The sequence below is a fragment of the Scyliorhinus torazame genome, chromosome 11 (genome assembly GCF_047496885.1).
Source record: "Scyliorhinus torazame isolate Kashiwa2021f chromosome 11, sScyTor2.1, whole genome shotgun sequence".
Classification (NCBI taxonomy): Eukaryota; Metazoa; Chordata; class Chondrichthyes; order Carcharhiniformes; family Scyliorhinidae; genus Scyliorhinus; species Scyliorhinus torazame.
The window spans coordinates 233,586,878-233,658,966 of record NC_092717.1 but is presented as its reverse complement, the minus strand read 5'-3'; positions in this window follow the sequence as shown (position 1 = coordinate 233,658,966).

The window sequence follows — 72,089 nt, the reverse complement described above, 5'->3', positions numbered from 1 at the left end:
TCTTAGCTCTCTCTTTAGTTCCTTCCTCGCTACCTTGTAACTATCAAGCGCCCCAACTGAAACTTCACACCTCATCTTCACATAGGCCTCCTTCTTCCTCTTAACAAGAGATTCCACTTTTTCGGTAAACCACGGTTCCCTCGCTTGACGCCTTCCTCCCTGCCTGACCGGTACATACTTATCAAGAACACGCAGTAGCTGTTCCTTGAACAAGCTCCACATATCCAGTGTGCCCAAAACTTGCAGCCTACTTTTCCAACCTATCCCCCCCAAGTCACGTCTAATGGCATCATAATTGCCCTTCCCCCAGCTATAACTCTTGCCCTGCGGGGTATACTTATCCCTTTCCATCACTAACGTAAATGTCACCGAATTGTGGTCACTGTCCCCAAAATGCTCACCTACCTCCAAATCTAACACCTGGCCTGGTTCATTACCCAAAACCAAATCCAATGTAGCCTCTCCTCTTGTTGGCCTGTCAACATATTGTGTCAGGAAACCCTCCTGCACACATTGTACAAAAAACCACCCATCTAATGTATTCAAACTATATCTTTTCCAGTCAATATTTGGAAAGTTAAAGTCTCCCATAATAACTACCCGGTTACTTTCGCTCTTATCCAGAATCATCTTCGCCATCCTTTCCTCTACATCCCTAGAACTATTTGGAGGCCTATAGAAAACTCCCAACAGGGTGACCTCTCCTTTCCTGTTTCTAACCTCAGCCCATACTACCTCGGAAGAAGAGTCCCCATCTAGCATCCTCTCCGCCACCGTAATACTGTTTTTGACTAGCAGCGCCACACCTCCCCCTCTTTTGCCTCCTTCTCTGAGCTTACTAAAACACCTAAACCCCGGAACCTGCAACAACCATTCCTGTCCCTGCTCTATCCATGTCTCCGAAATGGCCACAACATCGAAGTCCCAGGTACCAACCCATGCTGCCAGTTCCCCTACCTTGTTTCGTATACTCCTGGCATTGAAGTAGACACACTTCAAACCACCTACCTGAACACTGGCCCCCTCCTGCAAAGTCAAATTTGTGCTCCTGACCTCTATACTCTCAATCTCTCGTACCCTAAAACTACAATCCAGGTTCCCATGCCCCTGCTGCATTAGTTTAAACCCCCCCAAAGAGCACTCGCAAATCTCCCCCCAGGATATTTGTGCCCCTCAGGTTCAGATGTAGACCATCCTGTCTGTAGAGGTCCCACCTTCCCCAGAAAGAGCCCCAGTTATCCAGAAATCTGAATCCCTCCCGCCTGCACCATCCCTGTAGCCACGTGTTTAATTGCTCTCTCTCCCTATTCCTCATCTCATTATCACGTGGCACGGGCAACAACCCAGAGATAACAACTCTGTTTATTCTTGTTCTGAGCTTCCATCCTAGCTCCCTGAAAGCCTGCCTGACAGCCTTGTCCCCTTTCCTACCTATGTCGTTAGTGCCAATGTGGACCACGACTTGGGGCTGCTCCCCCTCCCCCTTAAGGACCCGGAAAACACGATCCGAGACATCACATACCCTTGCACCTGGGAGGCAACATACCAAACGTAAGTCTCTCTCGCTCCCACAAAACCTCCTATCTGTGCCCCTGACTATCGAGTCCCCAATTACTAATGATCTGCTCCTCTCCCCCCTTCCCTCCTGAGCAACAGGGACAGACTTCGTGCCAGAGGCCCGTACCCCATGGCTTACCCCTGGTAAGTCCCCCCCCCCCACACAAGTATCCAAAGCGGTATACTTGTTACTCAGGGGAACGACCGCAGGGGATCCCTGCACTGACTGCTTCTTCCCAGTCCCTCTTACAGTTACCCATCTATCTCCAATCTTTGGTGTAACTAATTCCCTGAAGCTGCTATCTATGACCCCATCTGCCTCCCGAATGATCCGAAGTTCATCCAACTCCAGCTCTAGTTCCCTAACTCGGTCTTGGAGGAGCTGGAGATGGCTGCACTTCCTGCATGTAAAATCAGCAGGGACACTAACGGCATCCCTCACCTCAAACGTCCTGCAGGAGGAACATTGCACTACCTTCCCTGCCATCCCTCTAACCTCCAACCAAGATCTGGTTAATAAATAAACAAAAGAAAATAAAAAATATATAATAATATATGGCACTTACCTCACACCAATGGGTCTTATTATTAGGTTAGAGGAGGAGGGTGGGTGGGAGACACTACACGTGTAGTGTCTCGGGTTTCTTCTCCACCAGAATTTATTGGTTGGGGGGGGGGGGGGGGGGGGGCCTTCCCAGAAGTCCGCGGGTCGAACTTCCGGTTCCCGCCTTATATTAAAAAATAAAAATAAAACAGAAAAGAAGAACAGAAACGGGACCATGTAAGTGTTTTTAAAGTAAATACTCACCTCCCAGAAGATCCTTGCGCACCGCTCCCGCCGAAATCCAAAGGGCTGCTCCTGCAAAGGTAAGGGTTTTTAAAGTAAATACTCACCTCCCAGACACCTCCCAACATAACACTAAGTTCAGAATGGCCTGTTCCCTCGTGGGCTCCATCACAAGCTGTTCCAAAAAGCCCTCCTGTAAACATTCAATGAATTCCCTTTCCTTGGGTCCACTGGCAGCATTATTTACCCAGTCCACCTGCATATTGAAGTCCCCCATGATCACTGTGACCTTGCCTTTCTGACATGCACTTTCGATTTTGTGGTGCATTTGGTGCCCCTGGTCCTGACCACTGTTAGGAGGCCTGTACATAACTCCCATTATGGTTTTTTTGCCTTTGTGGTTCCTCAACTCTACCCACACAGACTCCACATCTGACCCTATGTCGTTTAGTGCTATTAATTTAATTTCATTCCTAATTAACAAGGCAACCCCGCCTCCTCTGCCGATCTCTCTGTCTTTTCGATAGGTTGTGAGTCCCTGGATGTTTAAATGCCAGTCCTGAACCTGCTTCCTTCTGCTTTCCTATCTTTACTATCTTTCTTAAAGCCCTGTTTTCAGGAATATTTAGTAACTCAGTCCATAATGTCATACTGTACCACCCTCTGTGTGAAGAAATTTCCCCTCTGGTCTCTTTTGTATCTCTCCCCTCTCACCTGAAACCTGTGCCCTCTCGTTCTAGACTCCTCTACCTTTGGGAAAAGATGTTGACTATCTACCTTCTCTATGCTCCTCATTATTTTATAGACCTCTACAACTTCACCCCTAAGCCTCCGATGCTCCAGGGAAAAAGGTCCCAGTCTATCCATCCTCTCCTTATAACTCAGACCATCAAGTCCTGGTAGCATCCTCGTAAATCTCTTCTGCCCTCTTTCTAGTTTAACAATAGGACCTCAAACGCAACCTTTTGAATCAATGATCTAATTGAACCTCGGCTGATAATTTATTTATTGCCAGTTCAAGTGAGAATTTCAGGGTTACACAATAATGTTGCTCCTGTCACCCGTCTGCAGTGAGATCTCAGTAGCCGTGTAGAGCTGGTGCCAGAACCACGCCTATGGAGGAACCTTAAACATTTTGCCCATTCAACAAAGAACAAGCCATTTAACAAGTGGCAGATGGTCATTAGCATTTAGTGATATATTTAAAACAAGGAAACTGTTTGAACGTTAATGACCAAATTACAGAGTCCAGACGCAGCAGAGATTGTTTTTGTTAATGGCTGCAGTGCTGAGTTACGGCCCCACAGTGTTTACAGCTGTTTCGGAACCCAGCTCCAGATGTTTGGAGCAGTGCGGCCAACGTATGTTTAGCAATTTTAGTTCCACGAACAATCCTTGAGAAATAAACCTCCTTCTAAGTGGGGTGAAGCACTCTGATTGCAAATGGTTCATAAAATGAAATGTGCGTCCCCTCAAGTGTAATCACATTTCCTTTTGGAAAAATGATGGCGGCAACCAATGAGAAGGAGATAACTGGAAAAGTGTTTGCTTTTGAACTTCAGGGACAGCTGCAATGCTAAAGGTGTCCTTCCAGAATTCTCCTGGGCACAGGAGATCGTTTGCTTGGCCACAATCAATGCTTCGTTCATCCGTCTCTTCTCTTTTTTTAAAAATCCGATTCAAATATCGTAGAATAGAATCTTCTGGCACAGATTTTGCCCATTTGGTCCATTGCACATGTGACAGCTCTTTCAAAGGGCCATTCATTTTCGTTACACACTCCGGTTGAAAATTTCCAGCTGTTCCCGTCGGCGAGATCTTGAGACGGTGACGGTGACCCTCCCTGCCATGTGTACCCTTCGTGCGGAGGGTACAAACAAAGGGAAAACCCATTGACAGCGGCGGGATCGGAACATCCCCCGCCAGCAAATGACAGGCTGCCTCCGCCACTATAAGATACTCCGCAGGAAGCCGGGGGGGGATCTTTCCCTCCGTCTTCTAAATTGTGGCCCTGTGAATCAGTCCACTTCCGGTGACCGCCCAATTGCCTTTTGAAAGTTCTCACTCTTTCAACTGTTTTGTTCTAGATCTAATCCAGATTCTGCACTCTACGGCTTCTAAGATTCTAGGATAAATAACTGGTTGAATAAATTTCCGTTCAGTTCCCCTCAACTTATCATCTCAATTATTTTAAGTCTATGATACCCTTGCCAGACAGCACATTTTCTCACAACTTGCTCCATCAAAACCCTCTCATAATTTTGGAAACCTTTCTTAATCTTCTTTGCTCCAAGGAGGACAATCCCCCCTTTTCCAATCTGTCCGTGGAACTGCAGTCTCTCAGGCTGGGCATTGTAGCCATCTGGGATGGCCACGTCCCGATTACAAAATGGACACTTGCAAAGAATGCTGGGAAAATTGGACAATACCGAAAAAGCAAGCAGGTGCAAGGTCTATCTGTTGATTAGAGCTGTAGCTCTCAGACAGGACCGGTACTGCAGAACCATCTACATACTAATGAGCCATCCCCGGGAACAAATGGCAACAGTTAGGTAAACAATGCTAAGACAGACACCCCGGCGCCAGAGGAGACTAAAACAAAGCAAACCAACGGCCACCTCGAACATGCCCAGCAACCAGGGAACCCACCCCTCTATTGGAGGAAAATCTATAGGAACGATTGGTAAACGGCACAATTAATTAGGGCCAAGTTCAAGGCCCACCCAAAAGCGCACGAAGCCCTTTTGGGTATAAAAAGGATTCCCCAAGAGAGAATCTCGCTCTTGGCCTTGGCTCTCAGCGAGGAGAGACCCGCCAAATCCACGCCAGACCAAGTAAGTTCCAAGTCAACGCACGCTACGAGATAGACGCTCCTAGTTGCTATCCTGTAAACAGCTCAACCCAGCAGCCTCAGAACCGAGCAACGGCCATTGTTCCTCTGACTAAGTGGGCACCCGAAGCGAAGTATAGGCTTTTAGTAATAGTGATAGTTTAGGTTGTGGAGTTTTATGCATGAGTAGATTTGACTGTGTGTAAATAAATGAGCATTGCTTTGGACTTACTAACTGGTGTATCGAGTCTTTGATCAGTATTCGGTTTTTAAGCTTGTGGCGGTATCGAAAGATACCTGGCGACTCTTGAGCAAACGTAATTAAACAGAGCCAAATTAAGAGACAACAGCAAGTTAGCAACAGCATCATCCTGATAAACCTTCTCTCTTAACCATTCCAAGGCCTTGACGTCCTCTCTGAATTAAAATCACAGACTTTCTGCCCCGTAAAAGCAATGTTGCTGAATTTGGTGAATGTAACTGGGTCTGCACAGCTTCAGGGAGCTTTTCCTGTTCTTCCCTTGTCTCCAAGTCCATGGTTCATTATTTTTTTCAGAACCGGCTAAGTCAAGATGAATGTTTAGACCGATGTTGACTTCTTCTTGTTAGGATCCGGACCAGGCCCTCACGCTTTTGGTGTGATCCACGTTTTGTTTGAAGTAGACACAGTTTGAGATTCAAGATACGGTTCCATGAGTTTCGAACAAACAAAAATAAACTTTATGATACAGGTCAGAACAATCAAACAATAGCTATCTCATACTTGGACGTTCAGGGTTAATGTGAGGTACAAGTGAATTAATAAGCAAACTGTGGAAAACAGGTCACACTGCATACTGAATGACAGATGTGACCAAAACAGTTTCCATGGATTTCTCAACATCTTGCCCAGACATTAGCATATTCAGAGCCACCCAATCTCATCAAACCCTTTTCACTCACAAGGAGCTCCAAACTATTAATTTTTGAAGATCAAACCTTTGAATTCCCTCAATGCCTTTGGACTGCTCCAATAACGACAGACGTTCTCGGGTTTCAATCTCATCTTCCTGAAACTCTGTTCCCCTAGATTATTTTCAAGTCTGCACTCCAGCCTCTACTTACTGGCACAGTTACAACCCTTTAATAACCAGCTGACCAGGCTGAATCGAGACCCATAGAACCATAGAATTCCTACAGAAGGAGGTCATTTGGACCATCATGTCTGCACCAACCCTCTGAAAGAACACCCTACCTAGGCCCACTCCTCCATCCAATCCCCATAGCCGCATAGCCCCACCTAGTCTGCACATCGTTGGACACAAAGGGGCAATTTATCACGGCCAATCCACCTCACCTGCACATCATTGGACTGTGGGAGGAAACCGGAGCACCCGGAGGAAACCCACGCAGACACGGGCAGGACGTGCAAAAACATTACAGCCAGTTACCCAAGGCCGGAATTGAACCTGGGTCCCTGGCGCCATGAGGCAGCAGTGCTAACCACTGTGCCGCCATGCCACCCATGAAATTTCACCAAGCTCCAATATCCTCAGTGACACTAAGCTACAAGTGGTTCTCAGGACTTCCGGGGGTTAAACCCTTACCATGACAGAGCCAGTGATCTTCTGCCACCTTCCCAGATCCCTAAGACATTGCCTAAGCCTCAACTACACAGAGCCAGGTAACAGAAACACCTTTCAGTTAGGCCGCTTCTCTTGCTGAAGAACATTCATTTTCCCCAGCAAACACATAGTTATATTCGGACAATCTTAATCTCCACCTATCCCGATGATGATCCCCTTCCAGTGCTCACTGAACGCTTTTAAATTAATTGTCGCTCTAATTTCCAAACAAAACAACTCTCTGGGCTGTATGTATTTGCCAGCAGCGTAGACATCTCGGGCGTCATTCTCCGCCGGCGGGAGTCTCCGTTTTGCCGGCGCCCGGGGGTTTCCCGACGGCATGGGGCTGTCCCACAATGGGAAACCCCATTGACCAGCCGGTGTTACGGAGACTCCCGCCGGCGGGTCGGGGCAGAAATGTGGCGGGGCGGGTAGTAGAATTTCGCCCCTCATCTTGAATTCTCAACCTGAGAAGTAGGAGAAGTCGGGAGCAGTGCTTTGCCTGACTGGGTACTAATGATGGTCATTCAGTTCATCAAAAAGGGTACTTCCAAGATCTTCCAAGAGTGGTGCCCAGAATTGTCCACGATACTCCAGGTGTGGTCTAACCAGCAATTTCATTTTGGCCTGGCCAATTGGCAAAATAGCTCAGGTGGCGATGTACATCTTCATTTTTGAATGAATTTGCACAAAGTGAGCAGAACCTTGTTCCTTCCGCACTCATTTAAAATCACCAGAGATCTTGTTACGACACCCTGGGCCAGTGCACAGTCAATTCTCATCCTGGAGTCACAACACAAGTGAATTAACCAATAATTCTTACAAAAATTCCCAAAGTCTTTGGCTCTTGGCTGCGCAATAATTACAGTCATCAGATTTATAAATGTAAACGCAATTAGCAGATACAGGTCATTAACTATTAACTCATACATAACTCCCACTTTAACTTTCCCCCCACCTTCTACATACACATATACGCAAGACAGACAAATGCAGAGGGATGGAAAGGGGTAAAAACAAGGTTAAGTGAAAAGGAAAAGAGTCTTTGCTTTAGATAATGGTTCTGAGCATACTATCTTCACAGTAAGCTTTCAGGTTAAAGTCTTTATTTTGCAGCTTGTACTCACAATTTGCCTGGAGAGGCAGAGTTACTGTTTCATCAAGCATTACTTTAAGTTCATCGCCTATATTCAGGCCTCTGTAGTTTCAGGAATCCAACACTCGCAGGCTTTCTGGAGAAAGAAAAATCCCTCACAGCAGCTTTCTGGGGCGAGAGTACCTGGATCGTTATGGAGAAGATTAGCTAGACCTTGTGTCTCCACGGTTCCGGAATCAAAACTGAAACCTTCTGATCTCTAAGAACCATTTCAGTGGAATAAGATCCAATCACCACCCGTTCCCATGCAGAGCACAGCCTTTGGAGCCAATTAATTGGCCACCAGCTAAACCAATCAAACAGACTCCCAGCCCATCTTTCTCATTGGTGCTGGTCTGTCTACAACTCAGGTTTAAACCAACACAAGCTAGCACAGTGATCCATTACTAATCCATTGATCAGAAATGTAAAATAAAGGAAAAAATAAGGGAATAAACAGGGAGTAAACAGAAAGAACCCTTACATACCTCCCCCCCTAAAAGAATGAATCTTCAGGGCACGGACCTTTCATTATGAGATACGCAAGACATAACCCACAACCACATATCCATCTCCATGATACAAGTTCCCTTCCCAGTCTCCACAAAAGGGTGGCATGGTAGCACAGCTTAGCACTGTTGCTTCACAGTGCCAGGGAGCCGGGTTCGACTCCCGTCTTGGGTCACTGTCTGTGCGGAGTCTGCACATTCTCTCCGTGTCTGCATGGGTTTCTTCCGGGTGCTCCAGTTTCTTCCAACAAGTCCCGAAAGACCTGCTTGTTCGGTGAATTGGACATTCTGAATTCTCCCTCCGTGTACCCGAACAGGCGCCGGAATGTGGCAACTAGGGGTTTTCACAGTAACTTCATTGCAGCGTTAATGTAAGCCTATTTGTGACAATAACAAAGATTATTATTATTACATTGGTAACCAGCCAGCCCTTAAACCCGTGACAAAGCAGCCACAATCACATTATCCTTTCCGGGAATGTGCTCAATTTTAACATTTAACTATTGTAATAATAAACTCCAACACAATAAACTTGCATTTTGGTTTTTAAACTTCTGTATAAATGAAAGCAGATTATGATTAGTGTAACTAAGCTTTGTTTATTGTCATGTCGGATATAAACTGCAAAGCTCTGTGAGGCTAAGAGCAAGGCTAAAGCTTCCTTTTCGATAATAGAATACTTTCTCTTGCACGTATTTAGTTTTTTTTAAATGCCCCACAGACCTCTCCCTCTCTGTATCGTCGTCTTGTAGTAGCACTGCCCCTACCCTCAGCTCACTGGCATCTTTGGCCATTTTAAAAGGTCTGGAAATATCCGAGGCAGCTTACATGGTTTGCTTACATGGCCTTCAATCTCCCAAACTCTACTTGGTGTTTTGTGGACAACAGAGTTTTCACTTGTTTCTGCAACATGTACAGCATGCATTGTATTTCAGTCTCTAACTGAGCCAGTGTCCCCGGTTTTAGTTGAAATAGGTGTTGCTTTGTTGATTCAGAGTTTCTTATGTCTACGTGATGATTAGTTAACGGAGTGCCTCCTTGTGTTTCCTTACAACTCTGTACCTTGCCAGTATCTTTATTTTAGCCATCTCTTTCTGCCTCTGGTGTAATGTAGTCAGTCTTTTATGAAATGAAAAATGAAACGAAAATCGCTTATTGTCACAAGTAGGCTTCAATGAAGTTACTGTGAAAAGCCCCTAGTCGCCACATTCCGGCGCCTGGTACGGGAATTGAACCATGCTGCTGGCCTGCTTGGTCTGCTTTAAAAGCCAGCGATTTAGCCCAGTGTGCTAAACCAGCCCCTGGTTTATGATTGCGCAATGAATGTTTAATCCAAATTTCGAGGACCTTCTACGGCCAAACTATTTTTAACCAATAAACACTCGTCAACCCCTCCAGCTTTACATTCTCTCTTTCCTTGCATGTGGTTACCTTCAGTAACCAGTGCAACTGAGGGTTCAACCCTCTCAGAGTTGATTGCCTTTATATGCGCCATCCTTTCTGTGAGTTTTTCACTCCTCACTGGAATTTTAGTAATCACAGCCCTTATCTCCATTTGGTGATACGGACTGAAACAATTTGTGCTTTCCAGATTTCAATTGTTCTTCTTTACTTTCAGAATCAGAGGGTGGCACATCATTGGCACCATTAACTTTCTGGTTGCTGGTAACGATGGCAGAATCGAGGGGCAGCACGGTAGCATTGTGGATAGCACAATTGCTTCACAGCTCCAGGGTCCCAGGTTCGATTCCGGTTTGGGTCACTGTGCGGAGACTGCACGTTCTCCCCGTGTCTGCGTGGGTTTCCTCCAGGTGCTCCGGTTTCCTCCCACAGTCCAAAGATGTGCAGGTTAGGTGGATTGGCCATGCTAAATTGCCCTTAGTGTCCAAAATTGCCCATAGTGTTGGGTGGGGTTGCTGGGTTATGGGGATAGGGTGGAGGCGTGGACCTTGGGTAGGTTGCTCTTTCCAAGAGCCGGTGCAGACTCGATGGGCCGAATGGCCTCCTTCTGCACTGTAAATTCTATGAAAAAATCTCAACATGATTGTCCATCCACCTTCCTCTTAATTTTTAAAAGGAATTGATTACTGATTATGTCATCTCCTTTGCTATTTTGCTCCTTTACCTTAAAGAGGCACTGTGGACCTTTGAAAGGATATGAGTTAATCAGGTATTTGCTTGGTGTCACTCCACAGTTCTTCCTCTCCTTGTCCTGACTTAATGATGACATGCAATTATATATATCTTCCTTCAAAACAGGTAAGATCTGGGAAATACCTGCGGCTGAAGTGGATGGCAATAAGTTTATTACAAGAGGATGTAACAAGTTGTTTTTAGAAAAATCGAATTGACTTTCTTCTTCCAATTTGCTGACTTCTTTCCGAGTTTTGAAAGAATTGCTTGCCAGTGGTTCAAGATCAGTTAGTGACAGGTCTATTCTGTAATAGCTGTTTATCATTGTGTCATAATCACACCTGAAATCGGACTCAGTACTCGTTTGACTTTTCAACCACTACATTACAATTAGATTTGGACTCTTTTTTTCTCATGATCACCTTTATCAGGTTTAATAAAATATTTTTTTTCGCAAATCTCTGAGGAATCATTCTCGTAGAAATAATTTCACCAGTATCAGCTAAATCAGATTCACTATCATTTTCACTTGATATGCGATTAGCGCCTGTCAACATTTCTTTCTTTGAATCAGTTGCTACCCAATGGGTTTTCCTGATTCCAACACGCCCTACGTTAGTGTCTCGCATGCTATCCGCAGTAATTCCCTTGGACTCTCTGTAATCATGGGTGAAGCTACAATCTTCATTCCTGCCAAATCATTATTCAAAAGTAGATCTATTCCGTCCACTGGAAATTTCTCAACCACTCCAACAACAACTGCAGCTGACACTAAATCACACTCTAATTGTACTGTACACAGCGGAACTGACCGGGGCTCTCCGAAATCCCGGCCAAGTGTTGACGCCGGCGTCAACACCGGAGTGGTGTACGCCGGTGTTAATGGGCCCCCTGGCCCAGCAATTCACCGTTTTTTTAGGGGGCTAGCACGGCGCCGGGCTGCTGCGTGGCAGGAATTTCCCATGCCCCCCGGCGATTCTCCGGCCCGTCGCGGGCTCGGCGAATCCCAGCCATCATCTCCACCTATCCCACTCTCTAATATTTCAGCTTTCATTAAACTCTCTGGAGGGAAAGCCATGGCCTTCTCCAGTAAGAGAGTTTGAGTAGCACCTGTGTCCCTCAAGATAGTTGTGGGTTTGGCTACTTCAGTTGATGAAGCAGCCAAACCCCTTCGACCAAAACCCAGCAAATATCTCTTCTATCTCACTCCTTACACCTGCTCCCACATCAGTATTTACCTCAGATCTCCTCAGTCCAGTTAAAGCTACAGTCTGTCCTGTAGTATTCTCCACTTTTTTCCCTTTTCAGAATCGTCCTTATGGGCTCCTAAAAGCCCCATGGGTTTTCCTTGCAACTTTCAACAGGCTGCACGCACATGTCCCACCTTGTTACAATGGTAACACCTAGGCTTTCGATTCTCACCTTCGCCCTCAATGAGGACATGCCAAATTTCCTTAGTTTCCTGAGGAAGGTTAGGTGCTGTTGTGCATGCAGTCATCATGTTTGTAAATGTAAACACATTTTTTATAACAAGAACTGTAATGAAATACAGTTAGTTAACTATTAACTCATACATAATTCCCACTTTAACTTTTATCCTACCCTCTACACACACACACACACAAAACACACACACACAAAGGGGTGGAAAGGGGTAAAAACAAACGTAAGTGAAAGGGAAAAGAATCTTTGCTTCAGATGATGGTTCTTAACATACTTTGTTCACAGTAAGCTTGCAGATTAATGTATTTGTTTTGCAGCCAGTTCTGGTATTTTCTGTAATTTTAAAATACCGTACTCACAACTTTCCTGCAGAGGTAGAGTCTTTCTCATCAAGCCTTGTTTTCAGCTTGTGGTATGTCTTCATGCCTCTGCGGTTCCAGGAATCTAACACCCGCAGGCCTTCTGGAGAGAGAGAGAGAGGTAGAGAGAGAGAGAGTGAGAGAGTGCTCACAGCAGCCTGCTGGAGAGAAGGAGAGCTGGAGTTCTGGAGAGTTAGCTGGATATTTCTGACGGGGATTAGCTGGACCTTGCACCTTCGTGCTGCCGGAGTGAAAACTGAAACCTTCAGATCTCTGAGCACCATTTCAGTGGAATAAGGTCCAACCACCACCTGTTGCAATATACAGCACAGCCTTTTGGGCCAATTAATTGGCCAACCGCCAAATCAATCAAACCGAATCCCAGCCCATCTCTGTCATTGGGGCTGACGAGACTGTGGTGTCCAGTTTAAACCAGTCAGACTAACACGGTGACCTTTCCCAATTACATAGATACATAGAAATATAGAACATACAGTGCCGAAGGCGGCCATTCGGCCCATAGAGTCTACACCACCCTACTTAAGCTCTCACTTCCACCCTATCCCCATAACCCAATAACCCCTCCTAACCTTTTTGGATACTAAGGGCAATTTAGCATGGCCAATCCACCTAACAGGCACGTCTGTGGACAGTGGTAGGAAACCGGAGCACCTGGAGGAAAACCACGCAGACACGGGGAGAACGTGCAGACTCCACACTGACAGGAATCGAACCTGGGACCCTGGCGTTGTGAAGCCACAGTGCGAGCCACGTGTGCTACTGTGCTGCCCCATTCTAGATTCTTTTGCTTGAATTAAAGATACGAGTTGCTTGCCCTCAAGACGCATGTCCATTAATCATCCATGGATCAAAAATGTAGTAGCAAAAATAAAAGAAAGAGAAAAGAAGGGAATAAACAGGGAATAAGCAGGAAGGATCTTGCAATCCGGACAGAGTAGATGCACAAAGCTTTCCAATTGGTGGGTGGATCAAGAACCAGAGGGGAAAGTTTTGAGCTATTTGGCAAGGGAAGCAATGGTGGCATGAGGATTTTATTTTCGCACAGTGAGAGCTTTGGACCTGGAATGAACTACCTGGAAGTGTGGTGGAACCAGGAGGCAGGGTGATTTTAGGCTTTTAAAGAGACAGTGGATATTTATCTGCAAATTAAAATTTGGCAGTGATGCTAAGGAGTGCGGGGGGCACTAGAGAAACTGCCCTTTCAGAGAGCTAGCACGTATGTGATGGGTCAAATCACCTCCTTTTCTGCCATAGCCGTTCAATGATTCTATAATCCTGGCTTTTAAGGAAGGAAAGGGAGAGAGGGTGGGTCAATAAAAGGGAAGGTCTACGCCAGGGTGAAATGGAAGAAAGTTTAGTAGACAAAAAGTTGGTGGTGGAAGCCCAAAAGGTGTGGTGACGGGATAATTAAAGAAACAACAGATGTGCCTGGAGGAGATGTGAATGGGAGAATGCTGCCATCCAAAAACAATTTAAAAAGAGGAACAAAAAAGGGGGCAAAGGCAGCAGGTTGAAGTTGTGAAACTCAATGTTGAGTCCAGAAGGCTGTCAAGTTCCAAATCGAAAGATAAGGGGTGTTGTTTTACAAGCATAAGCTGGGCTTCACCGGAACACGTTCAATATAATGCAAATACCTAGGGTTGGATTCCCGGCTCTCCGAAGCTGAAATCGCGTTCGGCGACCGGGCAGCAAATCCGGTTTGGCACCGAAATCGGGAGCGGCGCCGGTTTCTGAATTCTCCGCCACCTGAAAATCGCGTATTCTGGGAATACGTTGCGCCGATTATCCACCGTCTCAGGCCCGAGGCCCGCTATGCGATGCTCCGTCCCCGACCGGCTGAATTCCCGGCAGCCTGGGTTACGTGTGCTCACACTGTCCGGGAAGCTCGCGTGGCGGCTGCGGACTCAGCCCAGGGCCGCCACAGTCCAGGGAGGAACGATCGGTGGCAGAGGGGGCTTCGGTCAGGGCTGGGGGGGAATGTGGGCGGGCGGTCTGGGGCGCGCAATCGGCCGATGGAGGGCACTACTTTGGCTTTCCAGGTCCGCGGGCTGAGTCCGCCATGGAGCAGAGCGCGGCCGCTGCCGTGCGCATGCGCGGCCTCTGAGCCGGAAGTGCTGGGGGCCGTATCGGCAGCTCGAGCTGCGAGCTCTCCGCTGCCTCCCTGCTAGGCCCCAGCAAAACGGGAAATCCGTGGCCTTTTGATGCCCGTTTTCCTTGTGTAAAAGACCACCGTTTTCACTCCGGCGTGGGGACGTAGTCTCCAAAACGGAGAATCCAGCCCCAGGAGCTTCAAAAATTCAAATGAAAGGTAAATATTTTCACAACGTATGGTGATGGAAAAATGGTGAATAAATCCTGACGTCTGATAGCTGCATTGAAAGTGATTCCTGCCAATTTGTGTTGCGGACCAACTGCGCAGTTAATTCACACCCTCCAACCCCCCCCCTTCCCCCCCCCCCCCCTTCCCCCCACACACACACACACACCGCCCTCAGAAAATGTCTGGCAAATGTACAATGAGCGAATAAATGATCTGTACCCACATTTCCACTCCCTGATTAGAGAGATTAATGAGGATTATAGTGAGGGAAGTCAGGGCAGGGACCTAAGGCAATAAAGAGAAAGAGCATTTTGCTACACGTAGAGATAGTAAAGAGAGATGTGTCTCGCTGCGATTGCAGCAGTTACATATATTAGCTGGTGTGGCGGCATTCCATTTAGTGCCAACATATCCACATTTGTTCCTGGTATAATTTCTTGCTCAATAAAGCTTTATTGTGCTATAATTATGTGACTGTGGAATGTCTGAACCCCATTTTCCCTGGGAGGAATTGATTGCCTCCTCATTCCTATTCAGCCTGCGTGTCAAAGCTTCTCGGCCAAAAAGGATTAGGCAGCGAACATTAATGCAGCCTTAAATCTACAAAAGCAGTAATCCACGACAACCCGTCTTCTCTGTCTCCTTCGTGGTGTTTACTTTCTGAAGAATGATATCATAAAGCACCGTGTAAGTGGTGATTTATTTTGAAGTGAGCTGAGAATATATTTTGGGTGCGCGCGAACCTGTCAGAGTCATTGAGTCTCAGCCGTGGCCCAGTGGCGGTCACTCCAGCCGCCGCGTTAGAAGGTTCAAGTTCCAACTCCAAACCTCGTGGTCATGTTACTGGACTCATAATCCAGAGGCCCAGGCTAATCCTCTGGGGGCAAGCGTTCAAATACCACCAGGGCAGCAGATAGAATTTTAATTCACTTAATAAAGCCTGGAATTGAAAGGTGGTCTCAGTCATGGTGATCATGAAACTATTTTTTAAAAATCCATATGCGGGACGTGGGCATTGCTGGTTAGGTCAGCATTTATTGCCCAACCCTAGTTGCCCATAACGAGGTGTTAGTGAGTTGCCTTCTTGAGACGCTGCAGTCCACACAGAGTGCTGTTAGGGAGGGAGCATTATTGATCGTTGTAAATGTCACAATATGCACCCAGGCACATCATGAGGTAAAAACAGGCAGTGACAGACACCCAAGTTAGCCAATCAACACACAGGACAGTCCACAACCAATCAACAGACAGAACACCAGAGGGAGGCTTCCAATTATAAAACACACGAGGCATCAGCACTCCGCCTCTTTCCACTGGGGACAACTGTAGTGACAGTCAGGGTGTGTATATCAGTCAGCACCTTCCACAAGTGGATCAGAGCTAGCCTGGTCTAGTAAGTTAGAGTTAGTACACTTAGAGTAGTAGAGTGTCAACCCACAGCCAGCTGTGTGCATTGTTACAGAAGTTCAATAAATCGTATTGAACCAACGCCGACATTTGGTGTATGCTTTATTGTTTATCTGCATCCTGTTGCAGTCCGTGTTACCCCAGAGTGAATAACACAACAGTAAACTGGTTCATTAATGCCCTGCAGAGAAGGAAATTTGCCATCTTTACCAGGTCCGGCCTACTTGTGACTCCAGATACATTGTGCCACCACCTACCCTCTCGCCCATTCAGTTCAAGGGCCAATAGGGATGGGCAACAAATGCTGGCCTTGCCAGCGACGCCAACATCCCATGAGAAAATGCATTTTAAACGAGGATTTGAGCTCAAAACCCAGGCTGACACTCCCACTGCATACTGAGGCAATATGTCAGATCTCATTATTTGGATGAGATGTTAAACCTTAGTACAGTCTGCCCCTGCATAAAAGATCCCACAGCACCATTGAAGGAGGAATAAGGGAGATCTACCTGGTATCTAGGGCAATGCATGACCATTGACCAACATCAGCAGAAACAGATGACCTGGTTATTGTGTTATTCGATAAAACCATTTTTTTTGCATTCCACATCCCACAGAGATCAGAAATTCCTGGTCCATCATATTGTCTCCCACCCCTGACAATTCCAGTGGTGGATGGGACCAGAGGATTTACCCCGAGGTTTCTAAGTGCTTGTCGGGTTGTTTGGAAGCTGGGGAATCGGGGTGTTGTGACACAATGAGGGTGGAAACTTTCTCTGGGGGTCTCTCTTTCTCCTGGGCCACTGACAAGGAGGCTTCAAAAAACACCTCTGATACTATTTTGAATGAGTGATCCCTTATGCCTATGCAAATATCTATTCATCTGCCAATGTCAATAAGGAACAGATTACCCAGTTATTATCACATTGTTCTTTTGTGGGAGCTTCCTGAGTGTAAATTGACTGCCACAATTCCTACATTATAACAGTGACTATAATCATAACCTTTATTGTCACAAGTAGGCTTACTTTAACACTGCAAATGAAGTTACTGTGAAAAGCCCCGAGTCGCCACACTCTGGCGCCTGTTCGGGTACACAGAGGGACAATTCAGAATGTCCAAATTACCTAACAGTATGCCTTTCGGGACTTGTGGGAGGAAACCGGAGCACCCGGAGGAAAACCACGCTGACAAACAGGGAGAACGTGCAGATTCCACACAGACAGTGACCCATGTTATGGACCAGGGTTTAAAATTCCAAACTGTATTATGGAGTCCACCTAGATCATAGATCATAGAGTTTACAGTGCAGAAGGAGGCCATTCAGCCCATCGAGTCTGCACTGGCCCTTGGAAAGAGCACCCTACCTATGCCCACACCTCCACCCTATCCCCGTAACCCAATAACCCCACCGAACCTTTTGACACTAAGGGCAATTTAGCACAGCCAATCCACCTAACCTGCACATCTTTGGACTGTGGGAGGAAACCGGAGCACCCGGAGGGAACCCACGCAGATACAGGGAGGATGTGTAGACTCCGCACAGACAATGACCCAAGCCGGGAATCGAACCTGGGACCCTGGAGCTGTGAAGCAACTGTGCTAATTACTGTGCTACTGTGCTGCCCTGACCTATAATGTTTTGTTGAATTTGGCTGGGACGTGCACAAGAGCCTTCCTTTCAGGTGCTAATCAACAGATTTCTTAGGCACTTTTAATTTAAAAAAATAAGCTTTATTCTAAGAATTTAGTTAAAATTTGTATATCACACACAGCAACAATTTTTATCCATTACAAACATAAAGACCACACACAGCTACAGTAATCTATGTATAATGAATTCCCCCTTAACTGTTCCTATTCAATAACAAACTCGAAGTAAAACCAGAAACCCCTTTTCAAAGGCATGGCCCATTTTCACTTGGATAAGACTGTTGTTATTGATACACTGTTCCCCTTTTCAAGCAGCAGATTTGGATTCCTTACAGAAAGCAATTATCTCTTTTAAGTTACCAAGCAGTCTGGAAACAGCTTTTAAAATGAAAATAGAGAGGCAGGCCAAAAAAAAACTTCATTTTTTTGAGTCCACAGCAGCCAAAAGTGAAAGCGAAACCAAAAAAACCTCCCAGTGCCATAGCCCAGCTCCGCCCACACAATGACATCACTGAAGCCATGTGATAAGACCAAAACCTTTCTTAAAGGGACACTTACATGACACCCAAGTCAGGAATCAAACCTGGGACCCTGGAGCTGTGAGGCAACAGAGTTAACCACTGTGCTACCGTGTCGCCCACACGACTGCACCTCAACAGTAATTTGTGCTCTTGTTGCAAATAACTACTTCCAGTTCAAGTTAATATTTTAGAGGAAATTTTTCGGTCAGGGAAGACTGAAGTTGTAAAGGTGAGCTAATTAAAATGCTGGGCCTTAAATATTGCCAGAAGACATCATGGGATGGCAGTTCAATGGGTGATCCATGTGTGTTTCATAAAGATAGGACTATACGGCAGCAGGGAGACTTACTTATCTGAAGAACTGGAGAAATGCTGTGGGATTCTCCATTGGCAGGATCCTCCGCTTCTCCACCTGTGCACCCGTGCCCGCCCATTTCCTGACAGCGTGGAGGTGGCCACGATGGGAAAATACCATTGGCCGACGACGGGAATGGAGAATCCCTCTGTCGGCGGGGCGCGCGGTGGCAGAAAACGGGGCTGGCGGGATGGAGAACATCGCCCATGATGTTTGCAATGCTTGCAGTCCAGGGAGATGTTTTGTTTTGGGAAGTAGAGCTAAATTACTTGAAAAGTATTCGCTGAACCTTGAAAGGTTGTAAAACCCATTTCTGTCTTTGGATTAAAGAAGAAATTGTAAGTAAGGGACAATTGATCAGTGTTGGTGGACAGTCCCGAGCAGGCGAGATTATTATGGAGCTACTTGGAGCTTCCCTAGTTTCAATTTGACTGGGTGTTTTCTGAGTGTTAGTTGCAGTTTGTACCTTGTGTGGTTTGCAGCTCATTGAGTGAAATTAGCCAAAGCCAAAGACAGTTAGATAAGCCTGCACTGTAAGGAGAATAAAATACAAGCACCATAATTGAAAATGTGGAATGTACATGAGGCTTAAACCCAGTTTCAGTCTTGTCAGAGAACAGAAACTAGAAGAATACCGCGTTTGAATCTAAGGGGAGAGGGCCTCAAAGTGTCTCATTGCAAGAGAAAGTAATCAGCTGAACTAGCACAGAACTAATGGAAAAGTAACTAGGACAAGGGATTGAGAGGGTAAATGAACATTACCGCTGAGAAGAGATGGGGCTGAAGAGAATTCTCCAGAGGAATGTGGCATATTTGCCTGTGGTCCCGACAGAAGGGAATAACTTTAAGAGAATTCTTGGGGAAGTAAGAAGTAAACCTGAATGCATAACCTCGGTATTTGTAAGATTTAGTGTTAGTTTACTTATGTTTGCTTTGTTTAATTTGTTCTATATACAAAAAAAAGTGAAATTTTGTGATGTAGTTCTGCTGGTGAAGTTTGGATTTTTCTTTAAATGATCATGGTCTCTAACCAAATTGCAACACTGTGACGCACGCTGGAATGTCCTGAGATTGTAAGAGATGCAAAACTTCCCTCCTTTCTTTAGATCAAGGCCGGGATTCTCCAATCCTGCTGCCAAGTTCTGACGCCGGTGTGAAAAGCGGCACGAGCCGCTCCGGCGTCAATGGGCCTCAAGTAGCCCTTCCTACGGGCTAGTACAGCGCCGGTGTGGTGTCCGCAGCTCCGGCGCCCGAATGCCGGCGTGCCACGGCCGGCGCGAGTTCGCGCATGCGCGTAAGTTCCCATCTCCGCTCCGGCCTCCGGGCAATACGGCGGAGCCCTACAGGGGCCCGGCGCAAACGAACATCGGCCCCCACAGAACTAGCCCGCCCATCGATGGGTAGGCCCCGATCGCGGGCCAGTCCACCGTGGAGGCCCCCCCCCCAGAGTCAGATCCCCCCGCCTCCCCACCAGGACGGCCCCTGCAGACAGAAGTCCAAGGTCCCGTCGGGTGGCACCATGCGTAACCCACGCCGGCGGATCTCGGCCGAACTCGGTGGGCATTCGGCTCGTTGAGGCCCAGAGAATCGCCTGGGGTGGGGGGGCGCTTTCAACGGCCTCCGACCGACGCGGCAGCGATCCCGCGGGCAACTGAGAATCACCGCCGGGGAATCGGCGAGCCGGCGTCGGGGCGGCGTGGCGCGATTCTTGTGCGATTCACAGTGGTTAGCACTGTTGCTTCACAGCTCCAGGGTCCCAGGTTCGATTCCTGCTTGTATGTGCGGAGTCTGCACGTTTTCCCTGTGTCTGCGTGGGTTTCCTCCGGGTGCTCCGGTTTCCTCCCACAAGTCCCAAAAGACGTGCTGTTAGGTGAATTTGACATTCTAAATGCTCCCAACATGTATGTAGCGCATAAAGACTCCGAGAGACGAATAGAGTGAAGTCGATGAGGCTTTATTAAGCGTGACTGTTCCCCCGCAGTTCAGTAGTAGACTGCCTGCGGGGGAGGACTCCTGGTTCTTATACTCCGCCTTCAGGGTGAGCTAGAGGTCAACGGCCAACCAGGACCCGGGATCTGTCAGCCAATGACATCACGGCTTCACAGTCCCACATGACCCCTAATGCATACTACCACGTTCACCCCTTGTTAAAAATGAAACCGGCGGGGTGATGCTTCGCATGGTGGTAAGGGGTTACAAGGCTGGTCCTGGGAGGAAAACATTCGTATGTTATTACAGTATGTACAAGGTTTTTTGTTTCGAACTATTTACAGTAATCGTCAGGAGAAAAAGACAAAATGTTCTCGTTAAAAGTCCACACATTATAGTGTTAGATCGACGCCACGGGTCGGTCGGGTGGTCTGGTCGTCCGTGTCGATCGCCTCGGCCCCGGTGGTGGTGGTGGTGGTTGTTCCGGTGTTGTCGTCTCCGGGAGCCTTACGGTTTCAGCTTGGGCTTCACTCCTGGTCGGGCCTGGGAGGAGGACCGATCCTCCTGGGAAGGGGGCGGTCGCGGGGTGCGGCGGTGGCAGGAAGGGGGTGATTGGTGTCGGGGGGTTGTGTGTGTTGCCGGCGGGCGCCAGATCTCGCAGGGAGACCGTGTCCTGTCGGCCGTCGGGGTACTCCACGTAAGCGTACTGCGGGTTCGCGTGAAGGAGGTGAACCCTTTTGACCAACGGGTCCGACTTGTGTGCCCGCACATGTTTTCGGAGCAAGATGGGTCCTGGGGCCGCCAGCCAGGTCGGCAGCGACGTTCCAGAGGAGGACTTCCTGGGGAAGACAAGGAGGCGCTCATGAGACGTTTGGTTAGTGCTAGTACACAGTAGTGACCGGATGGAGTGGAGGGCGTCTGGGAGGACCTCCTGCCACCGTGAAACCGGGAGGTCCCTGGACCGTAAGGCCAGTAGGACGGTCTTCCAGACCGTGCCGTTCTCCCTCTCTACTTGCCCGTTTCCCCGGGGGTTGTAGCTGGTCGTCCTGCTCGAGGCTATACTGTTGCTGAGCAGGAACTGGCGCAGCTCGTCACTCATGAAGGAGGACCCCCTGTCGCTGTGGACGTATGCGGGGCAACCGAACAGTGTGAATATGGTGTTCAGGGCTTTAATGACTGTGGCCGCGGTCATGTCAGGGCAGGGGATGGCGAATGGGAAGCGGGAGTACTCGTCCACCACATTAAGGAAGTATGTGTTGCGGTCGGTGGAGGGGAGGGGTCCTTTGAAATCCAGACTAAGGCGTTCAAAGGGGCAGGAAGCCTTAATCAGGTGCGCACCATCCGGCCTGAAAAAATGCGGTTTGCACTCTGCGCAGATGTGGCAGTTCCTTGTGACTGTACGGACCTCCTCCAAAGAGTATGGGAGGTTGCGGGACTTAATAAAGTGGTAGAACCGAGTGACCCCCGGGTGGCAGAGGTCCTCGTGGAGGGTTTGGAGGCGGTTAATTTGTGCGTTGGCACATGTGCCGCGGGATAGGGCATCGGACGGCTCGTTCAGCTTTCCGGGACGATACAAGATCTCGTAGTTGAAGGTGGAGAGCTCGATCCTCCACCTTAAGATCTTGTCGTTTTTGATTTTGCCCCGCTGTGCATTATCGAACATGAAGGCTACCGACCGTTGGTCCGTGAGGAGAGTGAATCTCCTGCCGGCCAGGTAATGCCTCCAATGTCGCACCGCTTCCACTATGGCTTGGGCTTCTTTTTCCACTGAGGAGTGGCAGATTTCTGAAGCGTGGAGGGTTCGGGAGAAAAAGGCCACGGGTCTGCCCGCTTGGTTAAGGGTGGCCGCTAGAGCTACGTCGGAGGCGTCGCTCTGGACCTGGAAGGGGAGGGACTCGTCGATGGCGCGCATCGTGGCCTTTGCGATATCCGCTTTGATGCGGCTGAAGGCCTGGCAAGCCTCTGTCGACAGAGGGAAGGTCGTGGTCTGTATTAGGGGGCGGGCTTTGTCTGCATACTGGGGGACCCACTGGGCGTAGTATGAAAAGAACCCCAGGCAGCGTTTTAGGGCTTTTGAGCAGTGCGGGAGGGGAAATTCCATGAGGGAGCGCATACGTTCGGGGTCGGGGCCTATTATCCCATTGCGCACTACGTAGCCCAGGATGGCTAGCCGGTTGGTGCTAAAAACGCACTTGTCCTCGTTGTACGTGAGGTTCAAGGCTTTAGCGGTCTGGAGGAATTTTTGGAGGTTGGCGTCGTGGTCCTGCTGATCGTGGTCGCAGATGGTTACATTGTCGCGATACGGGAACGTGGCCCGCAACCCGTGTTGATCAACCATTCGGTCCATCTCTCGTTGGAAGACCGAGACCCCGTTTGTGACCCCAAATGGGACCCTTAGGAAATGGTATAATCGCCCGTCTGCCTCGAAGGCTGTGTACTTGCAGTCACTTGGGCGGATGGGGAGCTGATGGTAGGCGGACTTGAGGTCCACGGTGGAGAAGACCTTATATTGGGCAATCCGATTGACCATGTCGGATATGCGGGGGAGAGGGTACGCGTCTAGTTGTGTGTACCTTTTGATGGTCTGGCTATAGTCTATGACCATCCTTTGCTTCTCCCCTGTCTTTACTACTACCACCTGTGCTCTCCAGGGACTATTGCTGGCCTGGATTATGCCTTCCTTCAGTAGCCGCTGGACTTCGGACCGAATGAAGGTCCGGTCCTGGGCGCTGTACCGTCTGCTCCTAGTGGCGACGGGTTTGCAATCCGGGGTGAGGTTTGCAAACAAGGATGGGGGCTGAACTTTGAGGGTTGCGAGGCCGCAGATAGTGAGTGGGGGTATTGGGCCGCCGAATTTGAAGGTTAGGCTCTGTAGATTGCACTGGAAGTCTAATCCCAGTAATGTGGGGGCGCAGAGTTGGGGAAGGACGTAGAGCCTGTAGTTTTTGAACTCCCTCCCTTGCACCGTTAGGGTAACTATGCAGAAGCCTTTGATCTGTACGGAGTGGGATCCTGCAGCTAGGGAAATCTTTTGTGCGCTGGGACGGATGGTCAAAGAACAGCGTCTTACCGTGTCGGGGTGGATAAAGCTCTCCGTGCTCCCGGAGTCGACCAGGCATGGTGTCTCATGCCCGTTTATCAGCACCGTTGTCGTCGTCGTCTGGAGCGTCCGGGGCCGTGCTTGGTCCAGCGTCATTGAAGCCAGCCGTGGTTGTAATGGTTGAGCGTCTTCTTTGAACCCCGTGGAGCCGTCGATGCTGGGGTCCGTTGTTGCCGTCCAAGATGGCGTCGGGGGTGAACAAGATGGCTGCCCCCATGCATCGCACATGGCTGGGGGGTCACAAGATGGCGGCGGGGGTGGACAAAATGGCCGCCCCCATGCGTCGTACAGGTCTGGGGTGGTCGAAGATGGCGGCGCCCCTCCTCCCCTCGTGGTGGCCGGGACCCAAAATGGCGGCGCCTGCGGGTCGCACATGGGGCGCTGGGGGGGTTGGGGAGTGTTAGGAACACGCAGGACTCCCTCTTCTCTGGGGACAGCGGTGGCCGGGACCCAAAGTGGTAGCGCCGGCGGGTCATACATGGGGCGCGGGGGGGGGGGGGTTGGGGAGCGTAAAAGGCGTGCAGGGGTCCCTGTTCTCCGGGGAGTGCGGTGGTCGGGACCCAAGGTGGTTGCGCCTGCGGGTTGTACATGGGGCGCTGGGGGGGGTTGGGGGGTGTAAAAGGCGTGCAGGGCTCCCTGTTCTCCTGGGACCGCGGCGACCTCCCGGGACCGGCACACAGCCGCGAAATGGCCCTTTTTCCCACAGCTCTTACAGATCGCTGCGCGGCCGGGCAGCGCTGCCGGGGGTGTTTCGCCTGGCCGCAGAAATAGCAGCGGGCTCCCCCGGTGCGACTTGGCGTTTGAACCGCGCAAGCCTGTGGGGTGTCCGGGGGGGGTGGGTTTGTCGCGACGGGTGCGTACGGAGCCCAATGGGCTGCCGCGCGGTCGGGGCCGTAGGCGTGGGTGTTTCGCGCGGCCACGTCTAGGGAGGCTGCTAGGGCCCGTGCCTCTGAGAGTCCTAGCAACTCTTTTTCTAAAAGTCTCTGGCGGATTTGGGAGGAGTTCATACCTGCCACAAAAGCGTCGCGCATTAACATGTCCGTGTGTTCATTTGCGTTCACCGGCGGGCAGCTGCAGGCCCGTCCCAAAATTAGTAGCTCGGCGTAGAATTCATCTATCGATTCTCCGGGACTTTGCCGTCTCGTTGCGAGTTGATAGCGAGCGTAGATCTGGTTTACTGGGCGAACATAGAGACTTTTTAGTGCTGCGAACGCCGTCTGGAAATCCTCTGCGTCTTCGATGAGAGAGAAAATCTCCGTGCTTAACCTCGAGTGCAGGACCTGTAGTTTTTGGTCTTCTGTGACCCGGCCGGGGGCCGTTCTGAGGTAGGCTTCGAAACAAGTCTGCCAATGCTTGAAAGCTGCTGCTGCGTTCACTGCGTGGGGGCTGATCCTCAGGCATTCCGGGATGATCCTGAGCTCCATAGTCCTTTAGTCGCGCTTGATAAATTGTAGCGCATAAAGACTCCGTGAGACGAATAGAGTGAAGTCGATGAGGCTTTATTAAGCGTGACTGTTCCCCCGCAGTTCAGTAGTAGACTGCCTGCGGGGGAGGACTCCTGGTTCTTATACTCCGCCTTCAGGGCGGAGCTAGAGGTCAACGGCCAACCAGGACCCGGGATCTGTCGGCCAGTGACATCACGGCTTCACAGTCCCACATGACCCCTAATGCCTACTACCACAATGTACCCGAACAGGCGCCGGAATGTGGCGACTAGGGGATTTTCACAGTAACTTCACTGCAGTGTTAACGTAAGCCTACTTGTGACAATAAGGATTATTATTATTAAAATGCTGCGAACCCAGATCCCACTACCTGATGGGACATCCTGCCCACATGTACCCCGAGATCTGCGGGTCGATAATTGACCTGTTCAGCCACCTGAAGGCCCGTGAGAGAAACGCATGCCCCAAGTAGACGTCATCCTCGAAGCGAGGGGAAACCAATGAGGATTCAGAGCATTGAAAAAAAAATGGGAGGGATTTTAGCCTTTCTCTGTCAACAGCAAACCCACAAGATCAGGTGGAACACACTTGCACCAATACTGCTGACGACTCACTTCAATGGGGAGCAAAGGGTGTAAAGGCAGCATTGTGTCCAATCCTGTCAGATTCTCAACCGGGAGTAAGGTAGGACTAAAATTCCTCCCGGCCACATGCCATCAGTTGGCAAGCATCCGCCGATACTCTTGATTTCATTGAAGGCTGCCTATGTTTCCGTTGACCAGCTGACACCTCTAGTTTAATATTGTGGGAAAACAAATTGCGTCCTCAAAACAGATAAGTAGTCATCTGAAATGGTAAGGCGGCAGCCAAATTCTCTCAGTTAGAGTGTACTTAAATTAATCTGCTACTCGCTGACGAGTTGAATGAAATGCAGGCGTGTGCTGGGGGCATCAGGGGAAACACAGGCAATTTTCTCCCTCTAGTTGAGAGGTCAAGGAGGGTGCAATTGGTCATCCTGCAATGGCAACTGTCATAATATCCACTCATGTATATAATGAGATGCAGACAGGCAGTGATTCACACACAGGATGACCAGTAAGCACACAACACAGCACAGCCAATCACCAGACAGGACACCACCACTATAAAGCCAGAGAGCACTAGGATTCCTGCTCTCTCGGGACCCAGCTACTGAGACAGTCAGAGACCACGAGCTAGCAAGGGCAAACACCATGCGGTAGCTAGTACGTCTGGTCAGGCTAGTACAAGGTCTCCAGTCAGTTCAGTATAGTGTCGACCCACAGTTGAATATGTATATTAGTCCTATCGTTCAATAAAACCGTGCTGGATCTTCTACAGTGTTAGACGTCTGTTTCTAGCATCACTGCATCAAGTGCAGTCCACACCGAACCAACCTGCCTAACACATCAGCAACAGCAACGGCAAATCATTAGGTTGTTTTGCATCCTGATTGCCGCTGGGCTAGTAATCCAGAGACCCAGGGTAATGCTCTGGGGACACAGGTTCAAATCCCACCTCGGCAGATGGTGAAAATTGAATTTAGTGAAATTTTGGAATTAAAATGTCTACTGATTGGATTGTCGCAAAAACACCTCTGATTCACTAATGCCCTTTAGGGAAGGAAATCTGCCGTCCTTATCTGGTCTGGCCTACATGTGGCTCCAGAACTACAGTCATGTGGTTAACTCTTAAATTCCCTCTGAGGTGTCTGGGAAACCATTCACCTGTACCAATTTAAGGATGATTCGATGCTGGTCTTGTCTGCAACGCCAACATCCTGTGAATGAATTTGAAACATTATTATTCGGGTTTGCATTATAGCCCAATGACCAATTTCACCAACACTACCAAGGCCTCTCCTCGCCCCCACCCCCCACCCCCTCCCCTCCCCACCCCGGGGTCACCAGCAAATCCCACCACCCCTGCAAATATCCAAGCGAATTGAGCTCGAAAGAAGGGCAGGATTATTCTACTCCCAGTCTGGAATCTGAATACACAGACCTTATAATGTGCCTTCCAATGGGGCAGCATGGTGGTACAGTGGTTAGCACTGCTGCCTCACGGCTGCAGGGACCCGGGTTCAATTCCGACGTCGGGTGACTGCGTGGAGTTTGCACTTCCTCCCCGTGTCTGAGTGGGTTTTGCTCCGGGTGCTTCGCTTTCCTCCCACAGCCCAAAGATGTGCAGATTGGCCATGCTAAATTGCCCCTTAGTATCCAAAAAGGTTGGGTGGGGTTACTATGTTACGGGGATGGGGCGGAGGCGTGGACTTAGGCAGGGAGCTCTTTCCAGGGGCCGGTGCAGACCTGATGGGCCGAATGGCCTCCTTCTGCACTGTAAATTCTATGATTCCATGCCCGGGGTTGGTGCTGTTGGCACTCCTGGCTGCGGGGCTGCAGTGATCAAAGACTGGATCAAATGCAGAAAGAACTTGCGTTAGACGGGGTTCATCACCACTACAAAGCATGGGAAGGCATTTTGCAGCGAGCAAAATACTTCTGAAGTGCAGTCACTGTTGTTGTGTGAGAGATGCTGCAGCTACTCTGTAAACCCCAAGCTCCCACGAACAGCAATGAGCAGATAATCTGTGAAACCCAATTCTGCACTGTGCTGCTTAATATCTCCATTGCAGCTGACTCACAACGGACAGCCAACTGTGAGAGAGCAGTCAGATAGGTCAAAGTAAAACCATTCATATCCTCAGATTTACCTTATTCAATTGAGGAGTATTTGTACGTGACTTATGCAAATCTTCTGCCACTGGAGAGAAGAACATTACGCCGATCGTTTGATAGCACTGAGCATATGGACGAGCTTGCTTTTTTTTATTCCACCTTGTCACATCCCTCAAGGCAACCCATGAAACTTTGCACGCAATGATTAATTTGAGGTGCAGCAGGCACTGCACAGCCAGCAAATACAATGACCGAGTTACACAGAGAAAGATCTGACGAAGGAAATGAATGATCTGTCAGTTTGTTTCAGGACAATAGGAAGCCAGGATGACTCTTAAGTAGTCATCCCGTAGCATCTTTAAGATTGTCCCAATTAGGCAGTCAGGAGACACAGTGTAATACTTCATCTGGGGGATAGAAGCACTGGATTGCTACACTGAAATGCCAGACTGCACATTATGTGGCCAAGGTCTGAAGTGGGACTTGAATTAATAATCTTGTGACTCAACAGCGGGAAGCTTACCAACTGAGCAGGGCTGACATTGGAAGATCAATTTTCCGATTGTGTTTTCACAACACCCCTTGCGCACATCGAAGGCCTGATTTCCCACTGGGAAGCCGAGTGGGGAACGGCACTCGCAGAAACGCTCCTGAGGAAATTACGGCTCCACAGGCCTGCTGTTCCATTGATCCAAATTAACACGTAAAAGCAGGGGCTGCAAAACACATGAGGACGGTTTCTCAAACCGCGCTGCACAGCTCAGAAACGGGCGATTGGCCTCTCTGCAACAAACGTTTGCCCTCCAAATGAGCCTCTTCCCAACACACGACGTCCCACACTATCACACCTCTACTCTTTTCTTTCCCTGATGAACTTATCTAACTTCTCCTTAAGTGCATCTATGCGGGTCACCTCAATCACTCCACTGGTAATAAATTTCACATTCTCTACAGACTCTGGGTAAACAAAGAAATACGGGAAATATTGGGTTTAGTGGCAAGGGGGTAGGCCTTTTGGTTCTTCCAGGCCGCTCCACCATTCGATAAGATCATACCTGATCTGGTTGCATAAGGAAGTTTCTCCTGAATTCCCTATTCAGTGTCTTAGTGATTTTCTTATATTTGTGGCACCTAGTCCTGGACTGCCCATTAGTAGAAGAATCCCTTTCTTTATTCCATCAAACCCTTTCGTAATCTTAAGAACATCTATGGCATCTTCACCCAGCCTGTCTGAAAGGCTTTCTGCGGTATTTTCAAGGAGTTTTTTTTAACGTTAGGTCAGCATTTATTGTCCATCCCTAATTTCCCTTGAACTGAGTGGTTTGTTCGGCCATTTCAGTGGACACTCAAGAGTCAACCACATTGCTGTGCCTCTGGAGTCACACGTAGGCCAGACCAGGTAATGGCAGCAGATTTCCTTCCCTAAAGGACATTAGAACCAGATGGGCTTTTACAACAATCGGCAATGGTTTCATGGTCAGCATTTGCATTACATTCAAATTCCACCATCAGCCCTGTTGGGATTCAAACCCAGGTCCCTAGAGCATTACCCTGGGTCTCGGGATTACTGGTCCAATGACAATACCTGAAGAGTTCTGAAGAAAGGTGCTGATGCTGTCTCCACAGACTTTGCCAGATCTGCTGAGTATTTCCAGCATTTTCTGCTTTTGCCTCACCCAGCCTCCTCTCTTCCAGTGAAAGAGTTCCAGCTCGTTCAACCTCCCCTGAATGTCGTCACCTCTCAGCCCTGCTACCCTTCTTACCTGGAGCACCAATCAGGGAATGAGCTCCAATGGAAAATTGTATGAGCACACCACCAATTTTCTGTCTACTCGTTGGATGGTCAGATAATGGGGCGCGCACACTAAGAATTCACAGATATGCTCCAGCCTGCTGAAGTTTCTTATCAGGATTGAGCCCTTGGAACTATCAACCTTTGGGGTAAATATTATTCAGCCAATGATAATCTATTGCTGTTAATCCAGAGGAACTGAGTTCAAAACCCATCATGGCTATTTGATCATTTGAATTCAGTTTTGTTTTTAAATCTCAAAATTAGCAAAAGCGACTCTCGGTATAAATGACACGAAGCTGTCGTATTTGTGGGCTAACTCCCTACTCCTGGTCCAGAGGTTTACTCTGGGTATCAACAACTCAAGACGACCAATTTATTGATTGCACGGAGCACGTTTATTCAGCATTACAAAATCTTACACTCAATAAGAATTATACTCACGTGTCCACGTGGGCAAGGCTGCTTGGGCTTGTTCGAGAGTCGGAATGGAGTGAATGATCAGTTCTCTCCTTCAGGTCTCCAAGTAGTTGATCAGACTACTTTGTCCTGGGATAGCTGAGTATTACCTCGGAGTACAACTTCTCATTGCCCACTCTGTACGTGCTGCCTACGTGATCGGCTATGGATAAGATGAACCTACGTCCTCGAGGCTCAGCGATTGGCCAGTTGTCTGCTACAGACACCACAGGGGCAGAACATCAGGCACAGTCGGTCGACCCTTCACACCTTTTGTCATCCATTTGGTTATTGGCCGCCTCATCAAGTGTTGACCACCTTGCCAAGCTAGTTCCTTGTTCTTCAAACCTGACATGATGACAGGGCATTAACTCATCTCCACCAATTTCCCAGTCTCCAAGCAACCAGCCCTATGGTGCACCAGTTATAAATTCAGGGATACAGGGTAACTTGTTAAGATGGATTCAAAATTGGTTCAGTTGCAGGAGACAGAGGGTGGTGACAGATTAATGCCTGAGTGACTGGAGCCAGTGTCCAGTGGCGTACCACAGGGATCTGTGCTGGCTCCCCTATTGTTTATCATTTATATAAATGACATTGATGACTATGTGAGGGGTAGGATCAATAAGTTTGTGGATGATAGAGATTGGCCGGGTGGTTAACAGTGAGGTTGAGTGTCTTGTATTGCAGGAAGACGGGATGGTCAAATGGGCAGAAAAGTGGCAGATGGAATTTAATCCTGAAAAGTGTGAGGTGATACACTTTGGAAGGAGTAGTGTGACAAGGTAATATTCAATGAGTGGCCTAACACTGGGAAGTTCCGAGGAACAAAGGGACCTTGGCGTGTTTGAGCCTAGATCACTGAAGGCAAAAGGGTAGGTTAATAATAATTGCTAATTGTCACAAGTAGGCTTCAATGAAGTTACTGTGAAAATCCCCTAGTCGCCACATTCCGGCGCCGCTTCGGGGAGGCTGGTACGGGAATTGAACCCGCGCTGCTGGCTTTGTTCTGCATTGCAAGCCAGCTGTTTAGCCCACTGTGCTAAACCAGCCCCAGTGGTCAATAGGGTGGTGAAAAAGACATATGGGACACTTGCCTTTATCAATTGAGGCACAAAAGCAGGGAAGTTATATTGGAGTTGCATTGGGCTTTGGTGAGGCCACGGCTGGAGTACTGTGTGCGATTCTGGTCACCACATTATAGGAAGGATGTGATTGCACTGGAGGGGGTGCAGAGACAATTCACCAGGATGTTGCCTGGGATGGAACATTTAAGGTATGAAGAGAGATTGGATAGGCTTGGATTATTTCCGCTGCAGCAGGGAAGATTGAGAGGCGACCTGATTGAGGTGTGCAAGATTATGAGGGACATGGACAGTGTGGATCGAACATACAGTGCAGAAGGAGGCCATTTGGCCCATCAAGTCTGCACCGACCCATTTAAGCCCTCACTTCCATCCTATCCCCCTAACCCAATAATCCTCATCTTTTTGGACACTAAGAGCAATTTAGCGTGGCCATTCCACCTAACCTGCACATCTTTGGACTGTGGGGGGAAACCGGAGCACCCGGAGGAAACCCACGCAGACACGGGGAGAACGTGCAGACTCCGCACAGACAGTGACCCAGCAGCGAATCAAACCTGGACCCTGTCGCTGTGAAGCCACAGTGCTAACCACTGTGCTACCGTGCTGCCCTAGGGAGCAGCTGTTCCTCTGAGTTGAAGGCTCAGTTTCAAGGGTTAAGGGGGGATTTGAGGAAAAACCTTTTTACCCAGAGGGTGGTGACGGCCTGAAATCCACTGCCTGGAAGGTGGTCGAGGCGGGTCACCTAAAATCCTTTAAAAAGTACCTGGATGAGCACGCCATAACATTCAAGGCTATTGGCCAAGTGCTGACAAATCAGATTAGGTAGGCAGGTCAGGTGTTACTGTCTCAGCGCATTCCAGTTCATTCTTTCAGACACTTGTTTTCCCGTCTCGGTTACTTGTGGGCATAAATTCCTCTTTCACCAAGCGTCATACAGTTCACAAGTTGGAGAGAGTCAGCCGGGGGGTAGTGGGTGGGGGGGTGGGGCTTGGGGCAGGGGGTTGGGGGGTGTCACTCATTGATGCGCAATTAATTGCACAAAGACGCAGATTGGGTACAACTGTGGCTTTATTGCAGTCAGATGCGTGCCCTCCTGCTGCAGCTGGCGAAATGGCAGGGCACTGGAGGTCATGCATATTTATACAGTTCTTAGTGGGCGGAGCCAGCCGGCAGGGGCTACCGACGAACCTGTAGTGCAGGTCCTACCTTACATCCCCTAATACAGTGGTTCACCACATTCACCCCCTGTTAAAAATGAGTCCGGCAGAATGATGTGAAACTATATACAAATCATGCAATTATGTACAGTGTTAAGAATGGGGAAAACAAGGAAGAAGAAAAAAAGTCCATGTTGACGGTCCGGAGTCCATCAAAGATTCAGCCGATCCGGTGCTTTGGTGCTTCATTGGGAGCGGCGTAACGGTGGCAGCAAAGTCGGTGCTGGCGGTGGTGGAGGTGGCACCGATGGCGGTGGTGGCGGTGCTGATGCTGGCCAGTCATCGGGGATCTCCGGGAGCGTGCTGAAATCCTCTTCGTCCTCTTGTGCGGAATGGGGGGGAGGGTTAGTCTGGTGGGGTCAATGTTGGCGGTGCACTGGGAGGGGGGGGGGGGCGCATGGGTGGGGGAGTGTGTTGGGGTGGAACCTGACGGTGCCAGGTCCCTTAGTGAGACAGTATCTTGGCGTATCTTGGGTTGGCATGGAGCAGGTGGACCCTGTCCACCAAGGGGTCCGCCTTGTGGAGTTGGACGTGCCTACGGAGAAGGACCGGTCCTGGAGCTATGAGCCAAGTCGGGAGTGACACCCCGGATGTGGACTTCCTGGGGAAGGTAGAAACATGTTCATGGGGTGTGGTGGTGCACAATAGTGACCTGATGGAGTGTAAAGCATCAGGGAGGACCTCCTGCCAGCGAGAGACTGGGAGGTTCCTGGACCATAGGGCCAGCTGGACAGCCCTCCAAACCGTCCTATTCTCCCGTTCTACTTGCCCGTTTCCCCGGGGGTTGTAGCTGGTCTTCCTGCTGGAGGCTATACCCCTACTGAGCAGGAACTGACGCAGCTCATCGCTCATGAATGAGGATCCCCTGTCACCGTGGATGTAGGCGGGGAAACCAAGCAGAGCGAAGATGGTGTTGAGGGCCTTGATGACAGTGGCAGACGTCATATCGGGGCATGGGATGGCGAAGGGGAATCTGGAGTACTCGTCGACCACACTGAGAATATACATGTTACGGTCGGTGGAGAGGAGGGACCCTTTGAAATCCACGCCAAGGCGTTCAAAGGGGCGGGAAGCCTTCACCAGGCGCGCACGGTCCGGCCAGTAGAAGTGCGGCTTGCACTCCGCGCAGACCTGGCAGTCCCTGGTGACTGTCCTTACTTCCTCGACGGAGTAGGGCAGATTGCGAGCTTTGACCAAATGGTACAATCGAGTGACCCTCAAGTGAAAAATGGCTGTCGTGTAGGGCCGGAGTTGGTCCACTTGTGCGCTGGCACATGTACCTCGGGAGAGGGCGTCTGGGGGTTCGTTGAATTTACCGGGGCGATACAAAATCTAGTAATTATTGGTGGAGAGCTCGATTCTCCACTGCAAGATTTTATCATTTTTGATCTTGCCCCGCTGAACATGAAGGCTACCGACCGTTGGTCTGTAAGGAGAGTGAATCTCTTACCGGCCAGGTAATGCCTCCAATGCCGCACAGCTTCAACGATAGCTTGGACCTCCTTTTCGACGGATGAGTGTCGAATTTCAGAGGCATGAAGGGTGCGGGAAAAGAATGCCACGGGTCTGCCTGCCTGGTTTAGAGTGGCGGCAAGGGCGACGTCTGAAGCGTCGCTTTCTACTTGGAAAGGCAGTGACTCGTCCACTGCACGCATCCCGGCCTTGGCGATGTCTGCTCTGATGCGGGCGAAAGCATGTTGTGCCTCGGCCGCAAGAGGGAATTGGGTGGACTGAATGAGTGGGCGGGCCTTGTCCGCATAGTTTGGGACCCACTGGGCGTAGTAGGAAAAGAACTCCTGGCAGTGTTTGAGGGCCTTGGGGCAGTGGGGGAGGGGGAGCTCCATGAGGGGTGCATGCGGTCGGGGTCGGGCCCGAGAAGTCCGTTTTGGACTACATAGCCGAGAATGGCTAACCGGGTCGTGCTGAACACACACTTCTCTTTGTTATAGGTCAGGTTGAGAAGAGTGGCAGTGCGGAGGAATTTATCGAGGTTGGCATCGTGGTCCTGCTGGTCGTGGCCGAAGATGATCGTGGCCGCAGATGGTGACATTATCTAAGTACGGAAAGGTGGTCCGCAAACCGTATTGGTCGACCACTCGGTCCCTTTCCCTTTGGAAGACCGAGAGCCCGTTTGTGACGCCGAAAGGGACCCTAAGGAAGTGGTAGAGGCAACCGTCCGCCTCAAAGGCAGTGTATGGACGGTCCGACCTCCGGATAGGGAGCTGGTGGTAGGCGGATTTCAGGTCAATTGTTGAGAAGACCCGGTACTGCGCAACCTGATTGACCATATCAGATATGCGTGGGAGGGGGTACGCGTCGAGCTGCGTGTACCGATTGATGGTCTGGCTGTAGTCCATGACCATCCTGTGTTTCTCCCCAGTTTTAACCACTACCACTTGGGCTCTCCAGGGACTGTTGCTGGCCTCGATAATACCCTCCTTAAGCAGTCGCTGGACTTCGGACCTGATGAAGGTCTTGTCCTGGGTGCTGTGCCGTCTGCGCCTGGTGGCAACGGGCTTGTAATCCGCAGTTAGATTGGCAAAAAGGGAGGGGGGGTCGACCTTGAGGGTCGCGAGGCCGCAAACGGTAAGGGGGGGTGGGGGCCCGCCGAATTTGAGGGTGAGGCTCTGGAGATTGCACTGGAAGTCCAGGCCCAACAGGAGTGCAGTGCAGAGATTAGGAAGGACATAGAGTCGGAAGTTACTAAATTCTACGCCCTGGACAGTGAGGGTAACTGTACAGAAGCCTCGGATCGGGACGGAGTGGGATCCGGAGGCTAGGGAGATCCTTTGATTGGCAGGATGGACAGCGAGGGAGCAGCGCCTTACCGTATCTGGGTGTACGAAGCTTTCGGTGCTCCTGGAGTCCAGCAGGCACGAGGTCGCGTGGCCGTTGATTTTCACCGTCGTCGACGCGGTGGCCAGGTTGGCGAGATTGGTCCAGCATCATCGAAGCGAGCTGCGGGTAGTCGGCAGATGCTTCAGATGGCGAGCGTGTGCGGTTCTGATCTCGAGATGTCCGGAGACCCTGTGGGGGAACAAGACGGCGGCGCCCATGGTGCGCACATTGCGGGGTCGGGACAAGATGGTGGCACCCATGGGGCGCACGTGGCCAAAGGGGGACAAGATGGCGGCACCCCTTGGTCGCATATGGCCCCGGGAGGAGACAATGGTGGCTCCCATTGTGCATTTGGCGTAGGGGACGGGGCGATAGCGGGTGCGATCGCAGCGACTGCGCGGGCCTGGCACACAGCCGCCAAGTGCCCCTTCTTATTGTAGGATTTACAAACGGCACTGCAGGCCGGGCAGTGTTGGCGGGAGTGCTTCCGCTGACCGCAGAAGTAGCAGCAGGGACCCCCGGGGTGCGCGGATCGGCGTGCAGCACAGGAGTATTGGGAAGGCAGGGCCCCAGCTGAGGAGGTCGTCGGCGGGGTCCAGGAGGGGTAGGAAGGGGTAGAAGGGTGGGCAGCACGGCGGGAGGGGAAGGACTGTACATTATTGGATGCGACAGTCATGGAGAGCGCCAAGGTTTTCGTCTCCGCCAGTTCGAGCGTGGCCCCTTCCAGTAATCGTTCTCGGATGCGGTCCGACGCAATCCCTGTCGCGAACGCATCGCGCATGAGGAGGTTCGTGTGTTCAGCGGCCGTAACTGCCCAACAGTCACAGTCCCGGACGATTGCAATTAGGGCGCGCCAGAAGTCTTCGATGGACTCACCAGGTAGTTGCGAGCGGGTGTCGAGTACATGCCTGGCGAAGAGCGTGTTCGCCTTCTGAGCACAGTGTTCTTTAAGGATTGCCATTGCTTTCACGTAACTCAAGGCGTCTTGGATCAACGGGAATACGCTGGAGCTCAATCTGGAGTACATCAACGCTGCGCACCCCCGCCAACGGAGGCGGGGTTCCGCAGCATTGATGTAGGCCTGAAAACATGCTAACCAGTGATTCTGGCATCGGGCGAGTGCGGATCCAGCTGCAGGCGATCTGGTTTGATTCTGATATCCATTCTGTGGGAAATCTGACTGTAATAAATTGATGCACGATCAATTGCACAAAGACGCAGATTGGGTACAGCTGGGGCTTTATTGCAGTCAGGTGCGTGGCCTCCTGCTGCAGCTGGCGAAATGGCAGGGCAATGGAGGTCATGCATATTTATACAGATCCGAGTGGGCGGAGCCAGCCGGCAGGGGCTACCGACGAACCTGTAGTGCAGGTCCTACCTTAAATCCCATAATACAGTGGTTCACCACACTTACATATTGTTGACACGAGGAAATTGGTTCACTGATGTCCTCCAGAGAAGGGAACCTGCCCTCCTTACCTGGTCTCAATCATATGTGGCTACCATCTCACACCAGCCTGCCTGACCCAGAAAATGCTGGAAATACTCAACGTAGCAGGAAATAACTGCAGAGAGAGAAAAAAAGAGTGTTAACGTTTCAGGTCAACGATCTTTCATCAGAACTCTTAACTGCCCTCTTAAGTGGCCCGATAATCCAATCAGTTGCATCGAACCGCGATCAATGATTCAAGAAACATTCCCATCTTTTTAAGGCGACAGGGGGGTGGGCAATAAATGCCAGGGATTGTCACATGCAGGTGTTGTGTTGGGCGCGTTGGATCCGTGGATCACATACAGGTCACCAACACTTGAAATAGTGCAACACTATTTTATTGAATCATTAACTGTTTAAACATACTCAGACTGTGGGTTAACACGATACTAGCTTTAACTAAAGACCTTTGCCTTGTCCGAACCAGTCGATGCACTTAGCACATGGTGAATGTCTGTGCTACAGGCTGTGAGCTCTGTCCTACTATCTAGCTGCAGCTCGAATGAGCGGGAACTCTGATGCCCCCTGTCTTTATAGTGCGTGTGCTCTAACTGGTGATTGGCTGCGGTGTTGTGTGAGTTGATTGGTCCCATTGTGTGTCCATCAGTGTGTGTCTGCACCATGATATACTGCTGTATATTATGACATCCCCCCTTTTATAAAGGAATGTACATGTGTGGCAATAAATAGTGTATGGTGAGAATGTCCCTGACTGCGTGTGTGCAAAAGACATATTTACAGGACTACGTACATGAGAACTAAGCTATTTACATGGGAAGGTGCCTGGTGCAGAAAAACAGGATGCAAAAAGAATAATGAGATGAACACTATATGCAAACCATGTCAACGATCAAACGGAAGAACAGAACAATTCAGGAAGTCAATAAGTCCACAAATTAAGTCTCTGAGGTGGGCGACGAATTCTGGTTGATCGCCTCAAGGGTGTGTCAGGAGCCATCGGCTGAGGAGCGGGCTGGACTGCGTCAGAGTGAGGAGGATGCAGAGTGACCGGGATCTCTGCATAGTCCAGGTCAGGGTCAACAGGAGGGCAAGGCGACAGTGGAGGATCACGTAGCGAGCGCGGAACGAGATGAAGGGAGCGTCGATTGCGGCGCAGAATGGAGCCATCCGATAGACGAAACAGGAGCGAGTGGGGGGCCACCTGCCGAAGGACAACAGCGGTTGCAGACCAGCCACCATCCGGAAGATGGATGCGGACGTTGTCATCTGGAGCCAGCGCAGAGAGATCAGCTGCACGGGAGTCATGAGCCGCCTTGTGCTATGCACGAGACAGCTGCATCTGTCGAAGGACCGGAACGTGGTCGAGGTCTGGGAAATGAATGGACGGCACCATTGTCCTCAGGGTACGACCCATGAGCAATTGGGCTGGCGACAGGCCAGTGGACAGCGGGGCGGAGCGATGGGCCAGCAGGGCGAGGTAGAAATCGGACCCAGCATCGGCAGCCTTGTAGAGGAGCCGTTTGACTATGTGGACGCCTTTCTCCGCTTTGCCGTTGGATTGGGGGTACAGGGGACTGGATGTCACATGTGCAAAATTGTACCTCCTGGCAAAGTTGGACCATTCCTGGCTTGCGAAGCAGGGGCCATTGTCCGACATAACCGTGAGTGGGATGCCGTGTCGAGCAAAGGTGTCCTTACAGGCACGGATGACTGCAGACGATGTGATATCAAGCAACCTTATCACCTCAGGGTAATTTGAAAAGTAGTCCACGATCAGGACATAGTCTCTACCCAGTGTGTCGAACAGGCCGATGCCCACCTTGGTCCAAGGTGATGTGACCAATTCATGGGGCTGCAGGGTCTCACGTGGTTGGGCTGGCTGGAAGCGCTGACAAGTGGGGCGGTTGAGCACTGTGTTGGCTATGTCTTCATTAATGCCGGGCCAGTACACTGCCTCTCGGGCCCATCGGCGGCACTTTTCCACGCCAAGATGGCCCTTGTGTAGTTGTTCCAGGACGAGCTGGCGCATGCTATGCGGGATGACAATGCGGTCCAGTTTCAGAAGAACCTCATCTACTACCGCCAGATCATCTCTGACATTATAGAACTGAGGGCATTGGCCATTGGGCCACCCGTCCGTTAGGTGGTGCATGACACGCTGTAGCAAAGGGTCAGCCGCCATCTCGCGGTGAATTTGGGCGAGGCGTTCATCCGTGGCAGGTAGATTGGAGGCCACGAAGGCCACATGGGCATCAACCTGGCAGACGAATCTCGCTGGGTCACATGGAGTGTTGACTGCCCTGGAGAGAGCATCGGCAATGATGAGGTCCTTGCCTGGGGTGTATACCAGCTGGAAATCATATCGCCGGAGCTTGAGCAGAATACGCTGGAGGCGAGGCGTCATGTCGTTCAAGTCTTTCTGTATTATATTGACCAGCGGGCGATGGTCGGTCTCGACGGTAAATTGAGGGCGTCCGTACACGTAATCGTGAAATTTAACCACACCGGTCAGAAGGCCCAGGCACTCCTTTTCTATCTGCGCGTGGCGCTGTTCCGTGGGGGTCATGGCACGTGACACATATGCAACGGGGGCCCATGATGAGGCCTCATTGTGTTGCAGGAGCACTGCCCCAATGCCGGATTGGCTGGCATTGGTCAAAATTTTGGTCTCTTTTGCTGGATTGAAGAAAGCTAAGACCGGGGCTGTGGTGAGTTCTCTCCATTCGTGCTCGTGGGCAGGGAGCCATTGAAAGTCTGTCGTCTTCCTGACCAGGTTCCTGAGAGCCGTGGTATGAGGGGCGAGGTTAGGGATGAACTTCCCTAAGAAGTTGACCACGCCCAGAAATCGGAGGACCGCCTTCTTGTCCTCTGCCGTTTTCATGGATGTGATAGCAGCCACCTTGTCCGCATCCGGCCGCACACCCAACTGGGAGATGTTGTCCCCGAGGAACTTGAGTTCCGTCTGACCAAAAGAGCATTTGGCCCTGTTGAGGCGTAGGCCCTGCTCAAGTATGCATTTGAATACGCGCTGGAGGCAACTGACATGCTCCTGCGGGGTGGTGGACCAAATGATTATGTCGTCGACATAGACGCGAACACCTTCAATGCCTTCCATCATTTGTTCCATAATCCTATGGAACACTTCTGAAACAGATATGATCCCAAACGGCATCCTGTTGTAACAATATCTGCCAAAGGGGGTATGGAGTTTCCTGCTGGATTTGTCGAGCTGGATTTGCCACAATCCTTTTGAGGCGTCGAGTTTGGTGAAGAGCTCGGCGCGAGCCATCTCGCATGTGATCACTTCGCTATTGGGAATTAGATAATGCTCCCTCATGATATTGCTATTTAGATCCTTGGGATCAATGCAAATTCTCAATTCACCGGAAGGTCTTTTTTACACATACCATGGAACTGACCCAGTCGGTTGATTCCGTGATTCTGGAAATCACTCCTTGGTCCTGGAGGTCCTGCAGCTGCTGCTTGAGGCGGTCCTTGAGGGGGGCTGGGACCCTGTGAGGTGCGTGCACCACAGGTGTGGCATTCTGTTTCAATAAGATCTTGTAGGTATATGGGAGCGTGCCCATGCCTTCGAAGACGTCGCGGTGCTGGTTGATGACGGCGTCGAGTTGCGCCCTGAAGTCAGTGTCCTGAAAGACAGACGTGTCATCAGAAGAGAGAGAGTGAACTCTCTGAACTAGGTTCAACAGCTTGCATGTCTGCGCGCCAAGCAGGGAGGCTTTCGAGAGCCCACAATTTCAAAAGGAAGGATGGCTTTGCGTGACCTGTGCGTCACTTCAATTTGGCACGAGCCGCTGGCATCAATGGCATTGCCGTTATAATCTAATAGCCGGCAGGCTGATGGGAGGATGGCTGGTTTGACACGAAGGCTTTGGAAGTCAGACCGCGCAATGAGATTGGCAGAGGCACCAGTGTCCAGGCGGAATCGTATTTGGGACTGGTTGACTGCCAGGGTGGCACACCACTCATCGTCTGGATCGATGCTGTATACCGACAGCGGCTGGTGTCTTTGCTTCGGGGACACCCTGTCTTTTGTCACGATGCCGACTCGAAAAGGCGCCTTCGGGTCCTCGGTGTCATTGCTGTGTAGGAGGTCCGCATCGGACTCGGTGACCATGGGTTGAATTGTCCGGACATTTCTGCGAGGCTGGCTGAAGCGATATGACTTGGCAGGCTGAGCTGCTCGACAGAAGGCAGCATAGTGGCCAAGTCTGCCACGTCTGAGGCATTGTCGAGATTTGGTAGGGCATTGCCGTTTTAAATGGGCGGAGCCACAGTTGCCACACGTCGTAGCGTCAGCACGTTCGCTGCGCCATCGCGCATGAGCAGCGCGGCCGTGCGTGGTGCAAGCCTGCGCATTACGTTCTTCGACATCGCCGTCCCCTCGTTTGGTGCGCACAAGCGCGGCAGTCCGCGAAAAGCGCGCAAAATGGCCACCCTCATCCAGGCTGAGGCCCTGGAGTTGCTCAATTGCTTGGACCCATTTCGCCTCGTGGTGACCTTGCTGCGCCGTTTCAGCCACTTGTATATGGGAATACCGACTCGTGGCATTTTCGTGTAGGACACAGGTCTCAATGGCAGTCGCTAGGTTGAGCTGCTTTACTTTGATGAGCTGCTGACATAGGGGGTCCGACTGAACACCAAAAACGATCTGGTTGCGTATCATGGAGTCGGAGGTGGGCCCGTAGCTGCAAGACTGCGCAAGGATGCGGAGGTGTGTGAGAAAGGATTGGAAAGGTTCATCCTTAACCTGCAAACGCTGCTGGAACATGTAGCGCTCAAAACTTTCATTCACCTCTATGCTGCAGTGAGTGTCAAACTTAAGGAGGACCGTCTTAAACTTTGTTTTATCTTCATCATCCGCAAAGGTGAGAGAATTGAAAATGTGGATGGCATGGACCCCGGCAATCTTCCTGGTATCCGAGGCGTCCTCCCTATCTGTGGCCTCAATGAAGAGCTGGAAGCGCTGTTTGAATATCTTCCAGTTGGGCCCTAGGTTGCTGGCGATGCGGAGCGGCAGCGGCAGGCAGATGTTGTCCATGTTGCAGGATGACGGAATGCTGGCGGAAGGCAGATCACTTGCAGGTAGGTCTAAGAAGTGCTAATATCCCTCAACTCCTGGTATCATGTTGTGTTGGGCGCTCTGGATCCGTGGAACACATACAGGTCACCAACACTTGAAATAGTGCAACACTATTTTATTGAATCATTAACTGTTTAACATACTCTCACTGTGGGTTAATATGATACTAGCTTTAACTAAAGACCTTTGCCTTGTCCTAACCAGTCGATGCACTCAGCACATAGTGAATGTCTGTGCTACAGTGTGAGCTCTGTCCTCCTAGCTAGCTGCAGCTCGAATGAGCGGGAACTCTGATGCCCCCTGTCTTTATAGTGCGTGTGCTCTAACTGGTGATTGGCTGCGGTGTTGTGTGTGTTGATTGGTCCCACTGTGTGTCCATCAGTGTGTGTCTGCACCATGATATACTGGTGTATATTATGACAGCAGGGAGGAATAATAATCATTTAGAGCATCTTTGCAGCCTTGTAATAATGTGATAAAATGGCTCATCCTGTAGAATCCTTCTGATTTCCAGTCCATTAAACCATTCAATTTAAAATGGCTCCCGTGTCTGAAGCTTGTGAGTGCAAATTAAGTTTGTCCAAAAAGGTGAAATGTTCCTAATTTAAAGTAAATGTTCTGTGAAATGATGATAGTTTCAATTTTCAACATAGCTTCCACACGCTCAAGTGAATAACGTATGCCGGACTGCCGTTCTCCTCACGGTGCTGACTGAATGCAGTATAGTCCATGTGAAACTTGCTGCCTTCTGGGAGGTCCTGTAGTGTGAGAATTGCAGATGGGTTAAAGCGCAGGGACAGACTATTTGGCTAAACTGGTCCATGCCAGTGCCCCACATGGGTCTTCACACCATTTTTCTTCAGGCAATCCAATCAGCAAAACCTGCTATTCCTACCTCCCTCGAGTTCATATTGAACTTCCCATTAAATTCAGCTCAGCTCCGGCACGGTAGCCCAGTGGTTAGCACTGTTGCTTCACACCTCCAGGGTCCCAGGTCCGAATTCCCGGCTGGGTCACTGTCTGTGCGGAGTCTGCACGTTCTCCCCGTGTCTGCGTGAGTTTCCTCCGGGTGCTCCGGTTTCCTCCCACAGTCCAACGATGTGCAGGTTAGGTGGATTGGCCTAGATAAATTGCCGCTTCATGTCCTAAAAACGGTTAGGTGGGGTTACTGGGTTATGGGGATAGGGTAGAGGTGTGGGTTTAATTAGGGTGCCCTTTCCAGGGGCCGGTGCAGTCTCAATGGGCCGAATGGCCTCCTTCTCCACTGTTAATTCTATGATTCTGCTGGCAATTTACACATTCCAATCGTATTTTGCTAAAGATGTTTCTCCTGAGTTCTCTCTTGGATATAATAGTGACCATTTGTGCACAGATGGAACCATCTTGTCCCCATCCACCTTATCGGACCTTTTCATAACCTTGAAGACTTCAGTTAGGTCAATCCTCAGATTTCTCTTCCCCCAGAAAAGTAACCCAGCCTAAGCAGCTTTTCTTGACAGTTGGACTCTCTCAGTCATGGAGTCAACAGGATAAATCCCTTTTGCACCTTCACAATTGGTCGTTATATATTTGTATTTTCTACATTTTCACAGTAACTTCATTGCAGTGTTAATGTAAGCCTACTTGTGACAATAAAGTTTATTATTATTAAAATGAAGATGCAGAACTGTGCAGATGGCTCCAAGTGTGATCTGGGAAAGGCTCTACACAATTTGAACATGACCATTCTGCTTTTCAATTCCATCCCACTGGAAATGTATCCCAGCGCTTTCGTTGTGTTTTTTTCCCAATCATCTTGTTAACTGTAATCTGTAACCTTGGATCCTCGTTGCTACAATTCCAATTGGGAAATTGTCTTCTTAATCCTGCTGCCAAAATGCGTTATCCTACATTGAAATTAATCTGCCTTTTGCATGTCCATTCTGCAAGTTTATTTAAAGAAGGGATCATTTGATGATGAATGAAAATGGTGGTATTCTTGCCACCTGTATGAGCACATGCAAATTACGATACCGCAGAGCACATTCTTCAGAGCGATAAGAAGTTCAGGAGCAATTTGGTAGAAATATAGCCAATATGCCAGTGAGAAAATCACCTATTCGTCTTTAGAATAATGCCATAGGATCTTTTAAATTCCACCTGAGAGAGTAGTTTGGCCCTTGGTTTAGCATTGCATCCAAAGTCAGCACCTTTGACAGCGCTGCACCCTGCTAAACATAAGTGTTGGCCTAGATATTATGCTCAAATTTCCTTTTAACTTCCAGATATGACCTTATCTGGGATCTGGTAGTCTATCAGTGTTGAAGTGTGATATGGTACGAATTAAGTAATGGCATGATGGGAAAACTGGTCAATGGGAAGACTGGTCAAAAGGTTTGATACAATATAAGAAAGGCTGAAACTTCTCATTCCAGCTCACCAGGCCCAGGTAAAAATGCTGCCCTAACCATTTCAGACTGAAAGACTGATAAGGCCAACTCTGCATAACTTGAAGTCTGAAAAGATCAGCGAAGGTCGAGCCATTCCAAAACACCGGACCTCGGCAACTCCTGATAAAACTAACTCGTCATAACCCAGGCATCCCAGGATCAATGGAACTATCCTGTCAGTCACATTGTTTACCAGACAATGGAATTAAAACAAGATAAGTTCCGGAAGAAACAAGTCTATTCTGACCTTTCAATGTTCCCTCCAAGGACTAAATAATGGTATGGGTGATCTGACCGTAAATGGTCTGTTCTATGCTTCCGTTTGTATTTCCGATCAAACTCCTGACTATACTGTTGTCACACAATCTTGATAATGATAATGTATAAATATTGAGCTAATTCTCCGCGTAAGCGCGGAACTTGTGAAAGACTCAGCAGTTTTGTTGACTGCTCTCTGACTTCATGTTTCAGCCATTACTGCATGCAGTTGTTTCGAAAACTTTGTTATTCTGTCTTAACGAATGTGTTGAATCTTTCTACTACAGAAGCGGGAAAATATTGACTTGAACAGATGTTCTTGTAGCTGGTCGTCTGTGTCCTCGGTTCTGGTCCCTCTGTGGATGGCGTGGATTGTCCTCTTCTTGGCTGGAGGTGAATTCACCGTTTACGTTGGCTGTCGAAATTAGCAGTCGTGGGAGAGCTGCAGACAAGAAAGAGCTTCTAAGGTGGTGCAGTGCCTTTTAACCTGCTTGGATTTTCATGCCCTTTTGTGTGCGGTCTTTAGGTAGATTGTCAATTAATTGATCAGGGCTCCATCACCCTGAGCGATCGAGTCCAATCAGGGGCTGCCACATCGGTTTTGGGGTGGGCACTCAGTGGCAATGCCTGGAAGTGTTGGGGGCAGGGGCTTGGGTGCCACTGTGTCTGGTAAACAATGTGACTGACAGGATAGTTCCATTGATCCTGGGATGCCTGGAGATGATCTTTTTCCTAGGCTGTTAAAAAAGTCTGATCTGCAGTTTCTGTGTATCTGCAAGCTGCAGCCTATTTGTCCCTGACTTTGACCATTTTTCCCAGCATTCAATGGGGGAGGCCATTTTAGATGGCCACAGGAGGAACTCTGCCACTGATCACAGAATCCCTACAGCGCAGAAGGAGGCCATTTGGCCCATCAAGTCTGTACCGGCCCTCTAAAGAGCACTCAACCCAGGCCCTATTAGAATGTAAGTGAAATGCATCTTTTAAAAACTTTTATCATCTTTGCTTTAACTTCAGAACATCCAGGCCATGTTATACTATCCACTTCTCCAAGGTGAATATATGTTTACAGTGTTGCTGGGCTAATCCACATATCAAAGGCCTCGGCTCCTTCACCTCAGACAATCTGTCTTTCTGACAAATCACCATTTTAAAATAATTTGCGATCCTTTAACTCTGCACCCACAAGATCACATTCCCAATTGTTAGATTCCTTACTTTTCATTTGATCGCGGGTGGGTAAGTGGAGCTGAGTCCACAAAAGTATCAACCATGATCTCATTGAATGGCGGAGCAGGCTCGAGGGGCCAGATGGCCTACTCCTGCTCCGAGTTCTTATGTTCTTATCGCAACTTCTTGACACCACCTAATTGCATCTGAAAAATAAATTTTGGCTGTTAGATGATCCGGAAATAATGTGAATTTGTAAAGGCTAATTCTTAAATCCCTCCAGGGCCTATCCCTGCAAACTCTTCCAGTTTAACAACATTCTGAGATCTCTGCGTAGTTCCAATTCTGGCCTCTTGCATGTTCCTGATTTGAGTTGCTCTACAGCTGACAGCGTGCTATCAATGCCTGACACCCTAAAATTCTGAATTCCCTCACTGAACCCCTCTGCCTCTATGCCTCTCTCTTCCTACGCACCGCTTCTTCCAGCCTACCTCTCTGCTGTGCGAAGGTTGCGTTATATGTCTCTGTGATGATAAGTAGATTGTCATCTGTATTATCATCAGTACGTAAATAATAATATATGTATAACTGTTGTAGTTCCAGCATCCGGCCAGCAGGTGGTGTGATTGTGCAAGCCTGTGACCCGGACACACTATGTGTTCCAGGAGACGTTATTGGTAAGGCAGTCGCATACTAGAGTAGCTCTGTAGAATCTGAGTGTAAATTAGTGTTAGACTATTATTTCCAACTACATTAATCTTAGACATTTGTCGTGTGAGAGTACCTTTAAGAACTGCGTGTTTATCAAATAGCTGTAGTGGCTGTACCTTTAATAAATGAGTGTTTATCAAATAGCTGCAGTGATGTCAGAGTGTGGGTGGAGCTGGGCTGTCTATCTTTCACTTTCGTTTCTGAGCAGGCAGCTACAGTGTGTTTTAGTTAAGTTTTCAGAGCTGGGTAGCTGCAGGCAAAGCAAGCAGTTGTACAAAGGATCTCTCTCTGCAAGCTCCAGACTGTCTCCAGATCATGGGCGTCATTCTCCGACCCCCCGCCGGGTCGGAGAATGGCCGTTGGCCACCATGAATCCCGCCCCCGCCCCCGCCGAAGTCTCCGGTACCGGAGATTGGGCGGGGGCGGGAATCGGGCCGCGCCGGTTGGCGGGACCCCCCGCTCAATTCTCCGGCCCGGATGGGCCGAAGTCCCGCCCAGAAATTGCCTGTCCCGCCGGCGTAAATTAAACCTGGTATTTACCGGCGGGACCAGGCGGCGTGGGCGGGCTCCGGGGTCCTGGGGGGGGCACGGGGCGATCTGACCCCAGGGGGTGCCCCCACGGTGGCCTGGCCCGTGATCGGGGCCCACCGATCCGCGGGCGGGCCTGTGCCGTGGGGGCACTCTTTCCCTTCCGCCTCCGCCACGGCCTCCACCATGGCGGAGGCGGAAGTGACTCTCCCCACTGCGCATGCGCGGGAAACTGTCGGTGCCCGCTGACGCTCCCGCACATGCGCTGGGAAACTGTCAGCGACCGCTGACGCTCCCGCGCATGCGCCGCATTTCCTCGCCAGCTGGCGGGGCAACAAACGCCATTTCCGCCAGCTGGCAGGGCAGAAATCTCTCCGGCGCCATCCTAGCCCCTCAATGTCGGGGCTAGGCTGCCAAAGATGCGGAGCATTCTGCACCTTTGGGGTGGCACGATGCCCGTCTGATTGGCGCCGATTTGGGCGCCAGTCGGCGGACATCGCGCCGTTGGAGGAGAATTTCGCCCCATTTGAGGATTTCAAAGTAATACCGGTTTCTGTAGAGAATTTAAACCTTCTGTATTTCTGTAAAAAGGGTCTTTAGAACTTATGGATGTTGTTCGGAAAATTATGAAGGGTTACTTATAGAATATTGTATCTGTGGGGATTATTGGTGTTGTTAGTTGTTAAGATATTTACTGTGTGTTTATAAAGTTTAACTGGATTCATAAATAAACATGGTTTTGTTCTAAAAGTACTTTAGATCTCTGTTGCATCACACCTGTAAAGTAGGCCCTTGTGCTCCTCATAACCACAATCTAAAAAATATATACTTTGGGGTTCTCTAAACCCTGACCCGTAATACATTTTAGTAATTTGGGACTGTAGTGTTAGTAATAAATAACTTTGTTTATAAAACAAAGTCTAATGTTCTTTGTTCACACAACAATATCAAGATTCAGCATCAGCCCAAGCAAAGTACATTACAGTCTTGTGGTCACATTACCTTTGTTAGCACCCCTGTGAAGCACCTTGGAATGTTTTATTACTGTTTAAGGAACAACATAAACACAATTTGTTGCTGGAGAGCAATGGATCTTAGATGTGGAATGGGTCAGAATGGAAAAGATTAACCAGTCCCAAAGCAGAAATGCCTCTCCAAAATGAAACTGTTTGGGTAATTCTCCTATCACTCACGCCTCAAAGCTGTGTTGCTGCCATTGGCCAGGATTGAGTGGACAAACACAATTCAAATTTTGTGACTGTCCTGCACTGACTGTATGTGGTCACAGAATCATCTTGCTGCATGTGGGATCTGTGTTTGCTATAGTTTTGGACACATATCCAGTAAATTAAAACCGCAGAACCCACCCTCGCTTCCGACTCAAGGTGAGTCGGGTATGAAGATAAGAAAATGTTGTTACAGCCGTAGAGGGCCCTGGTGAGATCTGGGGTACCAGGTACAGTTTGGACTCCTTAATTAAAAAAGCATATAATTGTGATTGAAGCAGTTCAAAGAAGAACCCAGGTTGATAGGGTTGTTCAAAAGGCATACGGTGTGTTAGCTTTTATTGGTAGCGGGATTGAGTTTCGGAGCCATGAGGTCATGTTGCAGCTGTACAAAACTCTGGTGCGGCTGCATTTGGAGTATTGCCTGCAGTTCTGGTCGTCGCATTATAGGAAGGATGTGGAAGCATTGGAAAGGGTGCAGAGGAGATTTACCAGAATGTTGCCTGGTATGGAGGGAAGATCTTATGAGGAAAGGCTGAGGGACTTGAGGCAGTTTTCGTTAGAGAGAAGAAGGTTAAGAGGTGACTTAATAGAGGCATACAAGATGATCAGAGGATTGGATAGGGTGGACAGTGAGAGCCTTTTTCCTCGGATGGTGATATCTAGCACGAGAGGACATAGCTTTAAACTGAGGGGAGATAGATATAGGACAGATATCAGAGGTAGGTTCTTTACTCAGAGAGTAGTTAGGGTGTGGAATGCCCTGCCTGCAACAGTAGTGGACTCGCCAACATTAAGAGCATTTAACTGTTCATTGGATAAACATATGGATGATAATGGAATAGTGTAGATGAGCATTAGATTGGTTTCACAGTTTGGCGCTACATCGAGGGCCGAAGGGCCTGTACTGCGCTGTAATTTTCTACAAGACCATGAGACATAGGAGCAGAATTAGGCCACTCGGCCCATTCTCCTGCCTTCTTCCCATAACCCCTGATCCCCTTATTAATCAAGAATCTATCTCTGTCTTCAAGACACTCAGTAATTTGGCCTCCACAGCCTTCTACGACAAAGTGTTCCACAGATTCACCACCGTCTGGCTGAGAAATTCCTTCTCATCTCTGTTTTAAAGGATCATCCCTTTAGTCTGAAATTGTATCCTCTGGGTCTAGTTTTTCCTACAAGTGGAAACATTTTCTCCACACCCTCACTATCCAGGCCTCACAGTATCCTGTAAATTTCAATAAGGTCCCCCCTCATCCTTCTAATCTCCAACGAGTACATACCCAGGAGTCCACAACCATTCCTCATATAGCAAGCTCTTCATTCCAGGGATTATTCTTGTGAACCTCCTCTGGACCCTTTCCGAGGCCAGCACATCCTTCCTTAGATACGGGGCCCAAAACTGCTCACAATACTCCAGATAGGGTCTGACCAGAGCTTTATACAGCCTCAGAAATACATCCCTGCTCTTGTATTGTAGCCCTCTCAACATGAATGCTAACATTGGGCTGATTTCTGCGGTAGAGATAGGTTTGTGCAGGTTGGGTCTACTCTCATTGGAATTGATGAGAATAAGAGATGGGCTTATTGAAACATAAAAGATCCTGAGCGGCCTTGACAGTGTGGATGTTGAGATGATGCTTTCTCCGTCATGGGTGATGGTGGCATAATGGAATGTCACTGAACCAGCAATACTGAGGTCATACTCTGGGGGGGGGGCATGGGTTCAAATCCCACCATGGCAATGGTTAAAATTTAAATTCAATTAATAAATCTGGAATGTAAAGCTAGTTTCAGTAATGGTGACCATGAAACTGCCATTGCTTGGCATAAAAACCTATCTGGTCCACTGGCATTCTTTCAGGAATTAACTCTGCCATCCTTACCCGTCTGGCCTACGTGTGACTCCAGACCCACAGCAATGTGGTTGACTCTGAAATGCCTTTTGAAATGACTACTCAGTTCAAGAGTAATTCGGGATAGGCAACAAATGGTGCCACATTCCATGTGTAAGCGTCCTTCCTGTTAGCGCCTTTGATCCCATTTCTTTCATTTTATTATTTTTGGTCCATGGACCCATAATCGGAATGTGCCTTTAAGCAGTGGACTCAAACCGAAGTAGCCTACTAGTCAGGACAGTGTGTTTTGTATTTCGGAGAGGAGAAAACAGACTCGTTGGGTGCCGAGTGAATCGGTTGTGGAGGAAGTTGGTCTGATTGGCTGGCTGGCAATCTGTGGGTTGGCCAGGGACAGTATTCTGTCTGGCAACAGTCAGTGATTTGTTCCTGTGTGATGCTTCGGAGAGAGCTGGGCAGAAGTGATTAGACCTTGAAAGGAGAAGGAACAATCTCTCCCCCTCTCGCTGCTGAAGTTAAGAACTGCTTTATTGTTCTAAAACTAGTGAGTGCACAGCACAGCTTGACTATAAACTTGAAATGATCTTGAATCTACAGAGAAAGTTTGCAACCTTGCCAGGGAAAACCATCTCAAACCGAGAAGGAAGAAGTACCAAAACAAAAGCATGAACTCCACAAATACTGGAAGCCATCCCAGTGCATTGATGCTCCTTTATCCTTTTATTTTTATTGATATTTTCTTTGCTCCTTAGCCACCCATTCCCCTCTATGCTGTTTGCAAGTGTGTGTGCAGAGAATGTGGGTAGTAGGTAATCAGTTAGATTTTTGTCAGTCTAATTATAAAACTGTACACAATAAAATGTTACTTGTGTTAAATTTACAAACCAGGTGACTGCAGGTCATTGTGCTCTGGCCAAGGGTAAGGTCCTCAGGTATTTTAAAATAAAATCTCCATTTCACTTGTGTTGTGACTCCAGGTCGAATGGGGCTGGAATTGATCGCGAGCGTGCCCAGGGGGTCGTGCCACATGAAAGAATTTTAAAAACCTTGTCGGGAAGACTAGAACTAGGGGGCACCATTTGAAAATTAAGGGTGTCCCTTTAAGATTGTGGTGAGGAGAATTTCGTCTCTCGCGGAAGGTCGTTAATCTGTGCACCAGAATGGCCTCTTTCTGCACTTTAGAGATTCTATGGATTATATGACCTACTCCTGTGTTTAATTCTTGTGTGTTCCTGACTCAGTGACTGACCCATCATAGAATCATAGAATTTACAGCACAGAAGGAGGCCATTTGGCCCATCGGGTCTGCACCGGCCCTTGAAAAGAGCACCCCACTTAAGCCCACACCTCCACCCTATCCCAGTAACCCAGTAACCTCGCCTAACCTTTGTGGACACTAAGGACAATTTAGCATGGCCAATCCACCTAACCTGCACATGTTTGGACCATAGGAGGAAACCGGAGCGCCCGGAGGAAACCCACGTAAACACGGGGGAGATCACGCACAGACAGTGACACAAGCCAGGAATCGAACCCGGGTCCTTGGAGCTGTGAAGCAACAGTGCTAACCACTGTGCTATAGTAACTTCGGAAAGTTATAAAGAGGCCGGGACATATTTTGAATCCTTATATTGGGCAGCAAGTTCTATTGTGCTGAACCATCCATTCTTCTCCCTGTGTGTATTGCGATGCAACTGAACACACTGCACATTTCACTTGGCATTTTAATTTAGAGTTTGAAACGTTCACACCACGCCGGAACGGCATTGACATTTTTATTAAATCTTCACCCGGGGAGAACACTGGGGAGTTGTCTCTTCGTTCGGGAGTTGCTGTTTGTCCGCTCCGAGCACGAACGAACGTCAGTGTGTTCGTAACACGCTTTTCTCTATCCCTGTTCTTTATCCTCCTCCCGCGGTGCAGCTTCAGCACGCTGTCACTCAAACTGACAGAGCACCTTGAGGAATAGCACCTCTCCACCCAACCCTGCGGCAGATTCTGCCTTCATCTCACAGTCCTTTGCATCTTCTTTTTCACCAGCATTTTCCTCTGTGAGCCTGTTTGCCCACTTCCAGTGACAGCAGCGGTGATTTGTGTTTATGTAGCACATTTAAGGTGATAAAAGTGCTTCACAGGAGTGCTATAAAACAAAGCGTGACATTGAACCACACAGTCTGCGCTATCGGAATTCTGCGGCTCGATGACTGGAGTCTTGACCGGGGAGCCACGGGTGGGATTTTTTTCTGGCCCTTGCCTGCCGCTGGGATTTCCCGTTCCCGCTCGCGGGTCATGCCGAGATGGGGCAGGAAAGCGCCGGCCTAGGTTTTACGGAGTGTCTTGAAAGAGGAAAGTGAGGTGGTGAGGGGCAGGGTGGGAATTGCCAAGCCGGGGCTGAGGCAACTAAAGGCACAGCCCCAGGAGAATCATAGAATTTACAGTGCAGAAGGAGGCCATTTAACCCATCGAGTCTGCACCGGCCCTTGGAAAGAACACCCCATTTAAGCCCACACTTCCAACCAATCCCCGCAACCCAGTAACCCCACCTAACCTTTTTGGTCACTAAGGGCAATTTATCATGGCCAATCCACCTAACCTGCACGTCTTTGGACTGTGGGAAGAAACGTGAGCACCCGGTGGAAACCCACGCTGACACGGGGAAAACGTGCAGACTTCGCACAGACAGAATTAAAGGGACGGGAATTAGAGTCTGAAGTGTTGGGTGCTCTGAGATACAGACAAACCAACACGGTTGCGATTGGTACAACGTAGTTTTATTCCTTTAAACTATTTATATAACAAACTTGGTACTCAGCACGTGGTGACTGTGTGAGTGTCTGGCTTTGAGGTCCTTGCCCTGTGCCGTCTCCTGATGGACTGCCCAGGAAGTGTTGTGTTTCTTGTTTTGTACTGTGTATGCTCTTGTCTGTGATTGGCTGTCGTGTTGTGTGTGCTAATTGGTCCGTTGCTCTGTCTATCATTATGTATGTGTGTATGTGCTGTGATGTTCACTTGAATATCATGACATCCCCCCTTTTTTTTACAAGCTTATGTGCCTACGTGGTTATAAATAGAAATGTGTACTGAGTGCAGCTAAATGTGTGTGTGTAATATTTACAGCATGTACATGGGGCTTAACTATATACAAGGGGCGATGTCGGGTGTGACATACTAACGAGGTTGTACCATAACAAAAAAAAACATGGAAATGTGGAACGATAAAACGAATGCCTGTAACGAGAAGAACATAGACATGTTAAAACAGTGGTTGCATGAGTTCAACGTGTAAACAGTCTCATAAGTCCAGTCTAGTAGGTGGGCGACGAATTTGGGTTGACCGCCTCAAGGGTGGGTTGGGAACCACCGGCTGAGGTGCGGGCCTGGCCACAGGCGGCGACGGAAGGGGCATGGTAGCAGGCAGCTCCACGAAGTCGCTATCAGGAACCACAGGAGGACACGGCGTCAGTGTAAGGTCTCATTGCGAATGTGGAAGTAGGCGAAGAGCCCGGCGATTGCGCCTACGCACGGATCCATCAGGCATGCAAACCAGGAACGAGCAGGGAGCCACGCGTCGGAGAACTTCGGCAGGTGCTGACCAGCCACCATCTGGTAGGTGGATGCGGACGTCGTCTCCAGGGGCCAGGGCGGGAAGATCAGTTGCCCGTGTGTCATATGACCTCTTCTGGCGACCGCGCTGCAGTTGTATCCTATGCAGTACCTATGCATGGTCTATTGTTGGTGCCAGGATGGAAGGCACAGGGGTCCTGAGGGCGCGATCCATCAGCAGCTGTGCTGGTGAGAGACCAGTGGCTAGTGGGGCCGAGCGATAGGCCAGCAGGGCGAGGTGAAAGTCCGATCCGGCAGCAGCAGCCTTGCAGAGGAGTCGCTTGGCAATGTGGACGCCCTTCTCCACCTTTCCGTTGGACTGGGGGTGCAGAGGGCTGGACGTCACGTGTGTGAAGCCATACGAGGCAGCAAACAATGAGCATTCCTGGCTGGCGAAACAGGGCCCATTGTCCGACATGACAGTCATCGGAATGCCGCGGCGAGCAAAGGTGTCTTTGCAGGCCCTGATGACAGCAGGCGACGTCAAATTGTGCAGGCGTATGACTTCTGGGTAGTTGGAGAAGTAGTCAACTATGATGACATAGTCCCTGCCGAGCGCGTGAAACAGGTCCACACCCACCTTCCCCCAGGGGGACGTCACCAGCTCATGGGGCAGAAGCGTTTCAGGAGGTTGCGCCGGCTGAAACCTCTGGCAAGTTGTACAGTTGAGCACCATGTTGGCAATATCGTCACTGATGCCCGGCCAGTATACTGCCTCTCGGGCCCTCCGTCTGCACTTCTCGACCCCCAAGTGGCCTTCGTGTAGTTGATCGAGAACCAGCTTGTGCCTGCTGTGCGGAATCACAATCCGGTCCGGCTTCAGAAGGACGCCATCAATGACGGCCAGGTCGTCTCGGACATTGTAGAACTGCGGGCACTGCCCTTTGAGCCACCCTCCCGTCATGTGGCGCATCACATGCTGTAGAAGGGGGTCAGCCGCAGTCTCTCGGCGATTACGGGCCAGACTGGAGTCGTCAGCTGGCAGATTTGCCTATGTGAAAGCCACCTGTGCCTCGACCTGACAGACGAACCCCTCCGAATCTGGCGGTGTGCTCGCTGCTCTGGATAGGGCATCCACAACGAGGAGTTCCTTCCCTGGGGTGTAGACCAGTTGGAAGTCGTACCTCCTGAGTTTAAGTAGGATGCGCTGGAGGCGAGGGGTTATCTCGTTCAGGTCCTTGTTTATTATGCTGACCAGTGGGCGGTGGTCAGTTTCGACAGTGAACCGGGGAAGACCATACACATAATCATGGAACTTGTCTAAACCGGTTAGCAAGCCAAGGCACTCCTTTTCGATCTGCGCGTAGCGCTGCTCTGTGGGGGTCACGGCCCGCGATGCATAGACCACTGGAGCCCATGATGCCGTGTCATCCCTCTGCAGGAGCACTGCTCCAATGCCGGACTGGCTGGCATCAGTCGAGATTTTGGTGACACGAGACGTGTCAAAGAACGCCAATACCGGTGCAGTGGTGAGTTTGAGTTTGAGCTCCTCCCATTCCAGCTGGTGTGTGTGTTGCCACTGGAACTCTGTGGACTTTTTGACGAGGTGGCGCAGAGCCGTCGTGTTGGGAATGAACTTCCCCAGGAAGTTGACCATGCCAAGGAAGCGTAGCACTGCTTTCTTGTCGGCCGGCTGCGGCATGGCTGTAATGTCGCTGACCTTGTCTGCATCCGGACGGACCCCTGACCGGGAAATGTGGTCCCCCAGGAACTTCAGCTCGGTCTGGCCAAAGGAACACTTGGCTCGGTTGAGGCGCAGGCCGTTTTCCCGTATGTGGGCAAAAACACGTTGGAGACGATATATGTGCTCCTGTGGTGTGGTGGACCAGATAATGATGTCGTCCACATATACGCGCACCCCTTCGATGCCTTCCATCATCTGCTCCATGATCCTATGAAAGACCTCGGGTGCCGAGATGATGCCAAATGGCATCCGGTTTTAGCAGAACCTGCCGAAAGGGGTGTTGAAAGTGCATAGCTTTCGGCTGGAGGGATCGAGTTGGATCTGCCAAAACCCCTTAGAAGCATCCAGTTTCGTAAATATTTTCGCCTGGGCCATTTCACTGGTGATCTCCTCCCGTTTGGGTATGGGATAATGTTCCCTCATGATATTATTATTGAGGTCTTTGGGGTCAATACAGATGCGGAGCTCGCCGGAGGGCTTCTTGACACACACCATGGAGCTGACCCACAGCGTAGTCTCCGTGACCCTGGATAGGACCCCTTGGTCCTGGAGATCCTGCAGCTGCTGCTTGAGGCGGTCTTTTAGTGGCGCAGGGACCCTGCGAGGTGCGTGAATGACCGGGATGGCGTCCGGTTTGAGGCAAATTCGGTAGGTGTTCCCATGCCCTCGAATGCCTCATGGTTGTGGGTGAGGAGCGATTGGAGCTGTGCGTTGAACTCTGCACCCGGGAAGTCAGATGTGCCGTCTGGAGAGAGAGAGTGGACTCGTTGCACGAGGTGGAGAGCCTTGCATGCCTGTGCGCCCAGCAGGGAGTCCTTCGATGAGCCGACTATCTCGAACGAGAGTGTGGCCGTGTGTGTGTTGTGTGTCACCTGGAGCTGGCAGGATCCCATAGCCAGGATAACGTTCCTGTTGTAGTCGACCATCCTGAACCGGGACGGCCGGATTGGTGGTCTGACCTTCATGGCGTAGAAGGTGGACCATGCTATGAGGTTGGCGGAGGCGCCAGTATCCAGGCGGAAAGTGATCGGCGATCGGTTGACCGTCAGGGTGACTCACCATTCATCACCTGGATTGATTGTGTTGACCCGGTTCCCATCAATGACCGCAACCCGGAAGGCATCTTGGTCATCTGTGTCATCGGTTTGGATGTCGTAATGTGGAGGCTGAATGGTCCGCACGTTCCTGCGAGGTTGTCAGAGATGCGGAAGATCAACAGGTTGAGCCGCTCGACAGTAGGCAGCGTAGTGGCCCATCTTGCCACAGCGTAGACATTGTCGGGTTTTTGCGGGACATTGCCCTTTTAAATGTTCAGCTCCACAGTTGCCGCACGTCGTGACGTCATGGCGTTCGTTACGCCACTGCGCATGCGCAGTTTGGTCTTGCGTCGAGCGCGCCTGCGCATCACGTCCCTCAGTGTTGCCGTAGGTTTTGGCGCGCACAAGTGCGGGAGGCCTCGGAAAGCGCGCGAAACGGCCGCCCTCGTCCGGGCCGCGGGCCGGGAGAAACTCGATCGCCTGGACCCGTTCGGCCTCATGAGGCAACCCCAAAAATGATCTGTTCCCGGATCATGGACTCTGAGGTGGTGTCGTAACCGCAGGACTGCGCGAGTATGCAGAGATGCGGCAGGAAGGACTGAAAGAGCTCATCCTTACCTTGCAGGCGCTGCTGGAAGACATTCCTCTCAAAGCTCTCGTTGACCTCAACGTTGAAGTGTTGGTCGAGCTTGAGGAGGACCGTGTCGTATTTAGATTTGTCCTCGCCTTCCGCGAACACCAGGGAGTTGTACACATGGATGGCGTGCTGACCTGCGGTTGTGAGGAGGATGGCGATCTTCCTTTTGTCCGAGGCGCCCTGTTTTTCGTTGGCTTCCATAAAGTGTTTGAAGCGCTGCTTGAACAGTGTCCAATTTATGCCAAGGTTCCCAGCGACTGGCAACGGCTGCGGTGTGTTGACGGTGTTCCTGGCGCACGATGGCAGATTTGTGGGTAGGTTTTGATTCACTTCTGGTACCATGAAGTGTTCGGTGCTCTGAGATACAGACGAACCAACACGGTTGCAATTGGTACAACGCAGTTTTATTCCTTTAAACTATTTTCTAACAAACTTGGTACTCAGCACGTGGTGACTGTGTGAGAGTCTGGCTTTGAGGTCCTTGCCCTGTGCCGTCTCCTGATGGACTGCCCAGGAAGTGTCGTGTTCCTTGTTTTGTACTGTGTATGCTCTTGTCTGTGATTGGCTGTCGTGTTATGTGTGCTAATTGGTCCGTTGCTCTGTCTATCATTATGTATGTGTGTATGTGCTGTGATGTTCACTTGAATATCATGACAGAGTCCAAAACAGCAAATAACTCCGCACAAGCCAGCGTTACATATGCGCAAGCCATGGCTGGAACATTCCAGAAGAACCTTGATCAGTGGGGTCTTACTTTGCAAGGATTGGCACCACAGCAATTGGAATTATAAGACCATATGACCATAAGACATGAGGCAGAATTAGGTCATTCGGCCCATCGAGCCTGCTCTACGATTCAATCATGGCCGATTTGTTTCTCATTCCCATTCTCCTGCCTTCTCCACATAACCCCTGATCCCCTGATTAATCAAGAACCTATCTACCTCTGTCTTAAAGACACCCAGTGATTTGGTCTCCACAGCCTTCTGCGGCAAAGAGTTCCACAGATTCACCACCCTCTGGCTGAAGAAATTCCTCCTCATCTCTGTTTTAAAGGATCGTCCCATCAGTCTGAGGCTGTGCCCTCGGATTCTAGTCTCTCCTACTCGTGGAAGCATCCTCTCCACATCCACTCTATCCAGGCCTCTCAGTATTCTGTAAGTTTCAATAAAATCTCCCCTCGTCCTTCTAAACTCCAAATGAGTGCAGACCCCGAGTCCTCGATAAAAGGAATTGAGGAATTATTTTTTTTTAAAAGATGTTTTATTAAAGCTTTTCCAAGAATTATTAAACAGAACAAGGTGGGTGTTGTCTTCATATAAAACTCACATTATATCAACAGTACCCCCCCCCACCTGACACCCACCCCCCCCCCCCCCCCCAACCCCAGCCACTCCAACGCACCCATTGCCCCGGAAGTAGTTCAGAGACAGCCATTGGGCTGCCGAGGGCCAGCACACCTAATTAAACAGCCCACCTTGGGTGCTCTGTAACCCACTCTCAGTTGTATAAATGACAGAAAAACAAAGAATGGCCCTCACGGCCTCATCCCACCCCCACCCCCACCCCCACCTAACATGCGCTCCCCATGCCCAGCCATTCATGCTCATGCCACCTCATGCCCTCCACCCACTCCACATAGCTCTTCATACATTCCATAACAGCTGGACTGGTTTAGCACAGTGGGCTAAACAGTTGGCTAGTAAAGCAGAACAAGGCCAGCACGTCAGGTTCAATTCCTGTACCAGCCCCCCGCCCCCCACCCCCCGAACAGGTGCCGGTATGTGGCGACTAGGGGCTTTTCACAGTAACTTCATTTGAAGCCTACTTGTGACAATAAGCGATTTTCATTTTTCATTTCACAAGCCAAACCCTTCCAGCCACTCCCCGTCCCACCCCACGGGCCCCTCCTATTCTCCATGTCAATCCATGGCACTTCGTTATAACCTCTCGCCTGAACCAATCTAAGCTTTAGTAAGGATAAGATATCTGATAAAACCTTTAAAAAAAGTAATTCATTCAGAATTTTCTGTTTTTTTTAAAAACAGAGCATTTTGCCATCGGCTTATATAAATGTCAATCATGTAGACCCTTTAAAGCATCACTAGCAGGAACTGAAAGCACTTGACAGCTCTTTATCCTGTGCAAGTAAATATTGCGAAACTGACAGAATAAATCCCAGAGGAAGGGCTGTCAATCAAGCAAAGATTTCCCTTGGGTGTAGCTGTTTCAACCGACCAATGGATGTCTGGAATCTTCATAGAATCACAGTTTCATAGAATCATACAATTTACAGTGCAGAAGGAGGCCACTCGGCCCATCGTGTCTGTACTGGCCCTTGGAAAGGGCACCCCACTAAAGCCCACACCTCCACCCTATCCCCAAAACCTAGTAACCCCACCCAACCGCTTTGGACACTAAGGGCAATTTATCAAGGCCAATCCACCTAACCTGCACATCTTTGGACTGTGGGAGGAAATCGGAGCACCCGGAGGAAACCCACGCAGACACGGGGAGAAAGTGCAAACTACGCACAGCCAGTGACCCAAGCCGGGAATCGAAGCTGGGACCCTGGAGCTGTGAAGCAACTGTGCTAACCACTGTGCTACCATGCTGCCCTGAGCCAAGATTTGCTTTTATAAACATTTAGAATGCCCAATTCATTTTTTTTCCAATTAAGGGCCAATTTAGAGTCGCTAATTCACCTACCCTGCACATCTTTGGGTTGTGAGGGAAAAATCCACGCAAACACGGGGAGAATGTGCAAACTCCACATGGACAGTGACCCAGAGCCGGGATCGAACCTGGGACCTTGGCGCCGTAAGGCAGCAGTGCTAATCACTGCCCCAATGTGCTGCCCTAGCCAAGACTTGTTATGCATTCCTGAGTTCATTGCATCTATGCAGAGTGTATAGTGGGTGCATGGCATCAAAGGTATGACGGTCCATGTGGGAATGGGAATGTGGTGGTGGTGGATGGGTGCAGGGCCAGAGTTTGGCAGGGAAGTCATGGTTGCGACCTTTTGAACTTCACTTTAAAAATGTTCTCTCATCCAGATAATGGTTCGTGACATGTCTTCGTAGCTGTGAAGCACAAGTCCTTTAAAGGCTGGCCCTTCTCCAAGACAATTGTGGAGGACTAGGACACTCCTATCACCACAATGGAACCAACGAATTTGGAGGTGCAAGATGTGCGTTTGCGACCCACAACGCACACCCTTAACTTGCACCGTCGAATATTGGGACCGCACTGAATGGCGTCAGGAACCCTGGCACCAGGCCCTTACCGCCATTTGTACCTCTCCACCTTCTCCGTGAAGCTCCAGCCAGTCGGGTTAGAAACTGGAATGTTCCCAATAAAGAGAAAGAAATGCCACAAGCTGCTGACAAATAATGTTCCCTTTTCTGTCCGTCAGAACAGTCAAATTTATTTTTGTACATGTGAGAACAAGATGTATCATTCGGTGCTGAAGGAGCCATGCCCGGTGATGGGTTTATGGTGAAAGTGTGTGAAGCAGCATTAGCAACACCAAAGTGACTGTTCCTTTAACAGCTCCCTAGCAGCTGATAGAATTATATTAGAACACCAGCCAACACTTCCGAGTAACTGTTGTTCGCACTTTCATGCTGTTGAGCAACTTGTAAATCTTTGCAAGAAGTTGTATTTTACACTGTGTAATCGACACACTCTCGAAGAGCTGACGGCACTGCCAAGAGCCTATGTCCTGGCTGAGTGACCCTTGATGACCTTAAAGGATAATCACACCAACAATACAATAAACAAAAGATAGACTACATAGAGCTTGCAGTACAGAAATGGGACATTCAACCAAAAAGATCCTCCACGCTGGCCCGTGTGCTCTGCACAAGCCTCTTCATCCAAGCCTGTTCTGTTTCTTTGCCTCGCGTATTCTACTCAATGCTTAAATGCATTTTTGCTGCTTGCCTCGGCCACATTTATTACTAGGTTCCACATTCTGAACACGTTCAGATTCACACAGTTATTACAGCACGGAAGGAGTCCATTCAGCCCATCATGTCCACACCAGCTCTCTGAATAAGCAACTCTCTGGGTCCCATTCCACCACCACCAGACACCCCCTAGCACCCCCCCCCCCCCCCCCCCCCCTGTTGAAGCTGCCTCCACCACACGCTCAGGCAGAGCATTCCGAACCCTAACCGCTCGCTGTGTAAAAAATAATTCCTCACGTCGCTCCCCTTTCCTTTGCTAATTATGTCCACTCTATACCTTCTCGTTCTCGGTCCTTCCATCCGTGTGGGAACAGTTTCTCTCCATCTACCCTCTCCAGACCCCTGATGATTTTCACCACCTCTATCAAATCTCCTCTCAGCCTTCTCTTCCTGAAAGAAAGCAGCTCTGCCTTCTCCAACCTATCTCCATAACTGAAGTTCCCGCATCCCTGATACCATCGTGGTGAATCTGTTGTGCCGTCCGTCCTCTACAATGCCTGCAGGTCCTTCCTGATGTGTGGCGCCCAGAACTGGACGCAATACCTCAGCTGAACTGGTGACTTATACAAATTCAGCATAGACTCTTTGGGCGGGATTCTCCGAAACGGCGGCTAAGTGTTGACGCCGGCGTAAACACCGGAGCCTTTCACGGCGGCGCCAATGGGTGCCTTGGCCCAACGATTCACTTACCTGAAGGGGGCCAGCAGGGCGCCGGAGCGCTCCGCGCAGCTCCGGCCGCTGAAATGGGGTCCAGCACTTCCGGCCGCGGGTCCACGGACACACACCCCCGCCCCCCCCCCGGTGATGGATCTCCCCGAACCCACCAGGGCGGCCACGGAAGCCGCCGATCCGAGTGCCCGCCGGGTGGAACTATGTTAGAACCACGCCGGCGGGAACTCGGCCAGCTGCCGGCAGAGAATCGCCGCGGGGGCCTCTTTCAATGGCTCCCGACTGCCGCCGTGTCGACCGCGCGCGACTGCCGGTGATTCTCTGCCAAGCACGATTTTTGGAATGGAAGATCGGAGAATCCCAGCCCTTGTTCTTGTACCCTGTGCCCCTCTTAATAAAAAAGTCAAAACCTTTCTCCTGAATTCCCCACTGGATTTAACAGCGATTATTTTATATTTACAAACCGACTTTGGATCCCCCACTCAGCAGCAGAAATATTTCCTCCCCATCAGACAAAAATCATTTTGCCATCTCAAAGAATACCAATCAGCCATGTTCGGGAAACAGACCCCAGCTCGTTCAAAGTTTGCTGATATTTATAGAACCTCAGTTCGGGACCCATCCTTGTAAGTAAGGAAGGGAACTCCTTGAAAATCAGATCCTAGAACAATTCTCCGAATTGAGTGTTGATTAATGTCTGGCGCTCAACAGAGTAAAAGCTAGTAACTGGTGTAATCATGACATTAGTCCTCCCTAACTAAGCCTTAATATGCAGCCCAGGAATCATACATTCTATCGAATTGATGATTTACCAGGCATGTATTGAGAAATTCTTTGGAAAAAGGCCCTGAAGTTAACAACCAGCTTAGGCGGATGAATCTGCATGGAGGGGTTGACACTTGAAACAGTCCTCCTCAAGGATCCTCCCTGATTGTCGGTACCGCAGTTTGCTGGGTGTGTTCACCAGGGGGTGATTGGAAAGCCACTTAGTGACTGGAATGCATTTACCTCTCTTTGATGTGGTTGACATTTGTAAACATCGAGGTTTCGGCACTTAGAGTCACTGATCCATGAAGGGAGATGAATGAATCAAGGCTGCAGCTGGTTTGTGGAAGCTGTCAATCACCGCCCACTACGAGAAATGAATGAATGGCTTGCAGCTCGTGGATCTGCGGGGTTGAACCACAGGGCACAGCTGTTCTCCTTCCAGGAATGTGGCTAGTCCGCTCTGTAGCTTCCAGATAGAGTCTCTTTTCTCGGGGGAGGGGGTGATCAATGGGGTGAGGGTTTGTGGGGGTGTCCCTTTAGTTAATGGTCTGTGTGGGGGTCCCCGTGGTTAGAGGATCTCTGAGGGGATTCCTTCAGTTAGGGGGTTTGGGAGAGGCACTATTCATGGGGTCCCTGGGGGGAGTCTCCCTATTCATGGGGTCTCAGGGGGGTTCTCCCTATTAAGGAGTTACCTGGGGGTGGTCCCCCTATTTATGGGGTCCCCCAAAAACTTGGAGGGTTCTCCTGTTTTGCTGATCTCTGGGGGGGGGGTCACCGGGGAGGGGGGTTTGGTGGTGGAGATGTGGGCAGGGGGACTTCAGGAAGAACTCCCTTAAGGTGTTAACCCCTTGACCCACCGCAAGGGTCACCACATCAGACTCACATTTGTTGAGACAAGGTATAACACCCACCCGCATGATTCCTGGCCCTGGGGATGAAAGCATAATGGAGGGCTAGATATTAGGGTGCCAGGCCCGCTAAATGGATGCAAATGGGTCATGAAACATCATTTGCATTAATGTACATCGCCCGGCTGGCGCGCGGGCGTGAACCTCGATCCCACCGCCAGCGGGGGTTCGGAGCACTGCGATCGGATCGGCGCCTGTTGATGCCTGGTTCTGATCCCGATTTTTCAATTCTCTGTCCCATCAGGAAACGCTCTATGGGTGTTTTCCGGGATGGAGAACTCACTAACACTCAGAACAAAGTAAGTGGTCTCCTGTTGCTAAGCAATGCCCCTGCTATTGCTATTTGTTCTTCACGCCACAGCCCTCTCTAAGCACAACATAAAACCCAGTTGGAACTGAACCAACCCCACACATACAAACACAGTTATGTTTGTGGTTATTGCAGGTGTGTGCAACGTCGCTTTAAGAAGCGAGTCATGTGACGTGAGTGACATCATTGGCTACTTCATGGGCTTTTACCGTTAGTCTTTGCACAGTGAACACCAATCCAATAAACCTCTGTTGATTATTGCTTTCAACCCATATTGAATTTGCACTCTGTTTATTGTGTGCTGTCAGTCTAAAGATACTAGAAACACCTTTGTGCACGATGAATCTAACTACCAATTTTACCCTTCCAGGCATAGATCACTCAATTAAACCCACTTCAAACTGTACCTTATTTCTAATGTTTACCAGTACAAATACAAATCCCTTGAAACTATCCTTATTTTCTAAAAACTAAGATCTGTGGAGTTTCCCTTACAGGCCCCAACTCTGGTAATAAACTTTGGCTAAAATGGATTTGACATGGATCACGCATCACTCACTCCCTGGACTGAAATCCTGGCAAAAAGCGGAAGAAATGATCTCGCCCAGGGAAATTATGTTCGCAGTGCTCATGTAAAAGATTATTTTGATGAAAAGTTTGTATTATAGAAAAAGAAAATCTCAGCATTTATATCGAGGGGCAGTATTTTCCTCATTTTCTGGAAGTGTTGACTGGCGGAAAAGCAGTGCGTCTCCCGCTGGCTGCCCTGACGGATTTTCTCCACATATTTTTCGAGATCAGGTTGAAAAAAACCGAGGAAGGCGGGACCCCACAAAGCACGCTGGTGGGGCGGCCTCGGAGACGCGGCTCGTGACAGATCGGGGGGAATGTTTTTAGAGGGTGCTGTGAGGAACGGTTACTGCCTTGACATCATGTAAGGTGATGTCCCCTTTAAGACCAGGCTTGGAGCCCTGGGGACTCCGCCTCTGGCTCCGCCCATCTGTGAGCCATATATAAGGGTGGGCTGGTGCAGCAGTTAGCACATGTTTCGGCTCTAGCATAGTTCTTAGTCTATTAAAGCTTCTTTACCATTTACACTCTAAGCGTCGTTATTGAGGGTACCTCAATTAATAGATCAGGATGGACGCAGGCCTAAAACCAGAGAAGCTCAATCTGGAAGCACGGACACCGGAGGCAAAGGACATTTTTTAATACTGGCTGCGGTGCTTCGAGGCCTACCCTGGACTCCGCAGAGACTCCCATCCTGGGGCCACGCAAGCTGCGTCTACTCCACGCCCGGGTGAGTCGCAGAATCTCCGCCACGCTCAAAAAGGCGACGACTTATGAAGAGGCGGTCGAGTTACTCCGCAAGCGGTTTGTCAAACACATCAACGAGGTACACGCTAGGCATCTGCTCTCTACCTGCCGCAGCTTTCGGGGCAATCGCTAGACAAATTCGTCGAGAAACTCACCGCGCTTGCTAGGGACTGTGACCATCAGGATGTGACAGGGGAAGTCCATATGAACCTGCACATCAGAGACGCTTTCATGTCCGGCATCCGCTCGACCTACTCCAGCAGCGGCTGCTCGAAAAACGAGGCAAAAAGACCTCCAGGACACGCTAACGCTCGCCTTCTCGCTGGAGGTGGCCCAACATAACTTGGGTACGTACCCCGCGGACTCTGTGAGCCCCCCCCGGACTTCCTCAGATTCAGCCGTATTACAGGCCTGCGCCACGCGGCGACCCGCTCACCATGGGGGCACACCGTGCTACTTCTGCGGGCAGGGCCAGCATCCACGCCCAGGCTGCCCAGCCCACGCCGCGGATCTGCAGCGACTGCGGGAAGAAGGGGGCATTTTGCAAGGGTCTGCCTGGCCAGGCGCAGGGGCCAGAAAAACAAAGAACAACCGGCCCGGAAATCAGGCTCCCAGGCCCGCAGGCCTCGCAATGCGGCTGCGCACCGTCCCGACACGCCCTCTTCTGACGCGTCATCAGCCTCGTGCGAATCATGGGAGCGGCCATCTTGTCGGCAGCCATCTTCTCGACCCGACACGTGCGACCAACGGCGGCCATTTTACGAGTCGACTCGGCTGAGGACTCGGACTACCCGCGAGTGGGTGCGATCACCTTCGACCAAACTCGGCCAAAACACCTGCAGAACTCTATGATGCAGCTCCAGGTCAACGGGCGCGACACTGCATGCCTCTTCGACTCTGGGAGCACGGAGAGCTTTATCCATCCTGAATACGGTAAAGGCGCTGCTCCTTGCGCACCCATCCCACGTCCCAAACCATAGCCCTCGCATCCGGGTCCCACTCGGTACAAATCAAGGGGTACTGTATTGCGGATCTCTCGATCCAGGGTGCCAAATACACCCGTTTCAAATTTTAAATCCTCCCTCACCTCTGTGCCCCCCTGCTGCTCGGACTTAGATTTCCAGTGCAGCCACCGAAGCCTGACACTGAAGTTCGGCGGACCCTTGCCCCCCCCTCACGGTATGCTGCCTTGCGACACTGAAAGTCCCACCCCCCTCGCTATTCGCGAACCTCACTCCCAACTGTAAGCCAGTCGCCAACAGGAGCCGGCGCTACAGTGCCCAAGATATGACTTTTATCAAGTCAGAGGTCCAGCATTTACTGGGAGAGGGGGTCATCGAGGCTAGCAACAGCCCTTGGAGAGTGCAAGTGGTGGTAGTCCGGTCCGGGGATTCACGCAGCTTGATGTGTACCCCCTACTTCGCATCGCGAAAATGGTAAATCGGATTGCTCAATACCGAGTCTTTTCCACGGTCGACCTCAAATCCGCCTACCACCAGCTCCCCATCCGACCAAAAGACCGTCCCTGTACTGCCTTCGAAGCAGCCAGCCGGCTCTTTCACCTCCCCAGCGGCCCCGTCGGTGTCACAAATGGGTCTCCGTCTTTCAAAGGGCGATGGACCAAATGGTGGACCAGTACAGTTTGTGGGCTACATACCCGTACTTGGACAATGTCACCATCTGCGGCCATGACCAGCAGGACCATGACGCTAACCTCGAAAAGTTCCTCCAGACTGCCCGAGTCCTTAACCTGACCTATAGTGAGGAAAAATACGTTTTCCACACCACACGGCTGGCCATCCTCGGCTATGTCATGGAAGACGGGGTCCTAGTCCCGACCCCGACCGTATGCGCCCCTTAAGGAACTCCCTCTCCCCCGCAGCCTCAAGGCCCTCAAACGGTGCTTGGGGCTTTTCTCTTATTACACCCAGTGGGGCCCCAAGTATGCAGACAAAGCCCGCCCACTCATTAAGACCACCATTTTTCCACTCTCGCCTGAGGCTCAATTGGCCTTCAACCGCATCAAGGTCGACATCATCAAGGCCGCTATGCACGTGGTGGACGAAACCATTCCTTTCCAGGTAGAGAGCGATGCATCAGACATCGCCCTGGCTGCTACCCTCAATCAAGGAGGCAGACCAGTAGCGTTCTTCTCCCGAACCCTCACTGCCTCCGAGGTTCGACACTCTGCAGTCGAGAAGAGGTACAAGCCATTGTGGAGGCTGTGCGGCGCTGGAGACACTACCTCGCGGTAGGAGGTTTACCCTCGTCACCGACCAACGGGCAGTCGCCTATATGTTCGATAACACGCAACGTGGCAAAATAAAAATGATAACATTTTGAGGTGGGGGATCGAACTCTCCACCTACACGTACGATATCAAGTATCATCCAGGGGAGCTCAACGAGCCCCCTGATACCCTGTCCCACGGCACATGTGCCAACGCGCCAGGACAACTGCCTGCAAGCCATCCACAATGACCTCTGCCACCCGGGGGTTACCCGGCTCGTCCATTTCATCAAATCCCGCAACCTACCTTACTCAATCAAGGAGGCCAAGGCCATGGTCAGGGACTGACAGATCTGTGCGGAGTGCAAACCGCACTTCTATCGGCCAGACATGGTTCGGCTCGTGAAGGCCTTGGGTCCCTTTGAGCAACTGAGCGTGGACTTCAAGGGGCCCCTCCCGTCCACCAACCGTTATGCCTATTTCCTCACCGTGATCGATGAGTTCTCCCGTTTCCCATTCCCTGCCCCGACATGACCTCAGCCACTGTGATTAAGGCACTGCACAGCATCTTCACTCTGTTCGGTTTCCCCGCTTATATCCACAGCGACCGGGGTACATCGTTCATGAGCGATGAACTGCGTCAGTATCTGCTCAGCAAAGGCATCGCCTCGAGCAGAACGACCAGTTATAACCCGCGGGGAAACGGGCAAGTGGAGAGGGAGAACGTGACAGTGTGGAAGGCTGTCCTTCTGGCCCTGTGGTCGAGAAGTCTCCCAACTACCCGCTGGCAGGAGGTCCTACCCGATGCCCTACACTCCATTAGGTCGCTCCTCTGAACGGCCACGAATGAGACCACTCACAACAGATTGTCTTCTCCAGGAAGTCTACCTCCGGGGTCTCTCTTCCACCTTGGCTAATGGCTCCGGGACCTGTTCTTCTCCGGAGGCACATGAGGAGCCATAAAACGGACCCCCTGGTCGAAAGGGTCTAGCTGCTCCACGCCAACCCCAGTTACGCCTACGTTGAGTACCCCGAAGCAGGCAAGATACGGTTTCCGTCCGGGATCTGGCACCCGCTGGATCCCCCACTACAGACTCCTGCGCTGCTCTCCTGTAGGACCCGGCGCCCCCTTTACACACCCCGCCGGCGCTGGCACCGCTACCACCGGCCCTGCCTAGTCCCCTGCCCCGACCCGGACCGAAGCTCATCAGACCGCTGTGCTCCCGGATGTACCCCCAACCGGGACGTCCGTGCCCGCCGCACCACCGCCCGAACTGAGGAGGTCGATGAGGGACGATCCGACCACCGAGACGGATGGACCTATGATGCACTTCACCCCCACCGGACTCTTTTTTAAACAGGGGGTGAATGTGATGAACGTTATTGCCTTGTCATCATGTAAGGTGATGTCCCCTTTAAGACCGGGCTTGGAGCCCTGGGGATTCCGCCTCTGGCTCCGCCCATTTGTGAACATATATAAGGGGCTGCTTGTGGGCTGTGCAGCAGTTAGCACATGTCTCAGCTCTAGCATAGTTCTTAGTCTATTAAAGCCTTCTTTACCGTTTACACTCTAAGCGTCGTTATTGAGGGTACCTCAGTTGCCAAATGTCAAAAAGGTAATAATAGAGCAAAGAATACACTCCACCCCGCCAGGGAAATAATCCCCCCAACACAGAACCCCCCCGCCACCATGGAATCCTCCCTACAACTATTGAACAACCCCCCAAAATGAACATGGAGCCCCGGCACCTTGCCCCCAGCACTGCCTCTGTACACCTTGTGGGGGGGGGGGGGGGGCAGTGCCAGGTGGCAGTGCAGGGGTACAGCCTGGACAGGACGCCTCCCACCCCCCGGGTGCTGTGCTTACCTGTGCGCCGCCTGTGTTTGCCAGTCCCCACTTTTAAAAGCCTGTTATGAAACCTGCCGGCGTGATGTCATGCTCCTGGGGGAGCGCGGACTCACGGATGGGGGGGGGGGGGGGGGGGGGATGTTATAGCAGGGAGGCTCGCTCATTAATTTACAACATGTTCGAAAATGTTCACATCATTACGTGGGGTGAACCCTGTTACGGGGGGAGGTCAGGGACCATCGAGCAGGGAAGTCCGTCGGCATAAAGGCTGGTTTGGGATTCCCCTCCGAACCTCCTCACATTCCGCCATTCCAGCCAGCTGAATATGGAGGTGGAAAATCCCCCCCCCCCCCCCCCCCCCCCCCCCCCCTCCACCCCCCCTTCACAGAGAGTTTGCAACCACAGGACATCTCAAAGTGCTTCACCAGCCAATGAAAGTACATTGAAATGTACTCGATGTAAATGTTAGTCTGGGAACCATGGCAGCCAATTCGCGCACAGCAAGCTCCCACATCCAACAATGAGAAACGGGAGTAATGTTTTTGTGCTGATGTTGACTGTGGCGAGTCAGCGTGGCGAAAGATTACAAATACCCTCCCTGATCTTCTTCAAAAATGATGCCGCAGGAACTTTTTACATCCACCTGAGATGGCAGACGGAGCCTCGATTTAGTACCTCATCCAAAAGATGGCACCTTCAGCAATGCAGCACTTCCTAAGTACTGCACGGGGCGCCAGCCTGCAGTGCAATGCTCAGCTTCGCTGGAGTGGGATTTTAAAACTACACCTTGCTTCTCAGACGGAAGAATTACCAGCTGAGTTATGGCCATTACTGTGAACTGATTCTAATTGTTTTGAAATGTTTGCATATCTTGCTGTGCTTTTGGCTCATGGCTACATGGCAGTCACGACTGATTGGCGCCTGTTTTGCAACAGATGTGCATTATGCTGTGGTTTGCACGGCATTATGCATGCAGATTTAAAATGTCACAAGCCACAATTTCCATTTCTGGCTGCAGGCTTTTGTTGGCATTTGTCGCGTTACAATCCAAACTCCTCATCGCACTCTTCAATTCCACGGCACCTGCCAGTTAGTGAGATCTGAACCTTATGTATGAAGTGGCTGCTGCAGCAGCTGTACAGGTGAACGGTCCAGCATGGTAGCACAGTGGTTAGCCCAGTTGCTTCACAGCTCCAGGGTCCCAGGTTCAATTCCCGGCTTGGGTCACTGCCTGTGCGGAGTCTGCACGTTCTCCCTGTGTCTGCGTGGGTCCTCCTCCGCATGCTCCGTTTCCTCCCACAGTCCAAAGATGTGCAGGTCAGGTGGACTGGCCAAGATAAATTGCCCTTAGTGTCCAAAAAGATTAAGGTGGTGTTACTGGGTTACAGAGGTAGGGTGGAGGCGAGGGCTTAAGTAGGATGCTCTTTCTAAGGGCCAGTGCAGACTCAATGAGCCGAATGGCCTCCTCTGCACTGTAAATTCTATGACCTTGCACTTGCATAGGCTCACCTCTTTACAATCCTACCGAGCTGATAGGCAATACACGCTTCTACCACAGGGTGTGGTTGAAGTGAATAGTATAGATGCATTCAGGGGAAACTAGACAAAACATGTGAGGGGAAAAAGGAATAGAAACATGGGAGGAGCTTAAACACCACAATGCACTGGTTATGCTGAATCACCTATTTTTGTGCCAGAAATCCACTGTAATCCGACGTGAAAAACTAAACTGATAAACCATACAGGCGAAAACTTCAAGTCAAATTACTGAAATACATCAAGTATTCATGACAGACCGCAACAGTGACGAGGATATTGGACAGACACTCCAAAATTTTATTTTAATTTTATAAGACTGTGAGGAAAGGATGCCTCACTCCAGGAGTGATTTCACAAAGAAATAAGCGTATTAAAACAAACTGTGATACTAATGAGAGTTATAATCTTTTACATCGCACCGCAAAATATTTTAAAAACTTTTTTTCCCAATTAAGGGGCAATTTAGCGTGGCCAATCCACCTACCCCGCAATCTTTGGGTTGTGGGGGTGAGGACCCACTCAGACAGGGGGGAGAATGTGCAAACTCCACACTGTACACGTGCTTTGGTACATCAGGTGGAGGTAGGAACCAGGGGCACCTGGACATTCAACCTGGACACTCCAGAGCCTCGCCCAGTCACAGTGGGTTATGGTCGAGAGCATCATCGGCATTGCCCGGACGCTGTTGGTTGGGGATATGCCACACAAGTCCCCACTCGCCCCCTGGAATGAACCTGAGGCGTAAGGTTGAGGGCTGCGGTGAGCTTGATGGTCACTGGGAATGAGTAGCCTTCTCTTCTACATGGCGCCAAGTCAGCAAGGACATGGCACAGGTGCTGCACCGTCTCCTTGCTGAGGCGGAATCTCCTGCGGCGCATGCCGTCTTCATCTGCTGAAAGGACCAGCGATGGTCTGTACACCTGGCCGCTTCCTCTGGGTCCCTCCCTGGTCTGATGGATGGCCAGGTCCTCAGGGTGTGGCCCTGCACACGGGTCGCCGGCTTGAGCCTCTTTCGACCTTGCCGCCATCGCCTTCTCTGGCATCTGACCACCTGGCCTGCCACCAGCACCTTGAAGGTGCTCCAAGATATCATCCACAACGTAATATCGGTAAGCAATCGGAGAGGGTGTGACAGTGGCAATCAGCTATGGGTTCCACCCAGGGACTCTCGGACCCCCCAACTTCACATCCACTGTCATCCCTCAGGATGCCATCAAAGATGCTCTTCCCACACACCATGGGCCACAGCAGTGGCCCTTGGGCCTCAGACCCTGCACCCAAGGCACCTGTTAGAAACGTGAGCTGGACCAGGCGCTGGTCCCTCCCCAATCCACACACCTACCCGCTGGTCGCGGGGATGTTAACCTACATTCCTCTCATCACAGGTGCTGTCTGACGTACTGCCTGTTTTCCAACAGTTTGGGATTTTGGTCCATTACTGTGGCATGCGTTTTATCGACAAGTATTGGAGGGTGAGACAATTGCTGGACATAGTGTGAGCAATTGCTTTCAAACAGTGTGTGCTGTTTTATTTTTACAAAACACTGCAATGCAGAGGTCTCTCAAATTGCGAGTGTGCTTTGACCATACTGTCTATGTTCTCTATTATTTAAAAGATTCCTTCCTCTGAAG